Source organism: Lissotriton vulgaris, unplaced genomic scaffold (assembly GCF_964263255.1).
Source record: "Lissotriton vulgaris unplaced genomic scaffold, aLisVul1.2 SCAFFOLD_1744, whole genome shotgun sequence".
In the NCBI taxonomy this organism is placed as follows: Eukaryota; Metazoa; Chordata; class Amphibia; order Caudata; family Salamandridae; genus Lissotriton; species Lissotriton vulgaris.
In genome coordinates this window covers 318,439-390,527 of record NW_028251127.1, presented here as the reverse complement: position 1 = coordinate 390,527, position 72,089 = coordinate 318,439, and positions in this window count along the sequence as shown.

Below are 72,089 nucleotides of genomic sequence, written 5' to 3'. Positions count from 1 at the left end.
AACCCTCCCGTGGTAGATAACCTTAAGTCGTGAAGGAAATAACAAAAAGGCCTCACAGCCCACCCCCTGAAATGGGGTGATCAGCTGTCGTAGCCTCCAACTCCGCTCGACCGGTGTGTGGCAAAAGTCTGGCCGAGCGAAGAAGGTATGCCACTCAACTGCTCTTTTTGAGTCAGGCCTGGCTCGATCTATAATTGCCTGCCTAAGCAGGAAGGTGCCAATGAAGATCAGTATCGCTCTAGGTCGTTCTCCCTGATGTTTGGTGTGATTCTTCCTTAACATCGGGAAGCGATGCGCCCGCTGCACTTCCATCCCCCAGTTCCAGTGGGCCAAATCTGGGAATGCACTCTTCAAGAGTTTCACAACAAAGGCCAGAATATTCTCCCCTCCACATTTTCTTCAAGCCTAGGAATGACTGCAGTCTCATGTTTTTAGATGACAGCAGGACACTGGTAGACAGACAGGTGATATTACTACTATAAGTACCATGTCCTGCTGATGTACTTCATTGCTTGAAGAAGCAAAGAACAGAAGCCCCCGATGTCCCCCTCTCCCAGGGAGTGGCTGTCGTGTTTCACAAACCCACTAGGCTCCTAATGAGCTGAGGTTGGTAACTAGCCTGCCTAAGACCTATTGGCGACCGCTGTGAGAAGGGGTGTGGAGGGGTAGAATTGCAAGTGATCCTATGTGGACATTAGAATGCAAGCCGACAAAGACCCACAGTCTGTCAGGGACTTCGGCAAGATCACAGATTGAAACTACGTGGCACGTGAGACACACACAGGTGTCTTTCCTGGGAGTCTAATGTGCCAATGTCCAGGGTACTGATGCCTGTTCCACTTGTTCAGAGTGGGAGTGAGTGCAGCTGCTCACCACTGGCTTCTACTGAGTCATTGGAGTTGGCTTTTCCTTCTTGGGATGAAATCCAAATATGCTTTTTTAATTCTTATTTTTGGGCAGCTTTGTATCGTGCGAGCTTGGCCCGAAGGGGATTAGTGTGCTTTACATGAGCACCAGATTAAGAAGTCGAGCTATTGCGGTGCTACCGGGCAGGTGCACGACAGTAAACAAAAAACATATCAGGAACTGCATTGAATGAAGCTTAAACCTGCATGTGCCTAGTTGTGAATGAAAAGATGCACTTCCAAATGTAAGGATTTCTTCTTCTTGGGTGTGTCTCTATGACAGCCGCGGTGTACAGTGTTATTTATGAAAAGTGATTATTACATCTTCTGTGAGTGTATTTATTGGACACTTGGGGCCTCATTTACGAGCCACCAGTGGCACTTTTGCACCAAAGGAGCATCACTTTTTTGACGCTCCGGTGGCACAAAGTGCCACAGGATATTTACAATGTCACGCAAAGCCACCGTACGGTGCTTTTCATTGCCTTGTAAATATGTGCCCCTTCATGCAGGACACTGCGTTAAAGGTGAATTCCATGTGTGTTGCTGTGGGTTTTCCCACACAACACGCATGGAATCGGAAGCATTCCCATTTTTACAAGGAATCGCAAACCTGGGATTGCGTCATAATCCTACGCATGGGAGGCGTGGGAGTGGCGTGGGAGTGGCCCATCAAGGAGAAATACTTTTACTCCTCCTGGTTTTTTTCCACTTTCTATGCATTCTGCAGCACTCATACAAAGAGGCAAATGCCATGAATTATTGTTTTTTTGCAGGAAGGTGTCCGTTCATGCACAGAAACAATCACACCCGCAATGCAGGCACCCTGGCAACATGACGCAAGGCTGTCAGTGTTGGCACACGGCTGCTGTTGGTGCGCCGGTGCAGGGGAGAAGGACAGGACTGCGCTGTATCTCATAGATACAGCACATTCCTGCCATTTTCTTTTGACGCGCGGCAGTGCAGCAGAAAGGCCTACAGCATTGCCGTGAATCAAAAGTTTGTAAATGTGGCCCTTAAAATCTCTTTGTTTTTATCAACTGGTCTTCCTTTTACTAAATCATTTTGAATTTGATATTAACAAGTGCCAGAGGCATTTATTTGAGGTACATTCTAAATTGAATGGAGTAGTGGAGAGTGATTTATAAATTGACAACAAATATGAAAAGAAAATCTGTCTAATAATTCATTAGCAATAGGTGAACTTTCCTGTACCAGTCGTTGCCATGGCGTTAGGAACCCTGCACTGCTAGCCTGAAGCTCTGTGACGTTTGGTGATGTCATAGTGTGAATGATGCGTTCCACATTGTGACCTGTTCAGCATAAGCGGTAACAAGACCTGTGGATGCGACTCACGTCCCCAGTGTCTCGCTGATTTTCATGGAGCAAGGTTGCAGGATGCTGCTTTCTGCGAATTCACTTGACAAATTTTATTGGTAAGTTTTACATCAATATGCCTCAGCACAAGATGAGATGGAAGTTCAGTGAGCTGTTATGTTTACCTAAATGAAAATTGCATGTTTTAGAAGATTTTAATCAGGGCTGCTATAAAATTACTTTCTAATGTGACACTACTTGCCTGAACTTTTTTAAATAGCTAGAAAGTTTATTTTTGTGAAAACATTCAGCGCTTTTTAATGCTAATCGTTGCTGGAAAGTAATTTCTTACTTGTGAAAGTCCACTGTATTTGTTGTCTGATTTTAGAGAGATGATGCAATGTCTGGCACATTCCTATGTTGGCAAATTCCACGGTATGTGGGATATGAGATGTAATTTTATGAGACTGGGGTCTTTTCATAGTTATTGCAGTTACATATGTGCATTGCATGTGTGGAATGCTGTCTCTTGGGTTTGACCACCTTTGCCGAGATTGATTGCTTTCACCAGAATCAGAGCAGCGTTGAGCCCAGTATAGTTTCCACTCGTTCGCCTGTTGCTGACTAGGTTGTTGTGTTTTGCGCTCAAAAGCGCCCTGAGACCTGCCGGTGATTTGGCGCTATATAAACTGACACTAACAATAACAACAATAATAATAACAATAACAATAACAATCCACTGCAGGGTGAAGTTATTTGTTTTGGTTGTTTTTTTGCTGGTGGCCGATCAGCGATTGCATTTCTACCAGTCACGCCTAACCTTAACTATTCATTCACAAACGACGTCCCCTGGAGTGGACACTTAGCTCTGATGTGCTGACAGTGATAGAGGGCAGAGTGTCTTAGCTATACACTTATGGGTGGTCCGCACAATAACAGTTACGACAACCTGATGTGTGGAGAAGTGTGGCTCAATGGTTAGAGCGGCAGACCCTGATGCAGAGGTCTGGCCCGGGACCAGGGTTCAATTCCCTGCCCCGGCGGGTCTTGGGCTCAAAATTCCACGGACCTGATAAGTCTTGCCTCGGTGCCTATTCCAATCATGGAGTCCCACTCTGCAACTCTGGGCAATAGCTTGCTTAATCTCCACAACGGCCCCCACAACGCTAAGGATGCCTGGCCTCCACCTTGGGGGTGCCCAGGAGTGGACACCTCACAGGGAAAGCCAGGAAGGGTTCCACAGCGGTATTTGTACAAGCGCCTTGAGACCCTTGCGGGTGAGTAGTGGGCTATACAAGTATCAATTTACATTACATTTACATTACACCCAGCCTTAGTCATTTGTTGCAAAATTCAACAGCCATATTTACAAAGAATTGATGCGCTGCCCTATGCCAATTTGAAAGGACAGAAATGCACTGCATTTACAAGATAGAGTGCATTCTAATTCTTTCAGCCAGTGTCAAATCATAAATTGCAGATGTGCGCCAATGCAGACACCGTTGCACCATGGTGCAAGGTGTCTGTGTTGTTAGCATGATTATATTTGTGCAGCAAAGGAAATCTTTCTGCATAAACACAATCACAAGAGGTGTTATCCTCTTTCCATGTGTGCTGCCAAATGCAGCACACATGGAAGAAAGAAAAAACTAGGAGAAATGTAAATATTTCTTCTCGCTATGTCTGCTCTGGGAGTCATATGTGTATTGGCACGGCCGCAGATTCACGCTATGTTGTAAATCTGGGGCTGTGTCAAAATCCCAGGGTGTTGCATGGGAACGCCTCCCTTCCGGAACATGAGGCAACGCAGCAACTTGTGCTGCGGGGTCTTTCACCTTATCTACAAAGCCAAGAAAAGCCACGCAGAGCGGCTTTACAGGGCCTTGTAGATATTGGCCTTAATAAAAAAAGTGATGCTTCAGTGGCGCAAGGGGACTTGTAAATATGCCCCAAGTATTTAATCTCAAATCACAGTTGTGCTGCACTGAGCTGTGTGTCGGTAGCTGGCTCTACCATTCCAGTCTCATGTGCTAAGCACACGTTTGCTGATCTGAACTGAGCTGCTGAGTTTTTCAGTTGTCACTGATGGTTGGGTTGTCAGCACGGGAGGTGGGAGGAAAGGAGTTTGGTTTCATTCGCAATTTTGGTTTGGCGGCATTCACTGAGGAGCGAGCGGTCTGGAACTACTTGACCTTCATTACACCACTGTTGATGGATATTTGCATCAGGTTGTTTAATGTGTGCTATGTTTTTCCTTTTCAAGGGTGGCAGATATAAATAGGTGTATGACATGTAATGTACAAGAAATTGGTATCCCTAAAAATGCAGATTGATACTCTCATATTTAGAAAGACACGGGCAGAAGTGGCTTTTCTTCAAGCAATGCCCCTGATACCTTGGGACAGGGCTAACTTTGTGGTTCAGTGGGGAACCACAATTTACTTTGCTTCCTATAGCTCATACATGGCTAGAGTTGTAATCTTAATCCATCAAACATTGCCTTTCTCATGTAATTATATTCATTGAGACACCTTGGCAGATTCATTTATCTTGTGACTTTGCCATCACAGTCAAAAACTCCTACACACCCAACTTTGTCTTCTAAAGTTTTTCGAGGACGTTATGCAGCATTATCATAGACGTGGAGACATAAGTGTTATTTGGGGGTTTAAACTTTAACCTAGTTCTTAATTCAGAACTCGATAGCAGACACAGAGACATGACTAGCGCCCCCAGTGCAGCGTACGCCTTGCAATAAATCCTTGAGCATGATGGTTTAGTAGATGTATGGTGTAAGCTGCGGGGGAAGCAGAGGCATACCCATAGTGCTCCGCTGCCCTCAACACATATTTGAGGACTGATTTTTTGCTTCAATCCCCCAAGGAGGTCCCCTGGGTCCTCTCCCTTGAGTACTAACCCTGCAAAATTCTCCGACCACTCATCCGTTGTACTTGTCATTATGTTACCCAACTTACTATAAAGACATGAACCTTGGGTGTTTGCATCATCAGCCTTCAGGGACGCAGTATTCAGAGCAACGAGGACAGCCATAGACAAATATTTTAAACAGAATGTAGGGTCAGTTGGCTCTTATCAGACAATCTCTGAAGCATTTAAAGTTTACATAAGATGGACAGCAATCTCAGAGCATACAAAATCCTTAAATCCATGTGGACCTGGCTTCGGAGTCCTAAGAGGGAGTTAAATAGGGTTCAATGACAAAATATTAACGCCCAAAATATCCCCATACACAAATAGAGTTTCTAATATCGATGTAAAAAATATTGACATCCTATATTTATTATTGTAAGTACACATTAAAAAAAATATATAGATGAGAAAATATTGTTGTACGAAATATCGATTTTAATATATATAAAAATAAGATTAAATATCTAAAAAATAAAATTAACTTAAAACATTAATTGTATTTAATATACTTGTGAATAAATATAACAATTACATTTCATTTAAACATACGTATATAAAATGTAATTATATATATGTATTTTAAAACAATTTGTAAATTTTTTATTGTATTATTCTAAAAGTGTATAAATACATAAATATATATATATATATATATATATATATATATATATATATATATATATATATATATATATATATATATATATAATATATATATCCATGCATCCATGAACTTAATTAAAATCCTGATAAAGTACGCGATACTCAACAGAGAAACCCTGCTTGAAGAAATAAAAAAAAAATCAATGAAGAATTGGATAAACAAGTGGATGTGGACATCAAAGCACTCATTGATAAAAGCCGTAAAGAAATTGGAGACAGGTTGAAAAAACATATGAAGAAAAAATAAAGTTGCGCAAAATAAACAAATTTGCTCGGGATCTCAACGACTATGAGACAGGCCGTATTTACACTTTCTCAAGGAAATTCGACCAAGCGAGAAAACAACGACAAGCAAATAGCCAAGCAAAAGTGGTGCAACATGCTACTTCAAGTAATGAGCCAGGACCTTCAGTCCTTCCTGATCTGGACTCCATTTCTATATCAAGGTGAGGTAGCTCATTTGGATCTGTCGGAAGTTTAGCCCAAGACAGTGAAACACATGCGGTCTTAAACTTGGACGAGGAAATCAATTTTTTTGTCGAGGAGCGCCTCAGAACTCTCCGACCCAGAACGCGCAACAATGGCGCCGAAAGCGGTGAAACGCAAGGCGCAAAGCAAGGAGGAAACGCGCCAAAACCGTCGCAAAACAGAAACAAGCCGTGGTACAACAAGAAGAACAAAAAGCAGTAACCATGGCCAGCACCATTACCAATCTATCCAATTTGACATTAACAATTGCTGATCAACAAATACTGTCTTTGGTTTTAAACTACTGTCCTCAAAGCTCATTTAATTACACTAACACAAGAGCGGATGTGTTTCTTTTCATCAGGAAATTGAAATTGAAAACGTTTTTTGCCATTAAATCCAATCCTAAAGACACTAACAGTAAGGACCGAGATGAAATGGCAAGTGATGCTCCTTTGGCAGCTGCCAGTGATGCAAGAACTTTATTAACTCTATGTGATTTGGAAACAGGATCTCCTATCTCCAGCAGCAATCAGTCAACAGACCTACCAAATACCCAAAACCAACTTCGGGCTATAAATGTTGTACAAAAAGGAGCCGGGGAAAGTCCCTTTAAAGTGAAGAGCAAGTTTGTCCCCGTCATGCCAAAAGACGCGGTGGACATATTCCATGAGTGTGTGGTGGAAGACTTAAAAACACTCAACAGGCGTATACAAAGACAGAAAAATGCCACCAACAAAAATATTTTAAAAAACTTTCAATCTGTCCAATATGAGCAATTAATGGACAAACTAAGCAAGAATCCGGACATAGTAATCAATTCATCCGACAAAGGAGGTAACATCGTCCTTTGGCAAAAGCAGGAATATATGACAGAAGCAATGAGACAATTGGGCGATAGCAACTGCTATGTTAGAAGCAGCGTCTTGGAATACAAACGGGCCCGAGACACTCTGAAACGAATGCTAATGTCATATAGGCGGACCAATTTGATCTCATCTGAGGAGTGTGCGTTCTTGCATGTAGAAAATCCTGTGATGCCGCACCTATACTTGATTCCAAAGGTGAACAAAATGAGACAACCCACCCCTGGCAGACCCATCATTTCTGCGATAAAAAGGATGGGAGAGAATGTTTCCCGGTACATTGATTATTTCCTGCAAAGTCACGTCCAAGGTCTTGCTAGCTACATCAAAGACACTGGCGATTTTCTGTCTAAACTTGGCGCAATACAATGGCAGCCCAACTGGTGTATAATAACATTAGATATCGAATCATTGTATACCTGCATTGAACACTGCAAGGGTATTGAAGCCATCAGACACTACTTGGGACACAAATCTTGTGAGTACTATGGTCACAACCAAACACTGTGTGACCTGGTGATGTGGTGCCTCAATAATAACTTTTTCATGTTCGGCAAGGATGTCTGGAAACAAATCAGGGGTGTTGCGATGGGATCCTGCTTCTCCCCCAGCTATGCGTGTTTACACGTAGGCTGGTGGGAGGAGTGGGATCTTATCGCAACACCGGGTTTCAACAATGTCAAATATTGGATGCGATTTATTGATGACATTTTTTGCATATGGGAGGGTGATATTTCAAGCGCACACCAGTTTGTTAAAGCTCTCAACACCAACAATAGCAATTTATTTTTCACATCTAATGTCTGCAGACAATCAGCCCAATTTCTAGATGTCCAAATTGATATTGAAGGAATCAATATCATGACATCATTATACCACAAACCCACGGCTGGCAACAGTATACTGCACGCCAGCAGTGGACACCCCCGTCATGTAATCGAAAGTATACCTATGGGGGAACTTCTGCGGTTGAAAAGAATCTGCAACAGTACTGAAAAACTTGATGAGGGAGCAACCTTGATGTTGAGACATTTGAGGGCTAGGGGTTACAGGGAGTCAACGCTTTCCAAAGCATTAATCAAAACCAAGGAAAAATCAAGAGAATCTCTCCTCATGCCCAAGCCTGCTGTAGCAGGGTTTCCGTTCTCCCACAGAACTGTGCATAGAGATCTAGAACCTTAGTGAATTAGGGTGACCCAAAACTCACCTTAGTATCAGAAATCCCTTTACCGAGCTAGCTACAGTGTCTCATTGGTCATAACAAACTCCCAATGACTTAGACAAACCAGAACATGAACTTAGGTTACCTCAGGTATCGTGGAACACATGAACACTCTTTCGTTCTATAATCATTTCAAACCAGAACTTGGAGTAAAGAGGACACGTGCATATTTGAAATATTTATTAATCAATGCAATGTTCTCAAATGCAGTATCTTATACAATACTAACAAACAGATTATAAGTATCAAAGTTATCAGCATAGTTACTAGTCCATAGTACGCAAACGGTGATAGCATATTATAATGCAAAAATTAATAGGAATTAACAATACCTATTTCTCACCTCCCTATTTAGCATATTATATTATATTATATTATGAATGTCTCTTTTGGGTTTTAGCAGGGCGGGCCCATACCTCTAAATATCAGGATGAGAGGATCACATCATCAGCTAACAGCTCTCTGCATGCGAAGCATCTTCAAGTGTGTTCTGTATTTCCTGTAACTCTATCTTAAACCCGCTTAGAGTCCAATGTTGGCAGCAACTGTATTTATGTTATGTCTAATGTGGTGCGAAGATCAGACCTCACAGCAACCTTGTATCGAGTTATTCTTAGAGGGTTCAGCACTCACTGTTCAGACAGTGTACCAAGCAAAACTGATATCAGAATAATAACACATTATTCTCAAATAAATCACATCATTCTTCTAGGTTGAAAGCTACAACAACAAGTATGTGCTGTGTGCAAAACTGAAGCCGAAGGAAAAATGGCGTTTAAACATGTAATAAGCCCATGCTAACTTAACACAGTATATATAAAGAAGTATCTATATGACAGGTGAATTAAAAGATACTTCCGCTGAACCTAGAGGAACAAAACTTTAGACACAGACCCTAGAGGTGTGTACCAGTGTAGGAACACCGGCGTTGCAATGTTACCTCACCCACAGGCCGTGGGTGCACAGGGTCGAAGTGGCGTCGGGTTCTGACACGCAGGTTCTTGGTGCTTGGAGCTGTTGCAGCTGCAGGCGATGTGAAGCAGAAGTGTCCGGTGCGATCCAAGGGTGGATCAAAGTAGAAAAGTACCTGAAAGCAGATGGGACAGAGTCTGGGTCACTCAGCAGTGACCAGGGTGGAACCAGGACGGAACCAGGCAATGTCGGGCGCAATCAGGTGGTTGTCGATAGGCTTCTCTCCGCTGTCACGTGGGCTCTGGGGCATCTGCGACGTCCAGGAGCAGGTCACGATCTGTCCCACGTAGGCTCTCGCCGTCAGCACCGTCGGCTTCAAGATTGCAGCAAACAGCACTTGGCAAAAGCAATCCACGCGGAACCGGGAGATTGCTTATCACTCGAACCAGGAAGGTCAGAGTGGGGGCTCCTTTTCACAGGAGCTGGTGCAGATCTGGAGCAACCAGAAAAGCAAGTCGTATTTCAAGTTTCGTCGGCACAGGGGCCACAAGCCAGCTGGCAAGTGACCGGGCCAACGCATCGAGCCAACACAAGCAGAAGGGCCCCACGCAGCACTCGTCGAGTGTGGAGGGGTGAGCTTTGGTGCAAGTGGAGCTCGGGGTTGGGGCTTCTCAAACCCCGGTGTACAGCTTCGAGGATCACTCGTGGGCTGCACGGTCAGCGTCTCGTGGCCTTTTCAAGATGGCGTGCCCCACGCTTCCGGTCGCCTCCACTGGTCTCAGCTCTGCAGGGACTGTGGATCGGGCAGGGAGAAGGCAGGCAAGCTTGATCTCGTCGATCTCTGTTGCTCGAGTTCCGGCGGGAACTGCAACAAAGCAAGGGTCGAGGGCTGGATGTTGCCTGTTTGCACAGGGTGGTCACTCCTTGACCACAAGGGAGATTCTTCAGTCTTCTAACGTCGAGTAGAAAGTCGAAGGGTTCAGAATTCGTTTCTTATGTTTCTTCAGGATGATCTGAGTTGCATTGGCACTGCTCCCACTCTTATTCGAATCTGGTGGGCTGGACATCCTGCTAGGTCCCCTCCTATGGGTGGGACCCAGGAAGGGGGTGGTTACACCCCTTTCCTTTGATCCAGGCCGCGCTGGGACAGGGGCTGGGAGGCCCCAGAACCGGTTTGGCCGGATTATGCAAGGGGCAGCCTTGTGCTCCCCAGGCAGTGTCTGGTTTCTTTGAAACCTCCCTACTACACTCCACTATCTCCTGTCTGGGGTGGTTTGACACCGCCCTGCGACAGGAAACTCTTTGTCCAGGCCACCATATGCTGAGTTTCGGTCAGCAGCAGGAGGCCAGACCCGTGTCTGTGGCAGAGGCATCCATTTTGTGGATCTGAGGCTCATTTTAAATCAACCGCGTTTCAGTAAAGTAACATGTCTTATCCCTCTAGAAGGGTGGAATGCTACCCCCGTCGCCAGAACTGGCGAGGGAGTAGTATTCCAATTCGTATGACACCTTACACGACATGTTTTGATAAAGCCAAACCAAAGTTGCTATATAACCGCGAGGATTATAAGGCGCTTAAGAGTATATGGTATGGCATTATCCCGGATCAGCTTAGGGAGTTGTTCCCGACAGCTGCAGACAGGCTCAGCTCATGCCAGAGCTCCATCTCACATAAAACCACGCACTCTGCCTCCAGGATTGATGAGGCCTTCCCTAAGAGTGGCTTACAGGTTATATATGTGTCCAGATATAGGTTTAGATATAGGTATACTATATCTAAGCAAGGGGTGATTACACCCACTTGCCCCAGCTGAGTGATCAGCCAGTTGTGTCAATTTAAGAACCAGCCAGGGGTGGCAAAAGCTATGCTTCAGCCCCTGGTAGGCCTTGGTGGCACCTATGCCCTGAGCACCTATAGTGCATGGTACAGGGGCGGACAAGGAGTCCATTTCCAATTGTGGTATGTACCTATAGCACATGTATTATAAATTTAGAGAGAGAACAGCAGGCTGGGGGTCTGATTAGCAGGCCCACAGCCTCAGTAAGTCGAAAACCAGTGAAGCAAAAAGCAAAAATTGGGGTGACCATAGGATAGCAGACCCTACACAACCCCCCCCCCCCCCCAAACGCAGGGACATTAAACTTAACCTTGACCAGATAAGTCTTCATGTTCTAAGTGGAAGTACCTGGAGAGACCATCTGCATTACCATGGTCAGTCCCTGGGCGGTGCTCCACTGTAAAGTCCATCCCCTGTAGGGAAATGGACCACCTGAGCAGTTTGGGATTTTCACCCTTCATCTGATTTAGCCACAAGAGGGGCTTATGGTCTGTCTGAATTAGGAAGTGAGTACCAAACAAGTATGGCCTCAACTTCTTCAGGGCCCAAACCACAGCAAAGGCCTCCCTCTCAATAGCTGACCAACGTTTCTCCTTGGGGGTCAGCCTTCTGCTAATAAAAGCAATGGGCTGGTCTTGACCATCTTGATTAAGTTGTGAAAGCACAGCTCCCACCCCCAACTCAGAAGCATCTGTCTGTACAATGAACTGTTTGGAGTAGTCAGGACTCTTCAGGATAGGTGCAGAGCACATGGCCTTCTTCAGGTCATCAAATGCCTTTTGACAGCTAACTGTCCACTGAACCTTTTTGGGCATCTTCTTGGATGTCAAGTCATTCAATGGTGTCACAATGGACCCATAGTTCTTTACAAATTTTCTGTAATACCCAGTCAGGCCCAAGAAGGCTCTGACTTGTGTCTGGGTAGTTGGAGGAGCCCAGTCCTGTATGGTCTGGATCTTGCTCTCCAGTGGTTGAACTTGACCCCCACCTACTAGGTGGCCCAAGTACACAACCTTGCTCTGCCCTATCTGGCACTTAGTAGCCTTGATAGTCAGGCCTGCCTTTTGCAGGGCCTCCAGAACCTTCTTCAGGTGGATCAGGTGATCCTCCCAGGTGGAGCTAAAGACAGCAATATCATCTAGATATGCTGCACAAAAGTCATCCAACCCAGCAAGGACTTGATTCACCAACCTTTGGAAGGTGGCAGGTGCATTCTTCAAACCAAAGGGCATTACCACAAATTGATAATGTCCACTAGGGGTAGAGAATGCTGTTTTGGCTTTTGACTCTTCAGCTAGTCTGATTTGCCAGTAGCCAGCTGTCAAATCAAATGTGCTCAGAAACTTGGCAGAAGCCAATTTATCAATGAGCTCATCTGCTCTTGGAATGGGATGAGCATCTGTCCTAGTGACAGCATTGAGACCTCTGTAGTCCACACAAAACCTCATTTCTCTCTTCCCATCTTTGGTATGAGGTTTTGGCACAAGGACCACTGGGCTAGCCCATGGGCTCTCTGATGGCTCAATCACTCCAAGCTCCAACATCTTTTGCACCTCAGCCTTTATACAATCCCTGACATGGTCAGGTTGCCTGTAGATCTTATTCTTCACAGGCAGACTGTCACCAGTGTCCACCTCGTGGGTGCACCAATTAGTCTGGCTGGGTGTGAGAGAAAACATATGTCTGTGGGCTTGCAACACCTGTCTGCAGTCCACCTGTTGCTGCTCAGTGAGGCTGCCTGCCAAGGCTACTCCATCAACTGAACCATCATCAGGGTTCTGGGAAAGCAGGTCTGGGAGAGGGTCACTCTCTTCCTCCTGTTCCCCATCTGTGGCCATGAGGAGACTCATGTCCTCCCTGTCAACAAATGCTTTCAATCTGTTTACATGGAGCACCCTGTGGGGGCTCCTAGGGGTACCAAAGTCAACCAAGTAGGTGACTTCTCCCTTCTTTTCAATGATAGGGTAGGGTCCAGTCCATTGGTCCTGGAGAGCTGCTGGCCCCACTGGGTCCAACACCCACACCTTCTGCCCTGGCTTGTACTCAACCAGAACAGCCTTTTGGTCATGCCAATCTTTCTGTAATTCTTGACTTGCCTCCAGGTTTTTGGATGCTCTCTCCATGTATTCAGCCATCCTGGAGCGGAGACCAAGTACATAGTCCACAATGTCTAGTTTAGGCTTTTTGAGAGGTAACTCCCATCCTTCCTTCACTAAACTCAATGGACCTCTTACAGGGTGGCCAAACAAAAGTTCAAAAGGGCTGTAGCCAACCCCCTTCTGTGGGACCTCTCTGTAAGCAAAGAGCAAGCAGGGTAAAAGGATGTCCCATTTCCGCCTAAGCTTCTCTGGTAAACCTTTTATCATTCCCTTTAGGGTCTTGTTGAACCTTTCCACAAGCCCATTGCATTGTGGATGGTAGGGTGTGGTAAACTTATAGTTTACTCCACACTCTTTCCACATTGCTTTTAAGTATCCAGACATAAAGTTGGTACCTCTGTCTGAAAGAACCTCCTTTGGAAAGCCCACTCTTGAGAAAACTGCAATGAGGGCTTTTGCCACCACAGGAGCTGTGGTGGTCCTCAGGGGAATTGCCTCTGGGTACCTGGTGGCATGATCCACTACCACCAGTATGAATCTGTGCCCAGATGCTGTTGGAGGATCCATGGGACCCACAATGTCTATTCCAACTCTTTCAAAGGGTACCCCCACCACAGGTAGTGGTATCAGGGGGGCCTTTGTTGTGCCACCTGACTTACCACTGGCTTGGCAAGTGACACAGGAGCGACAAAACTCCTTGACATTTTCTGACATATGAGGCCAGTGAAAGTGTGGAACAAGCCTGTCCCAAGTCTTATTCTGGCCTAGGTGTCCTGCAAGGGGAATATCATGGGCCAAGGTAAGAAGGAAACCCCTAAACTTCAAAGGTATGACCAACCTCCTGGTTGTGCCAGGCTTGGGGTCTCTAGCCTCTGAATAAAGGAGTCCTTCATCCCAATATACTTTATGGGTACCTTGAGCATTCCCTGCAGCCTCAGCAGCAGCTTGCTGTCTGAGGGGTTCAAGTGAAGGGCAATCTAATTGGGCCTGCCCCAGGTCTGCCCTTGAGGGTCCCCCTGTCCCCAGAAACTCAACCTGTTCAGGTTCAAGCTCATCTGAGACAGTCTCCTCTTGGACTGCAGAATCAGTTTCCTGTGAAACTTGATCCTCAACCTGGGGCAAGTGGGAAGGCACAGCCTTAACCCTCTTGCTCCTTCTCTTGGGTTGTGGTTGGTCTATTGTTTCAAGATCCACCACTGGTTCAGGAAGGCACTTCTTAGCCTGAGACCTTGTCACTGCAAGGACATGAGCTGAAATCCCTAGCATTTCTGCATGAGTCCTGTACTCCACTTCTGACCAAACTGAGCTTTCAAGATCATTGCCTAACAGACAGTCTACTGGGAGGTCTGCACTCACAACAACTTTCTTTAGGCCATCTACCCCTCCCCAGGAGAAGTTCACAACAGCCACACTATTGGAAGTAGTGGAGTTGCTTGCATTGGTCACTAGGTAACTTTCACCTAGTACAATCTGACCAGGGTCCACAAAGTCAGGTGTCACCATAGTGACACTGGCACAAGTGTCCCTGTAGGCCTGAGCCAGTTTCTCATTGATTAAGGGAGTCTGCCTATATTTGCCCAGGTTACTGGGGCTTACTGCAGTGGGCAAAGGTAAGTCCACATCATATAGGAGAACTGCCTGTGTGGGGATTCTGACTAGGCCAGATTCCACCTCAGTACCCAGGGTCAACCCTACTAAACCCTTGGGCTGTGTACCACCACTGCTAACTGTACTAGGGGGTGCAGGTGCTTTAGGAGCTGCAGTGGTGGGGACTGGATTTTTCTTAGTGCATTCACTGCCCCAGTGTGAAACTGATTTGCAGGTATTACACCAAGGTTTCTTTGGGCCATCATTCTTCTTTTTCTTGTTTCCATTTTGGGAACCCCCCTCCTTATTGCTAGTTTGGGGGCCTGAAGACTTCTGGTCCTTTTCTTTATCTTTCTGATTCCCACCCTTCTGGTCTGTTTTCTTCTGGTCACCTTGGTTCTGGTTTTTCTGCTTAATCCTTGTTCTGACCCATTTGTCTGCCTTCTTTCCCAATTCTTGGGGAGAGGTCAAATCCGAGTCAACAAGGTATTGATGCAACAGCTGGTTCTGACAGTTATTAAGGATCTGCTCTCTCATCATAAGATTGTACAATCCTGTATAGTCTGAAACTTTACTTCCCTGCAGCCAACCCTCCAGAGCCTTAGTGGCACAATCTACAAAATCAGTCCAGTCCTGAGTCTGTGCTTTTTGGGTGTCTCTGAACAACAACCTGTATTGCTCAGTGGTTAGGCCAAACCCTTCAATAAGAGCACTCTTCAGAACAGAGTAGTTTTTGGCATCCTCAGGTCTAACAGTGAGGAGCCTGTCCCTCCCTTTCTCAGAAAAGGAGTACCATAAAATTGCTGCCCACTGATCCTCAGGGACCTGCTGTACCATGCAGGCCCTCTCAAGAGCAGTCATCCATTTGTGGATATCATCCCCTTCCTTGTAGGGGGGCACAATTTTTGTCAGGTTTCTATTGTCATAGGCCCTGTCTTTTTCTTTAGGAACTTTGCTGCCACCAGTGGCCTCTAAGCCACACAATTTTCTTTCTCTTGCTAAAGCAAGTTTAGCTTGAGCCAAGGCTACCTCTTCCCTCTCTATCTGGAGTTGGACAGCCCTCATTCTGGCCCTATGCTCTTTCCTCTGGGAGGGAGTCATCCCTCTTTGAGATTCTCTTGAGGCACTAGAAAGATGAGAATCCCCTGATTGAGATCTCACCCTCCTGTTACCTGGGAGAATTTGGTTATGAGACCTGGGGAGGTGCTGGCCCTCTCCATTCCCATGTAGGTCTAGGTTGGCCTGGTTAAGCCTGGCAACCTGTACCTGGTTTCTCCTCTGATCCTGATCTTCAGGCTCTTCTAAATCTGAGCCTTCCTCTTCCTCTTCCTCTTCCTCCTCCTCCTCTTCTTCTGGAAGATTCTCATTCTCAGGGGAGTGTATCCCTTCACCTGATTCTAAGGGAGCCTGACTCACCTTATCTAGGTCATCCTTTTCTAGGAGAGCTATTAGGGAAGGAATGGTAGGGCCTCTGCCCTTTTTTAGCCCCCTGGCTGTGCACAAGGCACTCAGGTCTTTGTGGCTAAGGTTGTCATATCTGGATGTTGTCCCTATAGGATCAACTATTACAGGAGCAGAGCCTGAGGCTCTATCTGTATCAGACATGACTGCTAGTGAGGTGTAAGTGATGCACTTACCTACACTGAGTGTTTTCCTACTGTACCTTGCTAGTGAGTTGTAGTCAGGGTGTGCTAATCCCTTTAATCTACAACTACTAAGTTCAGTAGAACTTAATATGCTAAGCTTTTGATTTATATGTACCTAGAGGTACTTGATGTGATCTTTCAATTTGATGTAAAGATTGCAATGGTAAAACAAACAGCAAGCTCAAATCCCACCGCTGCCACCAATGTGAGAAGTTGGCCTGATAGGTAGTGTTTCCAATTCTGGAACCACTGGTTATCAGTCCAAACAAACCCCAAATATGTCAGGTTGTAAGTCAACCTTGTTAAACAAGCTATCCTAGTGGTAGCATGGACTAAGCAGCCTTAAAGGCTTAACTTAAGAGGTCGTGTTAAGCGAGCTGTTTTACCACATACAATCCTGTAATCAAATGAAAGGACACCACACAAGTATATATTATAAAAATATATGTATTTATTTCTAAATTACTCCCCAGTACTCTTTATGAGGAAAGGGGCACAAGCGTTAAATCAAAAGCACAGTAAAACATATAAAGTTGCACAATTATGGATGAGGGCGGGTGGCCACTCAGACCATATACTAAAAAAGTGGTATAAGGAACACTTATCGAACAGTGGTTAGGCCTAGGGCCTAGAGATTCGCTGGGAGCAGTCAGGACTAGCAATGCTGAAGTCGGGAGTAGCCCACAGGAGACGGGTGCAGCACGGAAAGTGCGGCTCGCACCAATGCAATGTCAATGGTGCGTAAAAGTTAGATAAGGTGAATTAAAAGATACTTCCGCTGAACCTAGAGGAACAAAACTTTAGACACTGACCCTAGAGGTGTGTACCAGTGTAGGAACACCGGCGTTGCAATGTTACCTCACCCACAGGCCATGGGTGCACAGGGTCGAAGTGGCGTCGGGTTCTGACACGCAGGTTCTTGGTGCTTGGAGCTGTTGCAGCTGCAGGCAATGTGAAGCAGAAGTGTCCGGTGCGATCCAAGGGTGGATCGAAGTAGAAAAGTACCTGAAAGCAGAGGGGACAGAGTCTGGGTCACTCAGCAGTGACCAGGGTGGAACCAGGACGGAACCAGGCAATGTCGGGCGCAATCAGGTGGTTGTCGATAGGCTTCTCTCCGCTGTCACGTGGGCTCTGGGGCATCTGCGACGTCCAGGAGCAGGTCACGATCTGTCCCACGTAGGCTCTCGCCGTCAGCACCGTCGGCTTCAAGATTGCAGCAAACAGCACTTGCCAAAAGCAATCCACGCGGAACCGGGAGATTGCGTATCACTCGAACCAGGAAGGTCAGAGTGGGGGCTCCTTTTCACAGGAGCTGGTGCAGATCTGGAGCAACCAGAAAAGCAAGTCGTATTTCAAGTTTCGTCGGCACAGGGGCCACAAGCCAGCTGGCAAGTGACCGGGCCAACGCGTCGAGCCAACACAAGCAGAAGGGCCCCACGCAGCACTTGTCGAGTGTGGAGGGGTGAGCTTTGGTGCAAGTGGAGCTCGGGGTTGGGGCTTCTCAAACCCCGGTGTACAGCTTCGAGGATCACTCGTGGGCTGCACGGTCAGCGTCTCGTGGCCTTTTCAAGATGGCGTGCCCCACGCTTCCGGTCGCCTCCACTGGTCTCAGCTCTGCAGGGACTGTGGATCGGGCAGGGAGACGGCAGGCAAGCTTGATCTCGTCGATCTCTGTCGCTCGAGTTCCGGCGGGAACTGCAACAAAGCAAGGGTCGAGGGCTGGATGTTGCCTGTTTGCACAGGGTGGTCACTCCTTGACCACAAGGGAGATTCTTCAGTCTTCTAACATCGAGTAGAAAGTCGAAGGGTCCAGAATTCGTTTCTTATGTTTCTTCAGGATGATCTGAGTTGCATTGGCACTGCTCCCACTCTTATTCGAATCTGGTGGGCTGGACATCCTGCTAGGTCCCCTCCTATGGGTGGGACCCAGGAAGGGGGTGGTTACACCCCTTTCCTTTGATCCAGGCCGCGCTGGGACAGGGGCTGGGAGGCCCCAGAACCGGTTTGCCGGATTATGCAAGGGGCAGCCTTGTGCTCCCCAGGCAGTGTCTGGTTTCTTTGAAACCTCCCTACTACAATCCACTATCTCCTGTCTGGGGTGGTTTGACACCGCCCTGCGACAGGAAACTCTTTGTCCAGGCCACCATATGCTGAGTTTCGGTCAGCAGCAGGAGGCCAGACCCGTGTCTGTGGCAGAGGCATCCAGTTTGTGGATCTGAGGCTCATTTTAAATCAACCGCGTTTCAGTAAAGTAACATGTCTTATCCCTCTAGAAGGGTGGAATGCTACCCCCGTCGCCAGAACTGGCGAGGGAGTAGTATTCCAATTCGTATGACACCTTACACGACATGTTTTGATAAAGCCAAACCAAAGTTGCTATATAACCGCGAGGATTATAAAGCGCTTAAGAGTATATGGTATGGCATTATCCCGGATCAGCTTAGGGAGTTGTTCCCGACAGCTGCAGACAGGCTCAGTTCATGCCAGAGCTCCATCTCACATAAAACCACGCACTCTGCCTCCAGGATTGATGAGGCCTTCCCTAGGAGTGGCTTACAGGTTATATATGTGTCCAGATATAGGTTTAGATATAGGTATACTATATCTAAGCAAGGGGTGATTACACCCACTTGCCCCAGCTGAGTGATCAGCCAGTTGTGTCAATTTAAGAACCAGCCAGGGGTGGCAAAAGCTATGCTTCAGCCCCTGGTAGGCCTTGGTGGCACCTATGCCCTGAGCACCTATAGTGCATGGTACAGGGGCTGACAAGGAGTCCATTTCCAATTGTGGTATGTTCCTATAGCACATGTATTATAAATTTAGAGAGAGAACAGCAGGCTGGGGGTCTGATTAGCAGGCCCACAGCCTCAGTAAGTCGAAAACCAATGAATCAAAAAGCAAAAATTGGGGTGACCATAGGATAGCAGACCCTACTCTCCTACAGGGAGCAACCTTGATGTTGAGACATTTGAGGGCTAGGGGTTACAGGGAGTCAACGCTTTCCAAAGCATTAATCAAAACCAAGGAAAAATCAAGAGAATCTCTCCTCATGCCCAAGCCTGCTGTAGCAGGGTTTCCGTTCTCCCACAGAACTGTGCATAGAGATCTAGAACCTTAGTGAATTAGGGTGACCCAAAACTCACCTTAGTATCAGAAATCCCCTTACCGAGCTAGCTACAGTGTCTCATTGGTCATAACAAACTCCCAATGACTTAGACAAACCAGAACATGAACTTAGGTTACCTAAACTTAGGTTACCTCAGGTATCGTGGAACACATGAACACTCTTTCGTTCTATAATCATTTCAAACCAGAACTTGGAGTAAAGAGGACACATGCATATTTGAAATATTTATTAATCAATGCAATGTTCTCAAATGCAGTATCTTATACAATACTAACAAACAGATTATAAGTATCAAAGTTATCAGCATAGTTACTAGTCCATAGTACGCAAACGGTGATAGCATATTATAATGCAAAAATTAATAGGAATTAACAATACCTATTTCTCACCTCCCTATTTAGCATATTATATTATATTATATTATGAATGTCTCTTTTGGGTTTTAGCAGGGCGGGCCCATACCTCTAAATATCAGGATGAGAGGATCACATCATCAGCTAACAGCTCTCTGCATGCGAAGCATCTTCAAGTGTGTTCTGTATTTCCTGTAACTCTATCTTAAACCCGCTTAGAGTCCAATGTTGGCAGCAACTGTATTTATGTTATGTCTAATGTGGTGCGAAGATCAGACCTCACAGCAACCTTGTATCGAGTTATTCTTAGAGGGTTCAGCACTCACTGTTCAGACAGTGTACCAAGCAAAACTGATATCAGAATAATAACACATTATTCTCAAATAAATCACATCATTCTTCTAGGTTGAAAGCTACAACAACAAGTATGTGCTGTGTGCAAAACTGAAGCCGAAGGAAAAATGGCGTTTAAACATGTAATAAGCCCATGCTAACTTAACACAGTATATATAAAGAAGTATCTATATGACACTGCTGAAGTCGAGAGTGGTGACCAATCTCCCAGGTTGATTATCACTTACAGCCAGCAACAACGTCAGATTAAATCCATCATTAACAGACACTGGTCCATTCTTAAAACTGACGGTGTATTGTGCTCAAGAGTTAGAGACAGACCAATTATCACTTTTAAAAGAGCCTTCAGCATGCACAGCAGGCTGGTGAAGCCAAGTCCAGAGCTGGTCAGTGGCAGTGACTGGCTCAACAGAAAAGGCTTTTTCAAATGCAGTTCTTGCCGTGCGTGCAAGTTTGAGCAAAACACCACACACTATGTCAATCCTTTCTCTGGCACCAAAATTGCAATCAAGGGCAACTTCAGCTGCCGCACGGAGTTTGCTGTGTATGTCCTGACGTGCACCTGCGGCTTGTGCTATGTGGGAAGCACGAGGTCGCAGGTGCACATGAGAATTCTGCAGCATCTCCGGGCAGTCGTAAATCACGACTCAGCCTACCCCGTGGCACGGCATTTTAATTCAACACACGACAGGGATCTGTCGTGCTTGAGTTATTACGTTATAGATGCAGGGCCCTTACAAAGACGGGGTGGAGACAGGGACAAAATGTTGAGAAAGTTGAAAACTCAGTACATTATCGCGTTGGACAGTAAACAGCCTTATAGGCTAAACGCAACTGAAGATCTTCACAACTTCCTGTAAATATCACCTTTATTTGTCCATTTGTAGTTCTTGTTTGGTTTATATCATAAGTCCTGGTCCTATCCCATAGGTATTTTAGAGTTAAACCTGAACCTATGAACAATAACCCATCAAGCAACACATAGGTACATATGGAGGGTGTATTATGAAATCAACACACCAAATCAAGTACTGTATGTGTCAATGGAATTTTATCTCTCTTCTTGTAAATTATGTACATTTGTTGTAAAATGTATATTTCATATCAGCATTTATTATTTTTTTCACTTCGTTTTTTCCCTATTTTTTCTCACTTATCAGTATGCACATGTACAGACAATCACATATACTTTGATTTTTAAGTATATATATTATAAACAGGTCTTAATATTTATGATGGATATAATTCAAGAAATTTGAATTTTTAATAAATATTTAGGACATGAGCTTGTTGGTATTAGGGTGGAATGCCACCACACATATATTAAATGTCACATGATTTGATTGATTCAGGGCGGTAACAATTTTACAAATCTTGTTGCTATTCAACATTAACTAGTACTGATTAATTTATATACCGAATGGTATATGCATTCATGCAGCAAAGATAAAGCACTAGTCACTTTATTAGCCCTACGGGTATTTTGCATTTACGCAGTTTTGATAATTGTTGAGGATGTCAATGAGATGTGTGCAATTTTTTAAATGGAAATAATTTTTTAATGTACATTTTATTCATTATAAAATTATAAGACAGATTGTAATTTTGAAAACAAGATTGACTTGTTTCATAACTTGCATTGGTTTCAGGCAAAGAGTACTTTTTAACTGAACACAACGTTAAATACAGTCTGTTTTTGTAATCCATTTTGTAATTTGCATCTTTTCTATGCCTATGATCAATGGTCATGTGATGCACCTTAGGAGGTGTGGCCCATAGGAGGGGTCAGGGAAACTAAGCATTTAAAAATAACAGGCTGACCTATTAATCGGTGTGTGATCAAGAGTACACGTTACTCGAAACGCGTCGCCAGAAAGGTTACCAATAAAACACAACATCTTGCCTGAAGCGTGGGGTCTGTTTCCTTGTTTCGCCACGCCGTGCGGTGTGGAGGTTTGGGGATTTTCTTTGGATATATATATAATATATATGTATAATATATATATATATATATATATATATATATATATATATATATATATATATATATATATATATATATATATATATATATATATATACACAAAAACACCAATAAAATAAACTATAATAAATTACTTTATATTACAAATTAAAACATTAAACTATTTTAAAGTCTTTAAAATAAAATTTTCAACTTCAGTGAATGCAATAGTAGAAAAAGTGCTGGATATCGTAGAGGTAAAAATTACTATTCCCACCCCAGTGTGTGCATCAGTAGGGAAAGTGTTTGATAGCGGAGGGGTAGCATTTACTATTCCCACTCCAGAGAGTGCAACAGTAGAGAAAGCACTGGATAGCATTGGGGTAAAAATTATTATTCCCACTCCAGTGAGTGCAACAGTAGGGAAAGTGTTTGATAGCGGAGGGGTAACATTTACTATTCCCAATCCAGAGAGTGCAACAGTGAAGAAAGCACTGGATAGCGTAGGGGTAAAAATTACTATTCCCACTCCAGTGAGTGAAACAGTAGGGATTGCGCTAGATAGTGTAGGGGTAAAAATTACTATTGCCACTCCAGTGAGTGCAACAGTAGGGAAAGTGCTGGATAGCAGAGAGGTAACAATTACTATTTCCACTCCAGTGAGTGCAATAGTAGGGAAAGTGTTTGATAGCGGAGAGGTACAATTTACTATTCCCATTCCAGCATGTGCAACAGTAGAGAAAGTGCTGGATAGCTGAGGGGTACAAATTACTATTCTCACTCCAGTGAGTGCAACAATAGGGAAAGTACTGGATAGTGTAGGAGTAAAAATTACTATTCCCACTCTAGTGAGTGCAACAGTAGGGTAAGGGTTTGATAGTGGAGGGGTAAAAATTACTGTTACCACTCTAATGAGTGCAAGAGTAGGGAAAGTGCTGGATACCGTACTATTCACACTGAAACACTTAAAAATATATATTTATATAAAAAAATCAAAAATATAATAAAAATGAATAATCAATATTCTAAATTAATGTTTAAAACATATATAAAACACATATAACTATAGTAAGTATAGTAGGAAGAGGTGTGGCGGAGCGGCCAGGGCGACTGACTCCGGAATCTGGGGATCATGGTTCGATCCCCGGCACCGGCGGTAGATTAGCCCAGCACCATGTGACTCTGGTCAATAGCTTGCTTATATTTTTAACAAAGAAGGGAGGCAGAGTACCAAGTAGGATTCCTACTCCACGGGCACTGATACATAAACAAGAAGAATCCTACTACTAGTGTGGGGAGAAAAGGAGGGGAAGCACTCAGTGTTGTGTAAAATACCCCTCACACACCAACAGGCCCCTTGGTGTCATGCTTCATCATCGGGGTCTTCGCACCCCGCTAGAGGGATGCGGCACGCTGCGACCTACGACTACGTGGGAGTGTTGACAGGTGTTGACTATGTGTGGTGTGTGTTGACTGTGAGTGATAGGAGGATTAAATGTGAGTGGGAAACGTGGTGAAAAGTTTAAAAAGTACCTGGCTAGTGGGAAAAAGAAAAAGACTTTATTTCGTACCCCTAGCTGGTGCTATTAAAAGGTGTGCAGAAAAAGACGAGGTTGATTTGTCTTAATTACGGACAAAACCTCTGGTGTGCGTCGACATGTTTCGGTACGTGTGTACCTTCTTCAGGACGGGGCACAACTCCCAACCCTACTCACGTATTTCTAAATAAAAAGGGGTTATATTTAGTAAAAAGTGAAATCACTCATTTTAAAGTTGGCTACAATGTGCCTACAGCGGTTCTTGGGATCATGTATTTACATGTCCTGCAAAAAAGGAAAAAACCATTAGGTTTGGTTACCATAGGGTATCGGCTCAGACAGGTGCAGTCACCTGGAGCCCCAAACAGAGAACAATCTGTAAAGGAAGAGACATACAAGACACACAACATATAGGACACACTTAGGTTTTTTTGTACTTATTGTTTTTCAGACATACTCGTAGTCTTTGATGTCTACTGCATCATGAGCAAATCCTGGGCAACAAGGTAGGTAGGTGGATCCACAATCTACAAAGATAGAGAGGTGGACTCAGTGCTGTTGTTTATATTCACTTCTTACCTCATCCATCTACCTAGAGAGGCCAGATTCTGTGTGGGGAGAATACTCACGAAATCCACCTGTATTGGCCTCCTTCTACCACCCCGTGCTGCTCCGCTGTGAATGAATAGCGGGCGTGTTTAGTGGTATTTAAGGAGAGGCTAGGTGTTCTGCCATTGGTTAATTGCCGGAAGTCACAGGGACCATGTATGAAGACTATCTGTATTCGCCTTTATGCATGTGGTCTAATTAACTTTGACATGTGACCCATTGTTATTAGTTCATTACCGGAATGACCATATAAGGTCTTTCCGCTTCTTGGTCAGTCACGGGCTGTAAAAGGGAGCGCCGTTGTTTACACGACTGTGTTATCATGTGTGCATGCGCACGGGTTGGTTTCTATGCGCATGCGTACCAGCCGGTTGGGGGTAGTGTGTATTCAGAGATGTGATTTGTAGCGCTGGCTCTTGTGGGCAGATGTCAGCCGTAGTGGTCAAGTGATTTGGCTCCACGGTATGTCATCGTTTAGTCCCGTGATATGGGTACCCAGGCGGAACACCCAACGTTGTTCCTTCTGAAACAGGCCTGATTCCGAAGGTAGTCGCTCAATGACCGTCCAGCGAAGGTCATTTATGCAGTGCTGTAGTGCCAGGAAATGTGATGCCATTTTGGTTGTTGACTTTTTACAGCGTATGTTTGATTTATGTTCACCAATCCTTGTTTTGACTGGTCGGGTGGTCATGCCTACGTATTCCAATCCACATGGACAGTTGATCAAGTATACCACATTTTTAGTGTTACAGTTTGAGAATTGGCGCTGCTCCCATGTCGTGCCATTCCTGAAGGTGAGGTTCTTGCTTTTCTGAGTCTGGTATTTACAACAAGGGGTGGTGAGGGACAGAGTCTCTGAATTAAACAGAAAGCTCTCACCCAGTCAAGAGATCAGGGCTAGATCCAACACCGTTTTTTAGCTCACTGCACCATCCCAGTTTCAGAACCTGGCTGTATGCAAATTAGTCTGTTCCTGTCCCAGTGCATGATGGGAACAGGGCAAACCAAACTACAAAAGCCAATTCTTACACTGGGAAGGAAACAAGCTCCCGGGGACCGGTTTCTGGCATTACAGCCGTCTTCGGCCCGGTTTGCTTGAATCCTGATGGTGCAATGAGCAAGGGTCTCACATCTGAGAATACCCTTCCACGCTTAGGGTGGACAAAAATATTTACAACAAGGGGTGGTGAGGGACAGAGTCTCTGAATTAAACAGAAAGCTCTCACCCAGTCAAGAGATCAGGGCTAGATCCAACACCGTTTTTTAGCTCACTGCACCATCCCAGTTTCAGAACCTGGCTGTATGCAAATTAGTCTGTTCCTGTCCCAGTGCATGATGGGAACAGGACAAACCAAACTACAAAAGCCAATTCTTACACTGGGAAGGAAACAAGCTCCCGGGGACCGGTTTCTGGCATTACAGCCGTCTTCGGCCCGGTTTGCTTGAATCCTGATGGTGCAATGAGCAAGGGTCTCACATCTGAGAATACCCTTCCACGCTTAGGGTGGACAAAAATATTTACAACAAGGGGTGGTGAGGGACAGAGTCTCTGAATTAAACAGAAAGCTCTCACCCAGTCAAGAGATCAGGGCTAGATCCAACACCGTTTTTTAGCTCACTGCACCATCCCAGTTTCAGAACCTGGCTGTATGCAAATTAGTCTGTTCCTGTCCCAGTGCATGATGGGAACAGGGCAAACCAAACTACAAAAGCCAATTCTTACACTGGGAAGGAAACAAGCTCCCGGGGACCGGTTTCTGGCATTACAGCCGTCTTCGGCCCGGTTTGCTTGAATCCTGATGGTGCAATGAGCAAGGGTCTCACATCTGAGAATACCCTTCCACGCTTAGGGTGGACAAAAATATTTACAACAAGGGGTGGTGAGGGACAGAGTCTCTGAATTAAACAGAAAGCTCTCACCCAGTCAAGAGATCAGGGCTAGATCCAACACCGTTTTTTAGCTCACTGCACCATCCCAGTTTCAGAACCTGGCTGTATGCAAATTAGTCTGTTCCTGTCCCAGTGCATGATGGGAACAGGGCAAACCAAACTACAAAAGCCAATTCTTACACTGGGAAGGAAACAAGCTCCCGGGGACCGGTTTCTGGCATTACAGCCGTCTTCGGCCCGGTTTGCTTGAATCCTGATGGTGCAATGAGCAAGGGTCTCACATCTGAGAATACCCTTCCACGCTTAGGGTGGACAAAAATATTTACAACAAGGGGTGGTGAGGGACAGAGTCTCTGAATTAAACAGAAAGCTCTCACCCAGTCAAGAGATCAGGGCTAGATCCAACACCGTTTTTTAGCTCACTGCACCATCCCAGTTTCAGAACCTGGCTGTATGCAAATTAGTCTGTTCCTGTCCCAGTGCATGATGGGAACAGGGCAAACCAAACTACAAAAGCCAATTCTTACACTGGGAAGGAAACAAGCTCCCGGGGACCGGTTTCTGGCATTACAGCCGTCTTCGGCCCGGTTTGCTTGAATCCTGATGGTGCAATGAGCAAGGGTCTCACATCTGAGAATACCCTTCCACGCTTAGGGTGGACAAAAATATTTACAACAAGGGGTGGTGAGGGACAGAGTCTCTGAATTAAACAGAAAGCTCTCACCCAGTCAAGAGATCAGGGCTAGATCCAACACCGTTTTTTAGCTCACTGCACCATCCCAGTTTCAGAACCTGGCTGTATGCAAATTAGTCTGTTCCTGTCCCAGTGCATGATGGGAACAGGGCAAACCAAACTACAAAAGCCAATTCTTACACTGGGAAGGAAACAAGCTCCCGGGGACCGGTTTCTGGCATTACAGCCGTCTTCGGCCCGGTTTGCTTGAATCCTGATGGTGCAATGAGCAAGGGTCTCACATCTGAGAATACCCTTCCACGCTTAGGGTGGACAAAAATATTTACAACAAGGGGTGGTGAGGGACAGAGTCTCTGAATTAAACAGAAAGCTCTCACCCAGTCAAGAGATCAGGGCTAGATCCAACACCGTTTTTTAGCTCACTGCACCATCCCAGTTTCAGAACCTGGCTGTATGCAAATTAGTCTGTTCCTGTCCCAGTGCATGATGGGAACAGGGCAAACCAAACTACAAAAGCCAATTCTTACACTGGGAAGGAAACAAGCTCCCGGGGACCGGTTTCTGGCATTACAGCCGTCTTCGGCCCGGTTTGCTTGAATCCTGATGGTGCAATGAGCAAGGGTCTCACATCTGAGAATACCCTTCCACGCTTAGGGTGGACAAAAATATTTACAACAAGGGGTGGTGAGGGACAGAGTCTCTGAATTAAACAGAAAGCTCTCACCCAGTCAAGAGATCAGGGCTAGATCCAACACCGTTTTTTAGCTCACTGCACCATCCCAGTTTCAGAACCTGGCTGTATGCAAATTAGTCTGTTCCTGTCCCAGTGCATGATGGGAACAGGGCAAACCAAACTACAAAAGCCAATTCTTACACTGGGAAGGAAACAAGCTCCCGGGGACCGGTTTCTGGCATTACAGCCGTCTTCGGCCCGGTTTGCTTGAATCCTGATGGTGCAATGAGTGTGGCAGGGTATACTCAGACATGAGTCCCTTTCTCACTGCTCCATCAGGATTCAAGCAAGCCGGGCCGAAGACGGCTGAAATGCCAGAAACCGGTCCCCGGTAGCTTGTTTCCTTTCTGGTGAAGAATTGGCTTGGTAGTTTAGTCTGCCCTGTTCCCATGATGCACTGGGCCAGGGACAGACTGATTTGCATATAGCCAGGTTCTGAGCTGGGATGGGGCAGTGAGATAAATAACGGTGATGGATCAAGCCCTGATCTTTGGACTGGGTAAGAGTGGTCTGCTCAATTCAGACACTCTGTTCATCACCACCCCCTTTTCTGAATCGATTTTGGCCACTATAGGTGTGGCAGGGTATACTCAGACATGAGTCCCTTTCTCACTGCTCCATCAGGATTCAAGCAAGCCGGGCCGAAGACGGCTGAAATGCCAGAAACCGGTCCCCGGTAGCTTGTTTCCTTTCTGGTGAAGAATTGGCTTGGTAGTTTAGTCTGCCCTGTTCCCATGATGCACTGGGCCAGGGACAGACTGATTTGCATATAGCCAGGTTCTGAGCTGGGATGGGGCAGTGAGATAAATAACGGTGATGGATCAAGCCCTGATCTTTGGACTGGGTAAGAGTGGTCTGCTCAATTCAGACACTCTGTTCATCACCACCCCCTTTTCTGAATCGATTTTGGCCACTATAGGTGTGGCAGGGTATACTCAGACATGAGTCCCTTTCTCACTGCTCCATCAGGATTCAAGCAAGCCGGGCCGAAGACGGCTGAAATGCCAGAAACCGGTCCCCGGTAGCTTGTTTCCTTTCTGGTGAAGAATTGGCTTGGTAGTTTAGTCTGCCCTGTTCCCATGATGCACTGGGCCAGGGACAGACTGATTTGCATATAGCCAGGTTCTGAGCTGGGATGGGGCAGTGAGATAAATAACGGTGATGGATCAAGCCCTGATCTTTGGACTGGGTAAGAGTGGTCTGCTCAATTCAGACACTCTGTTCATCACCACCCCCTTTTCTGAATCGATTTTGGCCACTATAGGTGTGGCAGGGTATACTCAGACATGAGTCCCTTTCTCACTGCTCCATCAGGATTCAAGCAAGCCGGGCCGAAGACGGCTGAAATGCCAGAAACCGGTCCCCGGTAGCTTGTTTCCTTTCTGGTGAAGAATTGGCTTGGTAGTTTAGTCTGCCCTGTTCCCATGATGCACTGGGCCAGGGACAGACTGATTTGCATATAGCCAGGTTCTGAGCTGGGATGGGGCAGTGAGATAAATAACGGTGATGGATCAAGCCCTGATCTTTGGACTGGGTAAGAGTGGTCTGCTCAATTCAGACACTCTGTTCATCACCACCCCCTTTTCTGAATCGATTTTGGCCACTATAGGTGTGGCAGGGTATACTCAGACATGAGTCCCTTTCTCACTGCTCCATCAGGATTCAAGCAAGCCGGGCCGAAGACGGCTGAAATGCCAGAAACCGGTCCCCGGTAGCTTGTTTCCTTTCTGGTGAAGAATTGGCTTGGTAGTTTGGTCTGCCCTGTTCCCATGATGCACTGGGCCAGGGACAGACTGATTTGCATATAGCCAGGTTCTGAGCTGGGATGGGGCAGTGAGATAAATAACGGTGATGGATCAAGCCCTGATCTTTGGACTGGGTAAGAGTGGTCTGCTCAATTCAGACACTCTGTTCATCACCACCCCCTTTTCTGAATCGATTTTGGCCACTATAGGTGTGGCAGGGTATACTCAGACATGAGTCCCTTTCTCACTGCTCCATCAGGATTCAAGCAAGCCGGGCCGAAGACGGCTGAAATGCCAGAAACCGGTCCCCGGTAGCTTGTTTCCTTTCTGGTGAAGAATTGGCTTGGTAGTTTAGTCTGCCCTGTTCCCATGATGCACTGGGCCAGGGACAGACTGATTTGCATATAGCCAGGTTCTGAGCTGGGATGGGGCAGTGAGATAAATAACGGTGATGGATCAAGCCCTGATCTTTGGACTGGGTAAGAGTGGTCTGCTCAATTCAGACACTCTGTTCATCACCACCCCCTTTTCTGAATCGATTTTGGCCACTATAGGTGTGGCAGGGTATACTCAGACATGAGTCCCTTTCTCACTGCTCCATCAGGATTCAAGCAAGCCGGGCCGAAGACGGCTGAAATGCCAGAAACCGGTCCCCGGTAGCTTGTTTCCTTTCTGGTGAAGAATTGGCTTGGTAGTTTAGTCTGCCCTGTTCCCATGATGCACTGGGCCAGGGACAGACTGATTTGCATATAGCCAGGTTCTGAGCTGGGATGGGGCAGTGAGATAAATAACGGTGATGGATCAAGCCCTGATCTTTGGACTGGGTAAGAGTGGTCTGCTCAATTCAGACACTCTGTTCATCACCACCCCCTTTTCTGAATCGTTTCTGAGTCTGGTGGCAGCAGCTGCAATCACCGCAAGGGAAGTGGCCCTGTACACTGGTCGGGTTCTGTCTCGCAGCCTGGTTTTCCCGTGGTCTAGTGTGGACCACAATGTCTTTTATGTTCTTGCCCCTCCGGTGCGCATGCATTGGTTTCTCAAAATTGAGGTTTCCACAGTTCAGGATGCCCCAATGTTTTTCGATCACCTTAGAAACCTGGTTCGATATTGTGGAGTAGGTTGTCACGCAGATGGGTCTCTTGTTCAGGTCCTTCTCTTTGGGATTTTCCTCTATGAGAGCCTCCCTATGGTTGTTTTTTGCACGTTTCATCGCTTTCTCGATGGTCCTCGTTGGGTACTGCCTTTCCACGAGTTTCGTTCTCAGGTCTTTTGCCTGACGGTTGAATTCACTCAGTTCCGTACAGTTCCTCCGTAATCTCAGGAACTGTCCGTACGGCAGATTTTCCCTCAGGTGCCTAGGGTGAAAGCTGTCATAGCGTAACAGACAATTCCTGGCGGTGGGCTTGAAGTGGGTATTGCTTTTTAGCCTACCATCCTCGCTGTAAATGTTCAAATCCAAGAAGACCATCGATTTATTTGAAACGGTGCTTGTGAATTTTAGGTATTGGTTCTGGTTATTTAGCCAGGTCAAGAAACTCTTAGCACTGTTGGTATCACCGTTCCAAATGATGAAAATGTCATCGATGTACCGTTTCCAGATGCCAATCTTGGAACGGTAGGGATTGTTCTCATGCAGGATTTTTTGTTCTTCAAGATGGTGGACGTATAGTCCTGCCAGGCTCGGCGCAAACGTGCTTCCCATACTTGTCCCATGGGTTTGTAGATACAGTGTCTCCTTGTACTGAAAAAAATTGTCTTTCAGAGCCATGCTGATACATTCCAGGACTAGGTTTCTTGGTGTTTGGTACTTCCACGGTCGACTGAAGAGTACCTCCTCGATTATCTCTAGTGTCTCCTCGTGGGGTAAGCTTGTGTATAAACTTTCCACATCGAGACTTACTAGGAGCTGTATGGTCGGGTCAAAAGGTAGGTCTTCCAAGAGTTGCAGGACCGACTTGGTGTCTTTTAGGTATGTATTTGTGGCTTGTACCATCGGTCTTAGGAAAGCGTCAGAGAATTTTGACAAAGGTTCTAGGATAGACCCAATAGCTTGCTTAGTCTTCCCGACGGCCCCCAGTGCCTAGAGACCCTTATGGGTGATTGTGCGCTTTAAAAATGTGTATATATATACATATAACAAAAGTTTACAAATACTATATACAAAAAAAATAACAAATACTTTTACCAACATATATTTATTTTAAAATACTTACAAAAAAAACAACTAATGACAAAATAAATATTTATATAATTTCCTAACCTATAACACCATACTAATAATAAAACACTTCACATTTCTTAATTAAATTAATTTTCATATTTTACATAATTAATAAACAATAAAAAAATTCTTACTAATAAAAGAATTATAAATATTAATCTACTACACACACTTTAACACTATAATTTCCACCACACAAACTAAACTAATCTATCATGTAATAACACATTTAGAAATTATTTTAAAATTATAATCCATTACTATGAACAATGTGTTGTAAGTAAACTTGTAGGAATGACCGAGGTAGCCAGGAGGTATATTTTCATGTAGAGGATTTATTCATAAGAGGTTACAGGTTACAAGAAGGTCTCATGAAGATCTAAGGTAGTCCAAAGGGAAGTCCCACCAGGAGCAGCATCTTGGCTACTCAGCCCACTCTCTCCAACTGTCATTCTCCACACAAGCAGGCACACCAACATTCCAATCTCTCTCTCATCAGGCACTCCAACATTCCACACAGACACCACATTCATCCTGGCTGAGTAGCTAAGGAGAGGATGCATCAGGGGTAATCAAGTTACAACACATCCCCTTTCCTTGGCAAACAATGAACAACAAAAGTTTACAACTACTCTGCACGAAAAGAAAAATGAAAGTAGTGTGGCAGGGAAGAAAGAAATGAATAAGTAGAACAAGGGGACTGGAAAGAAGGGAGGGTGAAACAGTGCAAAAAGCTACAGTGTTAAAAGCTTCAAGATAGCACATCCCCTTCCCTTAAGGAAAAAAAAACAATTAATAGAAATAATCACACATTGCAAGTAAAACGTAGCATGTAAAACTTTGCAAGTAAAACATTCGAATAAAGCAAAATTTAAGTACAGAGAAAAGAGAAAATAGAATGAAAATGAGAAAAATATGTTGAAGAGAAAGAAGCAAGAAAGTAATGAAAACATTACAGGTATTAGATTATATGGGGTTAGGTGTAGATTACAGACCCCATCGCGCATGAACAAAGAAAGTTGCTCATTGCACATTACATTTCTAAAATAAAGTAAGAATTAGAAACCATAGCGCATAACACTTGAAGATGGGTACATTGCCCATAGCGCAACAAAACTAAAGGTGGATACACTGTCCTCAACACGACAAATCCAAAGATGGGTACAGAACCCATAGCGCAACAAAACCAAAGATGGGTACACTGCCCATAGCGCAACAAATCCAAAGATGGGTACACTGCCCATAGCGCAACCAAACCAAAGATGGGTACACTGCCCATAGCGCAACAAAACCAAAGATGGGTACACTGCCCATAGCGCAACAAATCCAAAGATGGGTACACTGCCCATAGCGCAACCAAACCAAAGATGGGTACACTGCCCATAGCGCAACAAAACCAAAGATGGGTACACTGCCCATAGCGCAACAAAACCAAAGATGGGTACACTGCCCATAGCGCAACAAAACCAAAGATGGGTACACAGACCATAGCGCTAAAAAAAAACAAAGGTGGGTACACTGCCCACAGCGCAAAAAGCCCATTGAGTACAACCATCTAATGAGTGAACACAAGAAACTGTAAATAGAAATAGAACAAGTCGTACTACAACATGAGCACATGTAAATGGTAATGTGAGAGAGGAGTATGCAAGGCTAAAGCTGCTAGCCACACAAATCTAGGGAGAATAAAATCAGTGGAAAGAGTGTGCACTACCCACACTGAAAGAATATAATAATTATATAGAGACCAGCTCTTATAAAACACATCCCCTAAAGAGAAGTCCTAGCGCCAAGAAAATACTTGCCATTAGAAACAAACTCATAATAACTTAAGCTCTCACTAAGGCACCACAATATGTGAATATGCTTAACATATGTATATACTAACACAGTATGCTTGACCTAACACACAATGTACCTAATGAACTATGCATGACACTCATAACAGCAAGGTAACATGAGAAGTAACTCAGGTGCCAAAAAAACAAAATAGTATGTAAGCTGTATGCAAACCATTAAACATTGTATGGAAAGGTATCAATATCAATATTATGCAATAAGAAAAGACATAGGTGCATTTAAATGGTGCTGGAATGAGAAATAAGTACATATAGTATACCGACAGCAACATAAATAATAACAAAAACATCAAAAGTAATCGTTCCATATGTTGAAATCATTTGAAGTAACTGTTCCAGATGAAAGCAAAGAGGTGCTGGTGAGCGGTGTCTCACCCGATCTGAAACTGAGCACTTTTAGTCAATATGGGAAAGATTATTTAAGACACGAACCAAATTTGAAGGACTCTACCTGCCAACGAAAACCAGTTCCTGTGGAGAGCAACTACAGAGAGACTCATCTCCACGCTCCAATGCAGAAGAAGTCCCAATAGGAAAACAGAGCGGCAGCAAAATGTAAACGTATCTTAGTGCGTAGCCGCTGCTTTTCGTGACAATGAGGCTCTCACCATGACACAGCAATGCTGCTGTAAATAATCTCCAAGCGCCGCACAAAGATGAAGAAAACATGAAGACAAACAGTTGAGTCATTGAAATGTGTTCCCATAACTTATGGAAATTAAATGACAAAATGTCCGACCTACCATTGCGCATTGGCACCTCAGGTCAGAGGTTGAAAGCCTCTGATGCTGTCTGCTGCTGCCACAGCGCTGTGGAATTTGCAAAAACAACAGGTGATGGACCGAATGTGGATCAATGTCACACACTCAACCCAGTCCAAAGATCTGGGCCCAAATCCATCATTTTTTTGCACTCCACACCACCCCGGGTTAGACAATGGCGATATGCAAATCAGCTCTGACCCTGTGCCCCATGGGAACAGTCCAGTCCGAACTACAAAAGCCATGTCCTTCCCAGAACGGAATCAAGCATCCGAGGACCGGACCGGTTTCGAGGTAACACCTCTCATCAGCCCGGCTAGCTTGACTCCAGTGGTGTGGAGTGCCTGGGACCCACGTCTGGGCATCCCCAGCGGACTTAGGGCGGAATTTGCAAAAACAACAGGTGATGGACCGAATGTGGATCAATGTCACACACTCAACCCAGTCCAAAGATCTGGGCCCAAATCCATCGTTTTTTTGCACTCCACACCACCCCGGGTTAGACAATGGCGATATGCAAATCAGCTCTGACCCTGTGCCCCATGGGAACAGTCCAGTCCGAACTACAAAAGCCATGTCCTTCCCAGAACGGAATCAAGCATCCGAGGACCGGACCGGTTTCGAGGTAACACCTCTCATCAGCCCGGCTAGCTTGACTCCAGTGGTGTGGAGTGCCTGGGACCCACGTCTGGGCATCCCCAGCGCACTTAGGGCGGAATTTGCAAAAACAACAGGTGATGGACCGAATGTGGATCAATGTCACACACTCAACCCAGTCCAAAGATCTGGGCCCAAATCCATCGTTTTTTTGCACTCCACACCACCCCGGGTTAGACAATGGCGATATGCAAATCAGCTCTGACCCTGTGCCCCATGGGAACAGTCCAGTCCGAACTACAAAAGCCATGTCCTTCCCAGAACGGAATCAAGCATCCGAGGACCGGACCGGTTTCGAGGTAACACCTCTCATCAGCCCGGCTAGCTTGACTCCAGTGGTGTGGAGTGCCTGGGACCCACGTCTGGGCATCCCCAGCGCACTTAGGGCGGAATTTGCAAAAACAACAGGTGATGGACCGAATGTGGATCAATGTCACACACTCAACACAGTCCAAAGATCTGGGCCCAAATCCATCGTTTTTTTGCACTCCACACCACCCCGGGTTAGACAATGGCGATATGCAAATCAGCTCTGACCCTGTGCCCCATGGGAACAGTCCAGTCCGAACTACAAAAGCCATGTCCTTCCCAGAACGGAATCAAGCATCCGAGTACCGGACCGGTTTCGAGGTAACACCTCTCATCAGCCCGGCTAGCTTGACTCCAGTGGTGTGGAGTGCCTGGGACCCACGTCTGGGCATCCCCAGTGCACTTAGGGCGGAATTTGCAAAAACAACAGGTGATGGACCGAATGTGGATCAATGTCACACACTCAACCCAGTCCAAAGATCTGGGCCCAAATCCATCGTTTTTTTGCACTCCACACCACCCCGGGTTAGACAATGGCGATATGCAAATCAGCTCTGACCCTGTGCCCCATGGGAACAGTCCAGTCCGAACTACAAAAGCCATGTCCTTCCCAGAACGGAATCAAGCATCCGAGGACCGGACCGGTTTCGAGGTAACACCTCTCATCAGCCCCGGTAGCTTGACTCCAGTGGTGTGGAGTGCCTGGGACCCACGTCTGGGCATCCCCAGCGCACTTAGGGCGGAATTTGCAAAAACAACAGGTGATGGACCGAATGTGGATCAATGTCACACACTCAACCCAGTCCAAAGATCTGGGCCCAAATCCATCGTTTTTTTGCACTCCACACCACCCCGGGTTAGACAATGGCGATATGCAAATCAGCTCTGACCCTGTGCCCCATGGGAACAGTCCAGTCCGAACTACAAAAGCCATGTCCTTCCCAGAACGGAATCAAGCATCCGAGGACCGGACCGGTTTCGAGGTAACACCTCTCATCAGCCCGGCTAGCTTGACTCCAGTGGTGTGGAGTGCCTGGGACCCACGTCTGGGCATCCCCAGTGCACTTAGGGCGGAATTTGCAAAAACAACAGGTGATGGACCGAATGTGGATCAATGTCACACACTCAACCCAGTCCAAAGATCTGAGCCCAAATCCATCGTTTTTTTGCACTCCACACCACCCAGGGTTAGACAATGGCGATATGCAAATCAGCTCTGACCCTGTGCCCCATGGGAACAGTCCAGTCCGAACTACAAAAGCCATGTCCTTCCCAGAACGGAATCAAGCATCCGAGGACCGGACCGGTTTCGAGATAACACCTCTCATCAGCCCGGCTAGCTTGACTCCAGTGGTGTGGAGTGCCTGGGACCCACGTCTGGGCATCCCCAGCGCACTTAGGGCGGAATTTGCAAAAACAACAGGTGATGGACCGAATGTGGATCAATGTCACACACTCAACCCAGTCCAAAGATCTGGGCCCAAATCCATCGTTTTTTTGCACTCCACACCACCCCGGGTTAGACATTGGCGATATGCAAATCAGCTCTGACTCTGTGCCCCATGGGAACAGTCCAGTCCGAACTACAAAAGCCATGTCCTTCCCAGAACGGAATCAAGCATCCGAGGACCGGACCGGTTTCGAGGTAACACCTCTCATCAGCCCGGCTAGCTTGACTCCAGTGGTGTGGAGTGCCTGGGACCCACGTCTGGGCATCCCCAGCGCACTTAGGGCGGAATTTGCAAAAACAACAGGTGATGGACCGAATGTGGATCAATGTCACACACTCAACCCAGTCCAAAGATCTGGGCCCAAATCCATCGTTTTTTTGCACTCCACACCACCCCGGGTTAGACAATGGCGATATGCAAATCAGCTCTGACCCTGTGCCCCATGGGAACAGTCCAGTCCGAACTACAAAAGCCATGTCCTTCCCAGAACGGAATCAAGCATCCGAGGACCGGACCGGTTTCGAGGTAACACCTCTCATCAGCCCGGCTAGCTTGACTCCAGTGGTGTGGAGTGCCTGGGACCCACGTCTTGGCATCCCCAGCGCACTTAGGGCGGAATTTGCAAAAACAACAGGTGATGGACCGAATGTGGATCAATGTCACACACTCAACCCAGTCCAAAGATCTGGGCCAAATCCATCGTTTTTTTGCACTCCACACCACCCCGGGTTAGACAATGGTGATATGCAAATCAGCTCTGACCCTGTGCCCCATGGGAACAGTCCAGTCCGAACTACAAAAGCCATGTCCTTCCCAGAACGGAATCAAGCATCCGAGGACCGGACCGGTTTCGAGGTAACACCTCTCATCAGCCCGGCTAGCTTGACTCCAGTGGTGTGGAGTGCCTGGGACCCACGTCTGGGCAACCCCATCGGTCCATCACCTGTTTTGTTTGCAATTGCCGCCCTAAGTGCGCTGGGGATGCCCAGACGTGGGTTGCATTTTTCGAATTGTAGTCCCAACAGAAATCAGGCGGTTAATAAAAATTACTTGTGATAGCTTGAAGTACTAGAGATAACCACGTTGTTTAAACACAGGCTCCGTTATGGCACTACTTCAAAAATAAATACAAATGGTGTTAGCTGCATAATAAATCAAGTCTCTGAGACGAATTTAAGGTCAAGGTAGATAAGTGGTTTGCTTGTCCTGATTGCAGGAGATTACAGCTGAGTTGGCACCAAACAGATAGATAAAATTTCAACAGCAAGCAGGAAAACTTAAATTTAAAAGGAACATTAAGCGCCCTGAGCAGGCTGTCCAGGAGGTGGAGGAACTGGTGGGACTCGGGAGGGCGTTCTTTTCCTTGTGCTTATTTTAAAAGTTGCTGTGCTTTGTTTCTTGTGAGAATAAAGTTCAGAAAAAAATTGTAAGTTTCCTCACCTCCTATATTCTTGTGTCTGTAGCATGCAGGGTTTCTTCAAGACTGTCGCCAAAATGTTGTAAGTAAACTTGTAGGAATGACCGAGGTAGCCAGGAGGTATATTTTCATGTAGAGGATTTATTCATAAGAAGTTACAGGTTACAAGAAGGTCTCATGAAGATCTAAGGTAGTCCAAAGGGAAGTCCCACCAGGAGCAGCATCTTGGCTACTCAGCCCACTCTCTCCAACTGTCATTCTCCACACAAGCAGGCACACCAACATTCCAATCCCTTTCTCATCAGGCACTCCAACATTCCACACAGACACCACATTCATCCTGGCTGAGTAGCTAAGGAGAGGATGCATCAGGGGTAATCAAGTTACAACACAATGTAGTAACTTAATTACCTTAAATGCATCCTCTCCTTAGCTACTCAGCCAGGAGGAATGTGGTGTATGCGTGGAATGTTGGAATGCCTGATGAGAGAGAGATTGTAATGTTGGTGTGCCTGCTTGTGTGGAGAATGACAGTTGGAGAGAGTGGGCTGAGTAGCAAAGATGATGCTCCTGGTGGGACCTTCTTGAAACCTGTAACTTCTTATGAATAAACCCTCTACATGAAAATATACCTCCTGGCTACCTCTGGTCATCTGTATAAGTTTACTTACAACATTTTGGCGACGGTCTTGAAGAAACCCTACGTGTTATAGTCACAAGATTATAGGAGGTGAGGAAATTTACTATTTTACTGAACTTTATTCACACAAGAAACAAAGCAAAGCAACTATGGGAAATAAGAACAAGGAAAAGAACGCCCTCCCGAGTCCCACCAGTGTCCTCCACCACCTGGACAGCCTGCCCAGGGCGCTTCATGTTCCTTCATAATCTAAGTTTTTCTGCTTGCTGTGAAAATTAATTTACATGTCTGGTGCCAACCCAGCTTTAATCTCTGCAATCACGACTGGCAAACCACTAATCTATATAGATCTGGAAATCACCTCATGAGACATTAACTCAATCTATTATGCAGCTAACACCGAAGTACTGCCATAAATGTATTGGAGCATGTGACTAAACAACGTTGTTGTTTCTTGTAATTCAAGTTACCACAAGTACTTTTTTTTAATGAACTGCCTGTTTCCTTTTCGGGACTGTTTACAGTTTGAAGAGTGCAACCTGCTGTGTACGATGGTCCTGCGAGAGAAAAAATGGCATACTCGACCTATTTCCTATTGTGTGCTCTAATCGGTTTTCGCTAGCTGTGTGCACTTAATTGATACTGACGAGCTAAGTCAGGTGAGACATTTTATTTTCATTTAAAATTGGGCTTTGCCTCAGTCCTTCGTGTATATTTGTTGCCAACTGCCGTTTTTCAATTTTGAAATACTGCCGCGAGCTCAAGCACGCACATACCTTCGTCCCGTGGATGTGTTCTTGGCCTCCATAGTGACGTTGTCTGCGCTGCTTATAGGACGTCCTGCTGCTCTGGCATGCGGTGAACCACCCGGCATACCGTCAACAAGCGTGCCTCCATTTTGGATTTGGATCTGCACTGCATCTTGCTGTTCGTCTGTTTCTCAGCAGCTGTTGCGCACCAAAGTACTGTATGCCGCTGATCTTCTGGTCTCCTGCTTGGCAATCCTGTTGGGTATTATCCCGCATTAGATCATCTTCACCTGCTTTGGATCATTGTATTGAGCCTTGTCACAGGTACTGGTTTCCCGTCGGCAAATACTTTGATCCGTGTCTCTTCAAATGTTCTCGTGGGAAAAAGCCTTCACATGTTTTCTTCGAAGATCCTCTGCTTCCGTTTCGGATCGGGTGTGACACCACTCACCAGCACCTCCTTGCCTTTGTGTGGAACTGTTACTGCAGGTGATTTCGACATGTGGAACAGTTACTTCAAATGATTTCAACATATGGAACAGTTACTTTAGATGATTTCGACATTATTTATTTTGCTGTCGGAGTACTATATGTACCTATTTCTCATTTACTTACAACAAACAACTAATAATGAAATTATTAAAATATATTTAATACCCAAACTTTACCCCTTTTACAAAATAAATATAACAAAAAAAATCAAAAATTACCCAAAATATGAATCTATTAACATTAATTAACAACTATATATTAATTAAACACAAATTACTTCCCACCATTTACGCCTACAAACACCACAACACAAACTTAAAATTAATTAGACAATTACCATAATTAATTTACAAATTAATTACATTTAATTAATAACCAATTATTAATTCATAAATTTAAATTAAATTACTTCCCACCCTTTATATCTACAAACACCACAACACACACCTAAAATAAATTACATAATTACAATAATTATTTCATAAATAATTAATTGAAATGTAATATTTATTTTATTTATTTATTTAAAAGGTGTTATATAGCGCTGGCTCCACCCGGGGGTATCAGAGCGCTTTACATTGGAATGAAAATAGTTCATGGAATACAAAACAATGGTGTCCAAAAGAAGCATTCAGACATGACAGACTTGACTTAAAACAAATGCAAACAAGTAGCAATTTACAAAACAACAGGTGGAGAGAGTAATTACAAATTATTACACAGAATAAAGGAGGTGGACTAATTTTTTGTGAATAAGGAAGGTTTGTGCAAATGAGAAAAAAGGGGGGAGGGGAAGTTTTCGGAACGGGGTGGTAGGGTGGAAGAAAAGGTGAAGATGGGTAGGGAAGGGGGTGAATAGGTAGGATCGACACAGGAGGAGTGAAGAGAGGGGGAAGACGGGGTTTCAAGAAGGGGGGAGAGTATACCAGGTATGGTAATGGAAGGATTAAGGACCCCAATATTTGTTGAGCGGTGCACTTTAAGGTCTTTTTTTAAACTGGCGTATGAAGGGTTGGGTCGTAGCTCTTTAGGGAGGGCAGTCCAGATGCTGGGAGCCTTACCAGAGAAGGAGCGAGATTGCACAGCTTTCTTTTATAACATAGGGGGGACGAGGAGGAGACAGTTGGTGCTTCTCAGCGGTCAGGCACTGCCCACTTTATTGAGTTTGTTTGAAAGGTAAAGCGGGGTCTTTTGATGAAGGGCTTTGTACGTAATTCAGGCTATTTTAGTGGAGGATCTGCCTTCGATAGGAAGCCATTTAAGGGTGTTAAAAGCAGGCGAGATGTGGTCAGAGAGTTTGCAGTCAGTTGTAAGCTTGGCCGCTAGGTTGAGAACAGATTTGAGGGGGGCAAGGTGGACTTTGGGAGATCCAAAGAGAGTAGGGCGTTGCCATAGTCAATTTTCGAGAGGACTAGAGATTGGACAACAGATTTGAAATCTTCCGGCGGAATGAAAGATTTGATTTTTTTGAGATGTGGAGCATGAAAAGTGCTCCGTTTCCAGAATTGTTTATATGGGAATTGAGCGTTAACTTACTGTCAATGGTGATGCTAAGGGATTTTACTGATTCGGATAAGGAGAGCGAACATTTTAGGGCATTGAGTGGGTTGTTTTTAGGAGAGAAAAGAATGATTTCAGTTTGTTTGGTTTGGTTTGAGATGATTTGAGTAGAACAAGGTTTGTATATTAGCCAGGGCAGTGTTAAGGTGTAGGACATCTAAGTAGGATGTTATTTTATAGTACAGTTGGGTATCGTCGGCATACAGGTGATAGTTAATACCGGATTTTTTTAAGTATGAGGGTAAGGGGAGCCATAAATAAGTTGAGCAGGAGAGAAGATAGATCCTTGGGGGACACGAAGGGAGACAGGAGTGAGGCTGGAGAGACAGTTTTGGATTTTGATTTGCTGGGATCTGTGTTGGAAATATGAGGTGAGCCAGTTCAGGACAGTGCCATTAAGACCGAGACGAAGTTTAAGTGTTTTGAGTAAAGTTAAATGGTTAACTGTATCGAATGCCGCAGAGAGGTCTTGGAGAATGAGTAGGCAGGTCTCACCATTATCCTGGGCATGGTGGATGTCATCAACTTTATTTAGCAATGCAGTTTCAGTGCTGCAGCCTTTATGGAAGCCGTATTATAGGGGGTCGAGTAGGTTGTGTCAATGTGTTTATCCAATTGAAGAAGGGCTCATTTTTCAAGGGCTTTTGAAAGAATGGGGAGGTTTGGGATGGGGTGGAGATTATTAGGGTTGTTAGGGTCAGCCTTAGGGTTTTTAGGAATGGGGTTTACCTGTCCGAGTTGAAGGCAGACCGGGACGCACCCCGAGGAAAGGGAGGAGTGGATGATTTTGGTCCAATAAGGTACAATGATGTGTTTAAGGTCGGACGAGGGTAGACGGGTGGGGGTCTTTTGTGTGAGAGGACTGTTTTAATTTGGACAGGATGTTAAAGACTTCTAGTTCGGAAACGGAGTGGAAATTTTGCTGGAGGCATTATTTTTTAGCTGTATTTTGTTAGGGTAGGTTTCAGGAGGGGTTATTAAAAGTTAGTGCGGGGGGAGGCAGGGGGCAAGATCAGAGGGGAGGGTGGTGGAGTAGTAACATGGGTACATTGGGGGTTGGGAGGGATCCGAGTTAAAATGAAAGATTGGTCAATTTTAGTGGTTTTTTCGGAGAAGAAGTTAGCAATTTCTTGACATTTGTTGGCGGAGGCGGTCAAGTGGAGGGGGGAGGGGAAGGTTTGGTTTCGAACAATATTGAACAGTTCTCTGGGTCTATTTTTGGCATGGGCGAGTTGTGAACAAAAGAATGATGCCTTTTCAAAGAAAATGTGTTTCTTGAAAGTAGATCTAGTGGTTCTAAGGAGAAAGAGATTGGAGGGGGAAGGGTGTTGTCTCCAAGTTCTTTCATCCAGTCTGAGAGCACTTCTTTCATTGGTGAGGACTGAGTTAAACCATGATTTGGAAGGGATATTTTTTTGAGTTTTTCATTTGGATGGTGCCAGTTGATTTAAAACCTCGGACACAGTTTTATTATAGTGCTCAGTGAGCTCATTTGCATTAAGAGAGAGAGAGGGGTGCAACTAAGTTGAGCTTGGAGTTTGGCCTCCAGTACACCAGGGGTGATAAGATTAAGGTTTTTGGTAGAAATGTTGGTTTTGTTGTTTTTAGGTGGGGGGGCAGGTCTAAGGGGGAGGTCATGAACAGTATGAGGTGGTCAGACCAATCGACAGGGATAATGTTAGATAGGGATGCCAAATCATTGTTTGCAATGAAGGCGTCCAGAGTCGCCCCTTTAGAGTGGGTTGGGGAATGGCAGAGTTGTTTGAGGTCATTAATCTCATGAAGGTTATTGAGAAGTTTAATGGTAGGGTCCTCGTGCACGTTCCAGTGAAGGTTTGAGTCTCCTAGGAAGAGATTTTTAGAGATAGAAAGTGACAATTGTGTAAGAAAGGTCAGAAAATTTCTCAGCGAAGGGAAGAGGTTCACCCGGAGGGTGATCGATGTTGTGTAGATGTAATGGGGGAGCGTCTTGGATCTTAAGTTCCGCTCCTAGGTATTCAAAGGTTGCAAAGTCTGTGTTTTTGACTAGGGAGAGCTGGAGTTCGCTTTTAAAGATTATTGCTAATCCACCTCCTATTCTCTTTGGTCTGTCTTTTCTGATGATAGAGTAACTGGGGGCGGGGGGAAGTAAGTCAAGAATGGGTGTTGAATGATCATTGAGCCAGGTTTCCGTGAGGAAGGCGACGTCTAGATCTTCTCTAAGGATAATTACGGAAATTTTGGTCGCATATTGAACCGCCAAACTGCAGTTCACGAACATGCAGGCCAGGGCTTAGGGTTGTTTTTCTGTGGGGGGGGGGCACGAGTGGATGGCGGAAAGTTGAGGAATGGGTCTGGGGAGCCGGGAGAGGAGGGGATTCTGTTGGTCCCTATAATAACAGGGATGTTGGAGTGAGGAACGGCCGTTTCCTTAAGTGAGGTTATTGGCAGGTAGGAGTTGCAGATGTCGGATAGGTCAGTGGTAGAGTGGTCACTTAAGGTGCGAAGAGGTCTAAGTGTACTGTTGTGTAGTGGTGTGGTTTTCCAAGGTTTGGGATTAGTGGGTTTTTGAGGACCAGTGTATGGTGAAGTGGGCCAGAAGAGGCGGGCTTTGGGGGTTAAGGGATTTGAAGTCTTTGAAATCCTCTGTAAGTCGGCGACTTCAGATACCAAGTAAGCAATATTGCAGTCAATGTTGCAAAGTGTCTGAGTTAAAAGAGTGAGATGGGACATAGTTGAGGCAGGAGGTGTTTTCTGAGTTTGTCAGGGGAGGTGTTCTGGCGTTCAGAGAGAGTGGGCGGTCTGGGGGCGATAACGGTGCTGACGTTGTGGGAGTGGGGAGGTCTGTGGGAGGAGTTCTGGCAGTCAGAGGGGGAGGTACGTGGGGAAGTACGGGATAGTTATAAGAGGTATTTGGGGCAGGAGGAGTGGAGGAGGTGTGTTTGTAGCTGGTCGGGTGGAGGCCTGGTGTTGGGAGAGGTTGAGAGGCCTGGGGGGTGGTAAGTGGGGTGCTGAAGCTGTGGGAATAGGGGAGGTCTGGGGGAGAGAAGGGTGATCTGGCAGTGTGCGGGAGGGACAGGCATGGAGAGGGGTGGGATAGTTGTAGGGGTTTGGGGACGGGATAGTAGGTGTAAGGACTGAGTGGAGAGGCAACATCAGAGTTGGAGGTGGAGGAAATTCAGAGAGGGGGTGTAGGGGCAGGAGGGGGTATGGTGGTGATAGCTAAGAGGGGAGCTTGGGGGAAGGAGAGGGGTTAGCAGTGGTGCTTGGGGTCAGAAGGTAATGGTTGTTGGAGAGCATGGGAGTTTGGGGGATGGTGAGTGAGTTTGAGATGTTTTGGGGGGTTCGGGGTTGGGTGGTGGATATGAAGTCATAGAAAAGGATATATCCTTGAGGTTAGAGATATCTAGGGGAAGAAGGGTATTTGTCGTGGAGGCAGGGGAGCGCAGGTTTGTGTCCGGGGAATAGGGAGTAGAGTTGGGAGGAGTAGGTAAGGGCAATTGGTGGGACAGAGTGTTGAAATGATGCTCAAAGATGTTGAGGTGGTGTTCAGAGGCTTGTATGAGAATATTTCCAGTTTTGAAGATGGGGATGTCCATTTCACCGGGGAAAATAGGGGAAGGAGTAGTAGATAGTTTGAAACCGTAAGGAATATTGATAGATTTAGTAACTGGGAGGTAGCGTAGGAGGGTGCTCTTTCATTTGGAGAGGCGCTTAGAATAGAAAATATAGTTGGTTATTATAGGAGACGTGAGGCTGTGGTAGTTTTTTACAATTAGGGTTTCGGGATGCCGGATTAGTTATTTATGTTAAAAAAAATTCTTAGCATTTTTAGAAAGATTGGGAGGATGGAGAATGGACCAAGAGTTGGGGCCATGTTTGGTGAGGGAGGGGTGTAGGGAGGAGAGAGCGGGGTTGGAGTGAGACGTGGGATTGGGACTAAGGTGAAGCATGATGGTCTAAAGGTTGGAGGAGATGGGGGAAAGGAGGGAGGGTGGAGTGATATAAAGCTAATAAGAGGATAACAAGGAGTTAGGGGTGGGAGGTTGAAGTAGGATGAGGGAACAGGCTAAAACACTGTAAAAAAATTGTATTGACATTAAAATATTAATTAATAATAAATGGATATATACATTTAACACTAAAAACTATCAATAAAAACAAGTATTAATTAATACAAATTAATCAATACATTTTAAATAATGAAATTACTTTCCACCCTATTCCCCCATAAGCCCAAAACCCAGCTACAGAACTAAAAGCGCAAAATTCATTTTAAACAAATTAATACATTTAATATAATTACATTTCTTCCCACCCTATTCCACAACCCGCTATGGAATTATAAGCACAACATTCATATTAAAATTCATATTAAAATTATTTTAATAATACATTTATTATAATTAAATTACCTCCCACCCTATGCCCCTATAAACCCACAACTCGCTACAGAACTAAAAGTGCAAAATGTAGATCTTTTTTTATAACTACTAAAAATATAAAAAATACAAACAATTCTTATACACAACATACATCACATGCAGATAAAATATACACTGAAATACATAACCGTAATAAAAACGATATTTTTAGCAACTGTATTTTTGCAAACGATATTGAAGACTTTGGTATTTGTAAGATAGATATTATTTACCTGAATTCGATATTCTTAACCTCTATATTTTTGCTGTCGATATTTCTGACCCACGATATTTCGAACTTGGTATTTGTGCACCTCGACATTTTGTCCTCTATATTCTGTTTCGACACCGTTAAATATAGCTTAACGATGATACAATATCTCTCCCAGTGCCTCCGCACTTGCCCAATTGATTTCCTGTTTCCAGAATTCAGAGAAATGGTCTACCTTGGGAAACATACCTGGGCCGGGACTTATGTGGAGGGGGGAGTGTCCTCTTGCTGATACTGAAAGGGGTGCCACCAAGAATGGTGGTTCGATTCCTGTGTACAGCCAACGGAGAACCCATTATGGGGAATGCTTCGATAGTACATGCATTCCAGTGTTTTAACCAAAAATTATATACCCACATGATAACACTACCCCAGGACCACAAAGACAACTTTATGGATGACATAACCCCACCATGGGCGGAGGTAGGCAAGCAGAAAATTGCACTCACCCCATCATGCTGCAGAAGGTACTGACGGCTGTATAAAGTCTGGCGGGTGGCAGGTTCCTCAACTCTAACGGGTTAAGACACGTATGAAAGGTTTGTCCTAAATTAATTTGAGTAGTGCACAATAATGTATAAATTGATACCAGATATGAAGAGAAAAACTGTCTAATTATTGATTAGAAATAGGTGCACTTTCTTGCACCAGTATTCCCTCGTTTTCAGGAGATTAGCGCACATGCACTGCTAGTCCAAAGCTGGAGAGATGTTTGGTGATGTCATAGTGTGAATGATGTGTAGTAGTACTTGTATAGCGCACGAATCGACCCATGAGGGTATCTCGGCGCTTGTACGCATACCGCTGTGGAACCCTTCCTGGCTTTTCCCTGTGAAGTGCCCACTCCTGGGCACCCCCAAGATGAAGCCTGGCATCCCAGCGCCTTTGGGGCCGGAGATTAAGCAAGCTATTGCCCAGAGTTACAGAGTGGGACCCATGATTAGAATAGGCACCGAGGCGAGAATTATCAGGTCTGAGGAAATGGAGCCCAAGACCCGCCGAGGCGGGAATTGAACCCTAGTCCCGGGCTAGGCCTCTGCATCAGGGTCTGCCGCTCTAACCATTAAGCTACACTTCTCCACTTCAATGATGCATTTCCCACAGTGACAGTGACCTATTCAGCATAAGCAGTAACAACATTTGTGGATGTGATTCAAGATACCAGTATCTTGCTGCTTTCCATAACGCAAGATTGCAGGTTGCTGATTTCTTCTGATTCAATTTACTAATTGGATCGGTAGATGTTTTGTTGATTTTATTGATCAGGATTTTGTCCCAGCATATGATAAGATAGAAGTTTAATAGGCTGTTATGTTTACATACGTAACAATACGATGTTATAGGAGATTTTAATTAGCCCTAATATAAGATGAATTTTTAATGTTACACTACTTGCTAGAACTTTATCAAATAGGTATAAAGTTAACTTGTGAGCAAATGTGCAGCGAATTGTAATGATTTCGATGTTGGAAAGTAAAGTCTTACTTGTGAGAGTCCACTGTATTTGTTGAATGATGTGAGAGAGATGATGCAATCTGTCTGTTGGCAGATTGCACTGTATGTGAGATATGGGATTTTATTTTAGTGGGAACTTTTCACGGAGTCGTTGCAGTTACCTGTGTCCATTACAGGTATAGAAATGGGATTTGTTTCAAAAATAAAAAAAAGCTTTCTTTTAATTTTTTAAGAGTAGGCAGTGGTGCGTGGGACCTCTGCCTGCTCTTAAAAATGGTTTTGCAAATATTCTCACAGAGGAATGGGTCCCCAGGGGGCCCCTTTCCATTTGCAAATGGGTTACCACCTACTCGGAGTAGGTGGAAAAAGTAATTCCATCGATTCTATCGATTTTTAAGAAACCATCGCGTAAATCCCCCATCCTTACTGTACACAGTACACGGACTGACGGCCCGAAGGAATCTGCATCCGATGCACCCGCTTCACCATCAACAATCTTAATCAACTCAAGGGACCCTTGCGATAGTTTAGTCGACGAGCAGCTCCCCTGTTGAAACAGATTTGCAATACTAGAGCACATCACTGAGGAGACTCCATCACTCCGAGTAAACAAACAATCTGCCACTGGTATTAGTGACTCAGCACCAAGATGTGATTGTGGATCTAGAAATGAGGGCTTGGCTCATAAAGTTGAATCACTCCAATTGGAGGTGGCATTTCTAAAGAAAATGGTGGAACATTTAAATCGTAGGGTTGAGCTCCTCCCCCTAGCTACCAAGCCACCATCTCAGCCTCCCACCCCCCTGCACCTGTTACATCAACAAGTATGTCATTGTCTGATGCTCCCCCTGGGGTGGGTGATAGGATTCAAAGTGCGCTACACAATCAAGGCAATGGCCCCTCCTCCATGGTCCCCCTCTTAGTACTGTAAGCTCTTATGCTGATTCCACAAAAGCCTCGGGGGTTCCACGCACATCTCCTAATACAGCTGTGCAGGATAGACTCGCCCTTCATGGGAACCGCAACCCCCCTGGGGATAGTTCGCCAACAGTCTATATGGTCAAAGTACCCAAATGCTCTCCTAGGCAAGTTTTTGAAAGCAGTGAATCCCTGCACAACAAAGCAATACACTTGTTGCGCCATGTGAGGGGATGCAGGTCTATAATTCGTGAAGACATGATTAGAGTAAGGAGGATTTCATCAAGCAATTCCCAGACAGACTGCATCGAGTTGTTGCTAACCCATGCCGTACTTGCCAAGAATTTATTGGCTCTGGAGTTTCGTACTTCATCTCCAGAGCACTCAGCCATACAGATTAGACATTCTCCAATTTGGTTACCATCTAGACCACGGGTACTCCTAGTACGGCGCATGGGCCAACAGAGGCCCGGCATGCCTTCCCTGGCGGCCCGCGTACCATCCAAACATCGTACCCGTGTTTTCATTTTTTTTTAAAGTGTGTCAGCAAACACCCCTGCGCGACTCAAGAGACTCTGCTGCTCTGTGGAGGCGGGCGATTCCCGCCATAGTCAGAGTGGAGCTGCAGGGCCCTAAGAGGTGAACAAAGCCTCATTAACATGTGAATGGTCTTTTAAAGACCTGTGAAGTGCTCAGGTGCGGCTGTGTTTGTGTGTGCCCGGAAGCTGTCTCAGCCAGGGCACACACAGGCAGGGTGAGATGAAGAGGGTGACAGAGGGAGAGGGAGGAGGTAGAGGGAAAGAGAGACAGAGGTAGACAGAAGGACAGCAAAGGAAGGGAGCAAGAGGCAGACAGAGGGAGAGCGAGGGAGGGAGACATAGAGAGAGCGAGGGAGAGCCAGGGAGAGGCAGACCGAGGGAGAGCGAGGGAGGGCGAGTAAGGGAGGGAGACAGAGGGAGAGGCAGACAGAGGGAGAGCGAGGGAGAGCGCGAGCGAGGGAGGGAGACAGAGGCAGACAGAGGGAGAGCAAGGGAGGGAGACAGAGGGAGAGTGAGGGAGGGAGACAGATGTAGAGCAAGGGAGAGGTAGAAAGAGGGAGAGCGAGGGAGAGCAAGGGAGGGAGACAGAGGGAGAGCGAGGGAGCGGCAGAGAGAGGGAGAGCGAGGGAGATCACGGGAGAACGACGAGAGTGAGTGAGGGAGACAGGAGCAGACAGAAGGAGGGTGAGGGAGAGCGAGGGAGGGAGATCGAGGGAGAGTGAGGGAGTGAGACAGAGGCCGAGGGAGGGAGACAGAGGTAGACAGAGGGAGAGCGAGGGAGAGCGAGGGAGGGAGACAGAGGGAGAGCGAGGGAGAGCGAGGGAGGGAGACAGAGGGAGAGCGAGGGAGAGCGAGGGAGGGAGACGGGCAGACAGGGAGAGCGAGGGAGATCGAGTCAGACAGAGGGAGAGCAAGGGAGTGCGAGGGAGGAAGACAGAGGCAGATAGAGGGAGAGCGAGGCAGAGCAAGGGAAAGCGAGGCAGAGCGAAGGAGAGTAAGGGAGAGCAAGGGAGAGTAAGGGAGAGCAAGGGAGGCAGACAGAGGCAGATAGAGGGAGAGCGAGGGCAAGTGAGGGAGAGCAAGGGAGAGTAAGGGAGAGAAAGGGAGAGAGAGCAAGGGAGAGTGAGGCAGAGCAAGGGAGAGCGGGACAGAGCAAGGGAGAGCAAGGGAAAGTGAGGGAGAGCAAGGGAGAGCAAGGGAGAGTAAGGGAGAGAGTGGGAGGCAGACAGAGGCAAAGCGAGGGAGAGCGAGGGAGAGCGAGGCAGAGCGAGGGAGAGAGACAGAGGCAGACGTAGGGAGAGCAAGGGAGGGAGATAGAGGGAGAGTAAGGGAGAGCGAGGGAGAGGGAAGGAGACAGAGGAGCGAGGGAGAGCGAGGGAGGGAGACAGAGGAGCGAGGGAGAGGGAGGGAGACAGAGGGAGAGAGAGGGAGACAGAGCGAGGGAGGGAGACAAAGCGAGGGAGGGAGACAGAGCGAATGAGGGAGACAGAGCGAGGGAGGGAGACAGAGAGACAAAGGGAGGGAGACAGAGCGAGGGAGGGAGGGAGACAGAGCAAGGGAGGGAGGGAGACAGAGCGAGGGAGGAAGAGAGGGAGACAGAGCGAGGGAGGGAGACAGAGTGAGGGGGACGAGCTCAGAGTGAGGGAGACCTCAGAGTGAGGGAGGGGGAAGGAGAAAGAGGGAGACAGAGGGAAGGACGGAGACGGAAGTAAAGAGAGAGGAAAGGAGAGAGAGGGTGAGGGAAATGGAGTGAGGGAGAGAGAAACAGAGTGAAGTAGAGGGAAACAGAGAGAGGGAGAGGGAAACAGAGAGAGAGGGAGACAGAGAGAGAGTGAGACAGTCAGAGTGAGTCAGACAGAGGGAGAGAGGGTGTGAGACAGTCAGAGTGAGTGAGACAGAGGGAGAGAGGGAGTGAGAGGGATTGAGACAGTCAGAGTGAGTGAGACAGAGGGAGACAGAGACAGAGGGAGAGAGAGGTAGAGAGAGGGAGGAAGAGAGAGAGAGAGAGAGAGGGAGGGAGACAGAGAGAGTGTCAGACCTTACTATCTTGTCAAAACGACTGTTCTAATTCTTACCTTTGACTTGCACAGGAACAGAGATGCTAGGTCCCAAAACCCTCTCGGAAATACTCCAGAGGTCAACTTATACTGAGCCTCAGAACTACTCCCTCGGGGGAAGAGGGAATGGATAAAATAACAAAGAAGAGACTGGTCCTGGGCTGGTTCCTCTAGTTCTTAGTCTGTCCCGCAGACTCTTTCTTCTATGGAACCTGTGGAATGAATAGGCAATTAACTACCAGTTCTAATCTTTCCTCTCCTACTCTATTCTTATAATGTCTTAACTTATTTTTCACCTACCCTGGTCTTCCAAGATCGATGCTTCTCTTCTGTCTTTTCTGTTTATTCCAGTTATCAGATTTATGTCAAATTAGTTAAACCTGAAATGACAAGATTGACGTTTTTTAACTTTAGTTCTTGCTTTGTCTAACTTCCTATTTATTATCTTCTGACTCCTTTACTTACTTCACTAATTTGCCATACTCTTATTATTCTTTTTTTCTTCTCTGTTCTAGATATTCGTTTCCTATGTCCGTGTTTATTCACTCCTATCTATAGAATACATAAATGCTCATTAGTTTTCCACCTAAGCTTAACCATGTGTTTATCTATTCTTACGTTTTTCACTTACTCTTAAGATTGTTTGCTGCTTCTTACTCCTTCTCTTCTATTAGGTGTCTATTCTTTCCTGTTTTTTTTAATATTAACCTTCTGTTCCTTTTGTTTCATAGGTTACCCTTCTTATTTGACTAACTGAAGATTCGAAGGAAAACCTCTCCTCTACGATTAATGGTAAGTATTGAATTATCTTACTCACTATTTATGTGTCTTATTAACTCATATTCTCATTCGCTTAAGTCACTTAGCTTTTGTCTTCTTTCTGTGTTTCTCTCCTCAGGTCTCCGGTTCTCACTACGAGCTTGCGCTGATATCTGCTGATGTGTTGAATATGTAATTCACAGGAATGCCGGTGGTGCTGAAACACTGGTCAGGTAATTCTTTAAAAAAACAAGTTAATTAGTTTTTTCTCAATTCTGTATTCAAGACTCGCTGCTATTCGTTAACTTAACCTCTCTACAAGGGGTCTTAAATGATAACTCCGACTAAACTAGGAATGTAGTGAAATGGCTGCTTAACCCGATTGATTCTCTGGTGAAGTGCGCACTTTCCCTCACGTTCGCGCTTCACATCGATCACCAAGCAGCTACGGTCTAAAGACTAGAGCGCGACTTGGATATCGAAATCAGCGGCCATCTTGGAACGCCGATTTCGAACAAGAACCGTCCAGGAATGTTTTTCTGGCAGTACTTCGCTCGTTTTATTCAAATCGGAGTGGACTGTTGCCAAAATCTGAGTTGGGATCCTGACAGTACCCCTCAACAAAGGAGGTCCTGTCACCCTTGGTTTTGCAGGGAATCGCTGATGAAAGGACCTTACCAACCTGGGAGCATGAACATCAGTGTCTAATTCCCAAGATCGTTCTTCTGGTCCATATCCTTTCCAATCTACTAAGTAATATAGTTTTCCTTTTGATCTCTTTGAATCTAAAATCTCTTTGACTTCAAATTCTGTTCCAGTCTCCAAGTGAATTGCCTTTGGGGGCAAGGTTCTTCACAATTCCGCAGATGCCTTCTTTAACAATGAAACATGGAAAACTGGATGAATTCTCAACTTGGCAGGTAGCTTTAATCGATAAGTGACTTGAGACATCTTATCTTCGATTGGATATGGTCCAATAAACCTGGGTTGGAATTTCCTATTTCCCTTTAACCTAAGGTTCTTTGTGCTTAACCAAACAGGACGCCCTTTTGTCTAAAGGAGGGCCCTGGCACTCCCGTCTCTTTTTATCTGCCTCGCTCTGCTTATTTAACCTTTATATTTTCTTTTTTCCTGTTCTAGATTCTTTATTGCACTTTGATGAACTTGTTCTAAATGAGAGACTAACTCCTTGACTGCTGGAACTGTAAGATCTGTTTGTTTAATTGTCGAATTCGGGTGTCTACCATAGTTGATGTAAAATGGAGAATAACAAGTAGAGACATTTCTTGCATTATTGTGGGCAAACTCAGCGGCCCACAGATTATCCTACCAATCTCCATCTTGCTTCAAGAGGAATAGTCTCAAATACTGTTCTAACTCCCGATTGACTCTCTCTGTCTGTCCATCTGTTTCTGGATGATAACTGGTAGAGAATCTGACCTCTGTACCTAACCCTTCCTTAAAGGCCTTCCAGAAATGGGATATAAATTGGGCCCTCTGTCTGAGATAACAATCTTAGGGATTCCGTGTATCTTCACTATTTGTGTGCTGAAAATAGTTGCTAGTTTCCTAGCGGTGGGAACTCCTTTGAAAGCCGTGAAATGCGCCATCTTCGAAAAAGTGTCCACAACCACTACAATGGTGTTAAAACCTGACTAAGTGGTAAATCTACAATGAGGTCAAGTGTTATGGTGTGCCACGGGTAGGGTGGCATTGGTAAAGGTTGGAGTAACCCTCTTTGAGCCTGCCGTTGTGATTTTCTCTGAGCGCAAACCGCACACAACTTTATGTACTTTTCTATATCTTTGGTAATGTGTGGCCACCAATAATGTCTCTTAATTATTTCTTCTTTTTTGCTTCTCCCTTGTGTCCTGCCAATACACCGTCATGGCATTCGTGCATTATTTGCTGTTGAAACTCTTTGGTAGTAAGGTACAAGCCTTCTTTAAAGTAAGATAGCTGATGGATGATCTTCCTTCCTGCTTCTTCCTTGACCCAATCTTGCATAGCCTCTGGACTCATGGCTTCAGAAATATGTTCCTCTAGATTGATTGAAGTTGTAACACCAATAATCCTTGCACTTGGAATAATAGTCTGATTTTCTGTGTGAGTCTTCTGATTTTCTGTGCCTATTCTGGATAGCGCATCAGCCTTCCCGTTTTGTACTCCCGGACGATAAGTGATCACAAAATCATAGTCTGCAAAGTATAATGACCACCTCAATTGTCTTGGTGTAAGCGTTCTAGCTGTCTTCAAAGCTTCAAATTGCGATGGTCAGTGAACACTGTTACTTGGTGTTGAGCTCCCATTAGATGATGCCGCCACTCTTTGAATGCATCCTTCATTGCCAACAATTCTTTCTCCGTGATTGTGTAGTTAACTTCGGCTGGAGTCAGTTTCCTTTATCGGTAAGCTACTGGATGTAACTGGCCAGTTACCTTCTGCCGTTGGGATAATACCCCTCCGACAGATTGATCAGAAGCATCTGTCTCCACATAAAATGGTTCGGAAGGGACCAGCATGTTGGAGGATTGGTGCAGTGGTGAAGTCCTTCTTTAAGGATCTAAAAGCTGCTTCTGATTATTCTGTCCATTCAAATTTTATCCCTTTCCTTAACAGTCGTGTGAGAGGAAGGATTTTCCGGGAGAATTCGCTAATACATCTTCAATAAAAATGTACGAATCCAATGAAGCTATGGACCTCCTTCACATTTGTAGGGGATTTCCAATCAATTACTGCGTCAATTTTCCTCTTATCCATGAGTATTCCAGTTGGAGAAAGAACAAACCCTAAGAACTTCACTTGTGGAACGTTGAATACACACTTTTCCAGTTTCACAAATAACCGATTCTCTCTTAACTTCTGCAAGACCCCTCTGACTTGTCCTGGATGTTTGCTCTTGTCTGAGGAATAAATTAAGATGTCATCAATGTACACAATTGCACACTGATCTATGAACTCCTTCAAAACGTCATTGATAAAGTGCTGGAAGGCAGCTGGGGCGTTCCATAGACCGTAAGGCATGACTTGGTATTCAAATAACCCATATCTCGTCCTGAAGGCTGTTTTCCACTCATCACCTTTGCGCATCCGCACCAGGTGGTATGCCCCTCTCAAGACTAACTTGGTGTAAATTTGGGCCCCTTTCACTTGATCCAATAAGACGGAAATAAGAGGTAATGGATATCGATTCTTCTTTCTGATTTTGTTGATCGCTCGATAATCGATATAGATTCTCAATTCTCCTTCTTTCTTTGGCACAACAAACAGAGGCGAGGATACTGGGGACTGTGAGGGTCGAATGAACCCATTGGTCAAGTATTTATCCAAATACTCTTTTAAATGATGGTACTCCTTTTCCGTCAATGCATATACACAACTGCACGGTAAATTTGAGCCAGGTTCAATATCGATCTTACAATCATATACCCGATGAGGGGCAAGTTGTACAGCTTCCATCTCGTTGAATACATCTTCAAAATCTTTGTAATCCTCGGGTATTGCTTGTGCATTGATGATAGACACTGTAGCTTCAGCCAAACACATGGAATGAGCTGGATTGCCCTCTTCAATCTTTTCTTTTTCTCTGAAACAGTTTTCTAGGCAGTAATTGGAATCCATTGCGATCGTTCTAATGCTCCAATTGATAGTTGGATTGTGTTCTGTAAGCCGTGGAAGACCCAGTATCAGCTGAAACTGAGGTGCATTAATTAAATTAAATTGAATCTTTTCTTCATGCCCATCATTTGAAATCAATTGTATTTGTTCCGTATGACTCACAATAGGCCCAGAAGAAAGGTTTGTCCCATCTATGGCTCGGACTGGCTCACTCCGAAATTTCTTTATTGCTTATATTCCTACCTTATCCGCAAATTTCAAATCACAAACATTTTCTGTGGCTCCTGAGTCAATCATTACTGAAACATCTGTCAGGGGTATGTGTCGGAACTTAACTTGCATGGACAAGATTAGATGTGGAGCCGAAGATTGCAAAGTGTTGGCTATTTTATGCTCTCCTTGAGTTGTCTTTTGATTCGCACCCACCTGTTCAACTCCTTCCACAGGTGGTGCAATTAGTTTTCCTTCGGCTTGAAATTCGTCTTCGGCTTCTTTGGACAATTCCTAACAAAATGTCCTCCAGAACCGCAGTACATGCACAAATTGCTTGTCCTCCTTTTCTCTTTCTCTTCTTTCGACAAAGGGCCTCTTATTGTCCAAATTTGCATGGGCTCTACACCTTGTTGTCCTTCAGTGTTCATACTACTGTCCGGTCGAACTCTATTGAATCTTGGTACCACTGGTCTAAATTCTTTTCTCTTCTCGCCTTTCCTTTCTCCTTGGCGAAAATCAATCTCTAGTACTAGATCCACCAACGCAGAAATCTCCGTAGGTCTGTTCGGTATCTGAGCTAACACATCCTTGAGCTCATCTTTTAATCCACGGTAAAAGACTGCTGCTCTCTTACTCTCGGGCCAGTCTGTCTCCACCACTAGTTTATTGAACTGCGCCAAGTAGGCCACTAGATCTCAGTTTCCTTCTCGTAAATCAAGCAGTTCATTGTCAACTGCTTGGGAGATTCTTCGTCGATCAAATATCCGAAGAAATTCTTGTTTAAACTCTTCATAATTTCGCAACAAAGGATCATCTCTGGAAATCGAAGGCATGGCCCACGAAGCTGCGTCCCCACTTAAATATGACAACACAAAGGCCACTCTAGATTGCGCGTCAGAGAAAATTCAAGGGCGGCACATGTAATGTAAAGAACATTATGTAATGAATATTTGCGCCTTTTGCAGATCTCCACTAAAACGTTCTGGGGGAGCTAAGGGAATCACTGGGGACAAGGAATGGATTACTTGTGTGGTCATCCTATTTGAACCTTCCAATGTAGGGTGTAAGGTATCTTGTCCTGAACTAAATAGTTGTCTCAACCTCTGCGCAATTTGTGCAGTTTCTTTTCGAGAGTTCACTACTTCCTGCCTAAGATTTTGATTCTCTTCTCTGACCGCGACCAATTCTTTCTGAATTGTATCTAAGACTGCTCCTAACGTCTGTAAATGTATTCCCTCCGCCATCTCTGTTCGGGTGCTAAGTGCAACGTGGGCACTTCACTCTGTCAGACCTTACTATCTTGTCAAAACGACTGTTCTAATTCTTACCTTTGACTTGCACGGGAACAGAGATGCTAGGTCCCAAAACCCTCTCAGGAATATTCCAGAGGTCAACTTATACTGAGCCTCAGAACTACTACCTCGGGGGAAGGGGGAATGGATAAAATAACAAACAAAGAAGAGACTGGTCCTGGGCTGGTTCCTCTAGTTCTTAGTCTGTCCCGCAGACTTCTTTCTTCTATAGAACCTGTGGAACGAATAGCAATTAACTACCAGTTCTAATCTTTCCTCTCCTACTCTATTCTTATAATGTCTTACATTATTTTTCACCTACCCTGGTCTTCCAAGATCTATGCTCCTCTTCTGTCTTTTCTGTTTATTCTAGTTATCAGATTTATGTCAAATTAGTTGAACCTGAAATGACAAGATTGACGGTTTTTAGCTTTATTTCTTGCTTTGTCTAGCTTCATATTTATTATCTTCTGACTCCTTTACTTACTTCACTAATTTGCCGTACTCTTATTATTATTCTTTTCTTCTCTGTTCTAGATATTTTTTTCCTATGTCCGTGTTTATTCACTCCTATGTATAGAATACATAAATGCTTATTAGTTTTCCACCTAAGCTTAACCATGTATTTCTTTATTCTTAAGTTTTTCACTTACTCTTAAGAGTGTTTGCTGCTTATTACTCCTTCTCTTCTATCAGGTGTCTATTCCTTCCTGCTTTCTTTAATATTAACCTTCTGTTCCTTTTGTTTCATAGGTTACTCTTCTTATTTGACTGCCTGAAGATTCGAAGGAAAACCTCTCCTCTATGATTGCTGGTAAGTATCGAATTATCTTATTCACTATTTATGTGTCTTATTAACTCATATTCTCATTCTCTCAAATCACTAAGCTTTTGTCTTCTTTCGATGTTTCTCTCCTCAGGTCTCCGGTTCTCACTGCGAGCTAGCGCTGATATCTGCCGCTGTGTTGAATCTGTAATTCACAGGAATGCCGGTGGTGCTGAAACACTGGTAGGGTAATTTTTTTTTAAAAAAACAGAGTTAAATCCTTTTTTCTCAATTCTGTATTCAAGACTCTCTGCTATTTGTTACCTCAACCTCTCTACAAGGGGGCCTTAAATGATAACTCTGACTAAACTAGGAACGTAGTGAAATGGCTGCTTAACCTGGTCTGATTCTCTTGTGAAGTGTGCACTTTCCCTCACATTCGCTCTTCACATCGATCACCGAGCAGCTGCGGTCTAAAGACTAGACCGAGACTTGGATATCGAAATCGGGGGCCATCTTGGAACGTCGATTTCGAACGAGAACCATCCAGGCAATGTTTTTCTGGCAGTACTTCGCTCGTTTTAGTCAAATCGAAGCGGACTGTTGCCAAAATCTGAGTTGGGGTACTGACAGAGAGAGACTGAAAGAGAGAGAGTGAGATGTGTGTCTGCCGGGTCTGGTGGCACAGAGGACAATGGCGTCCGCTGGAGGGACCAGTGATCAACCTCATGGTACCAGTTTTTTTGTTGCTCTAGCCCTGTCCCCTCCCCCACTGACCCCACCCCCACCGGTGCAGGCCTCGGACACAAACCACACTGTAAATTTGGCCCCCGAGAGAAAGTTTGTGAGTACCCATGATCTAGATAGTCACAGCATGATGTGCCAGGGAGACTGGGAGGTGGGTCCGGCCTAAACGCAATTGACTGACTAAATGGGGGTTTAATTCAGAATACCTTTACCATCCCGGTAGGAGCCGGATGCAGGGAGTTTAATTCTATCCCTAGCTTCCCCCATATAGAAGGATCAAAGAGCGAGAGACCTATTGCTGACCAGGCACGGGCCCTCGCCTGTACTTTAGACAGTAAAGCCCCCGCGGAATGGTCCAATTTGAAAGTCCTCGAATTTCTTTCCTGGAATATAGCGGGGCTTCAGAAGAAACTACTCCTCCCTGAGTGGAATGAGTTCATCAAAAAGTTTGATGTGTGCCTATTGCAGGAAACTTGGAGCCTAATGCTTCTATACAAACCTGGCTTCACCACGTATTTTATTCCAGCAATAAGTTCAGGCAAGGGTTGTCCCTCTGGGGGATTGCACATCTGGATTAATATGTCGCTAAATTTGTCAATCGTCACACACACCTCCTCGTCACGAAACATTCTTCATCTGACCATTAGTGAGCCAGCTAATAGCACAACTGTTGAGCTATTTAATATATATGCTAGAGGTTCTCCTGGCGCCCAAATATCAGCAACCATAGCAGCACTGGAGTGGAGTTATCCCGCACTCTGACTCATTTAACCACCATAGTAGCCGAGGGACTTCAACTGCACATTTGAACCTCTGAGCGGGGAGGACCTCTTGGGAACAAATGAAGAAGATGCTAAATGGGCTATTCCGACCCTTACTATTGCTCCTATCAAGAAGTGGTCACAGAGGGCTATCCAAATTAATGCCCTGACCCTGGAATACAATTTAAGAGCGGTAAACGGAAGGACATGCTCGGACCAGAGCGGGGCAAATACTTTTAACAGGATGAGCTCTCCGTCCCAAATAGATTACATACTTGTAAATGTGCGATTATGGGGGGCATCCTGGATATGGTTGTCAAACATTCTCTGGATAGCGACCATAATTCTTTATGTATGCAAATCAATAACGATTGGTCACCCTCCGCGACAAAGGCACCAACCCCTTCTCTAATGTCGACAAGAGAGGTAACCCCCTCCAACTGCAATAGACGCCTTAAATGGCACAAATGATCTCAGCAAGCTCAGTAAACTCCAAAACATTAGGGAACTTCTTGATTTAAAGATTAAGGAGCTTGAAACGATCCACTGTGAAGCGGAGAACTTACCTTCTTTTCCTCTGTTTTATCGAGAAACTCTAGATAAGATTGGCTCCTTTTTTATCATAGATGGGAACAGGGCACGAAAGAGATGTTCAGCAAGGCCCACAAACCCATGGTACTCACCGGCTTGTAGGGAGAAGAGGCAGGCCTTAGCGTTAGCTGTCAGAAAGAAAGACTCCCTGGCAATCAGAGCAGAAAGAAAGGCGTACTCCGGGGCGTTAGAGGAGGCAAAACAAAATTGGGATGAGGCACACTGGCAGGAGCTTAAACACGCCTCCAAACAAAAGAACTCTACCCTATTCTGGGAGCTAATTAATAGTGGGAAAAGAAAGGGATCTGACCCAATCCCGAACCACATTACAGGGCAACAATGGCAGGATCACTTCTCCAACCTTTATTCGGGAGACGAAGGCCCCCTGTGCTCCCAGACTGAGATTCACACAACTACCCCCCGATGCCTCCTTGCTACCTGACTGTTTTGATCTATATGAGGTGGACCTGGCAATAAGCTGCATCTCTCCGGGTAAGGCTGCCGGACCTGACGGCCTTCCAGGTGATTTGCTTCTCCATGACCCGAAGCCTTGGGCTCATTTTATTTTACTGTTAATGAATTTGATAGATAGGGGGTCTGGTGTCCCTGAGTCATGGAAAGGTGCGGAGGTTGTACCAATTTACAAAAAGGGAAATAGGGAGGACCCTGCCAACTACAGGCCGATGAGTTTAATCGATGTGATTCAGAAGGTGGTTGGCAGGGTCCTCCTTATGAGGCTGAGGTCCTGGATGGAGGACGGAAATATCCTCTCGCACTATCAAGCAGGCTTTAGACAGAAGGTGGGCACGATAGACCAGGTCTTCAGATTTTTCATGATCCACTGGATAGCAGTGGTGATTGGGAAAGGTAGTTTGTATTTGGCGTTCATAGATCTGAAGACCGCATTCGATCTCGTGCCACGCGCCAAGCTTTGGCAGGTCCTGCATGAACTGGGTATCTCCCCTCAGATTCTCAATTTTATCAAACGTCTCCATGAGGACAACTTTGCCAGAATAAGGTGGGGCTCTCAGGGGCAGCTGACGGAGAGGGTCGTGGTGAACAGGGGGTTGCACCAGGGTTGCGTCCTGGCCCCGACCCTGTTCTCTTTATTTATGAACGGGGTGGTAGATCATCTTAGAGAGGTACCAGCTGACGCTCCAATTCTGGCCTGGGAGAAAACCCCGACCCTCCTGTTCGCCGACGACACCCTCCTGATTTCCAAAACACCGGGCGGCCTTCAGAAACTTTTAAACAGGTTTAGCCTTATTTGTGACTCTCGGGTGTTGACAATAAATTCAAGCAAAACTATGTTAATGATAATCAATCCACTGAAACGCTTCAGAAACGGCATGACCCTTAATGACGTTACACTTGACACCATTGAGTCTTTTGACTATCTGGGAATCCGAGACGTAAAAGGGAATAGGATCAAATGGATCCCCAACCTCAGACAGCTTTGAATTGATATTGGGTTGGGGGAGGCTTGGGCTTGTCAGACTCCACCATCCAAGCAGGACCTAAAAAGTGCCTCCTGGCAATGGGTACAAGAAGAAGAGATGCGCAATCCCAAAATGGGGAAACTCACTGAGATGTTCCTTGAGCATCAACCCATTTGCAAATTAGAATCCTTTCTTGATTTTGTTCAAACACCCAGAGATAGGGGACTTTATCTGAAAATGAGATTAGGGACTCTCCCGCTAAACGAGGTGACAGCAACCTGGAACCGGCATAAATCTCCATCTGTTCCCAGCCCAGGCTGTGCAGCCCCAAATGAGTCCATTGCCCATTTCTTCTCTGCGTGCCCGGGGTACAGGATGGCTAGAGCCAAGTGGCTCAAACCAGTCTGTAAAATGCTTGGCTCCAAGAACTACTGGGTGGCATTGCGCATCTTAAAGACTGACACCTCCTCCCTTACTCTGGTCTGTGGTGTGGCTAAATGTTTGGGTTGCGTATGGCTAACAAGAACAAAGCTCTTAGCGAGAAATAGCTGCCCGGCAGCCCATGCACATGTCACTTGATGTACTTACCTTGATCATTGTTTTCTACGTTTTTTTTGGAACTTTTTAACCTAATTTTAATTGTAAATATATGATGTATAGTCGGTCTTATCTATTACATTGCATATATGATATATATATGAATTTTGGATGTATATGCTTTTATGATAAATTTGATCGAATAAAGCTTATTACTACTGTTAAATGGGTTACCACCTACTTGAAGTAGGTGGAAAAATGTTGATGTTTTGCAACCTTACGTCGGTTGCAAAACATTCACCATACCACTGCGATTCGGTATTAGGAATGGATGCACTAAAAACGCCCCTTACTAATACCAAGTCGCAAACCTAATTTGCAATTCAGTGACAGATTACAAAATTTCAAATTGGGCCTTTGTACATTAAAAATTGTTATTTAGAGGACGCAATCGTATTCTGTGGTTGGGGAAGTTTGCGACCTCACAAAAGGTTTGTACACCTGGACCTCAGTGGTTACACAAGCAGTTCTTCCGTTTAAAGGTTCATTGTCATACACATGGTTAACTTGAAAAGAATGTAAGATCGTATGTGACAGACTGATATGAAACCGACATGGCCATTCCTTTCTGTAAGAAATGGGGTTACCAAATCTCCAAGGGGATAGCATGGAACCAAGCGGGCAGGCCAAACTTCGGAGGACATGTGAAGCACTCACGCAGTACCCACATACGGCTCAGCAGGCACACCGCAAAAGAGGCAGGACACCAGTTTGAGTTGGAAAATTAGTAAGTAGTTTAGTATATCTCCAACCTGCAAGGCAAGAATGCATAAACAGTGGTATCACAACACGGCACCAGAGCCAAGTGTATCAGGGGGGGATTATTTACATGGGAAGTAAGGGCTGAGTCCGTAAGTCCATGGCTGAAAGGAAAAGAATGTGATTAAGTTAACATTCAACCTGGGGTCCATATGGCGGGGCCAACTCAGGTTCTCATCCTTAGCAGTAGACCATAACTGCAAAGTACAACATTAGCATCAGGACACCCCATGCAGTATAACTCCAACACGACCCCTGTAAAGGAAAAGCTTCACGGCATCCCAGCAAATCCTAACAGACAGGAGCACCTGTAATAAATCAACAAGGCTTGCTCATTAACATGGGATGTAACCAGGGGCCTGGAATGACACGACAGGCCAGCATAGGGGCAGGTCACCTGTAGTAAGAGGGCACATCCAGATTTACTCCGCCCTCCACCTGTGGGAATAAAACACTAGGCAGAACTTGTAATGCCTAAACCTGTGGGCATCCAACTTTAGGCACAAACTCATTGAACACAGGGCCTCAACAGCATATCTGGACTCAACCGGTACTGGACAACTACTCAGCCCGGGACCTGCATGAAAGCATGAGGGCATCAACATTAGATATCGGTCTCATCACCTTAGGCCAGGGGGATGACCATCTCATCAGGTAAGTAGGCACCTTGTTTTCAATGAAACCTTAGGCATACACATTACAGTGTGACATTAGGCATTTAACCATGAGCATGTCACCACTGGCGCATTACTCCTGAGCAATACCGTGAGCATCCAACACATTGTCCACCTCACCACAGGGTACATTAGGCTCACTTAGGCAGGTAAATAACATCCGCAGAAGCCCCACAACCTTATTTCTATAATGGCCTGGAATCAGCGTAAGATCACCCAACAGGCGTGAAGCATCAATGTTCATTGGCATCCGTCATTAGCCACCAGACATCCCCAATCCTGGGCAGGGGACGCAGTACGCTAGGCACCCTGCTTTAGCATAAGGCTTGGCCCTAACTCGGGGAGGTCATGCCGGTAGCAGCCTATTAACACTAGGCCCAAATCACATTGAACCCGGGGAGAAGTATTGCACTTAACATGTGCCTGACTCTAGGCCTGTGAACCTCAACATAGAGCAATCCCTCCCCGGGGCATAGACCGCGGTGACCTCGGTAACTTCACTGTAGGCCACCGGCATTTCCTTAACCAGGGAATAATTCTACATTTGAAAATAAACCTGGCCTCAAATTCTTGCATTGGGGGGGGGTTCCCGCCTAAGGTTCTCCTGTGTACTTCCACGATCAACGGGGCCAGTTCCAGTGTCCAAAAGAAGAAGGGGGGGGAGTGGGGGGCGACCACCGACCCTGTGCCCCGTTGCCCTCACCACCTCCCCCCACAGTCTACTTAAGGCCCCACTCACCGGCTCCTCTGGGGTTTCCTTGGTAGTAGGGGCCAGGCACCGACAACGTGCCTCGAGGCCCTCTCCTCTGTACTCCTGCAGCCGGCCGCGGGACTCGCAGCAACACACGGGGCACTCTTTTACCGGCGGGGACACTTGGGTTCCTCTGGGACCTCGGTAGGCCTCCTCTGCTGGTGCTGGGGCTTGCGGCACCTTCTGGGCCCAAGGCCACTCGCAGGCAGTGGTGAGAGAGACGCGGGACACACGCGGGGCTCTTCCTCGCTCCGAGAGCCCCGCCTAGAATAGCTCTCCCTCGCAGCTTCCTCCAGATCATGACCGGCGGGGTTGGCTCCCGCTCCGTTCGCTATCACCGGGGCTCCCTTGGGGGCACAAGGGGGGCCTCGCCCCGGCGCCTCCTACCTCCGTCTTCACCCGGGCTCCCCCTACCTTACGGAGGCTTAGGTTCGGCTTCTTCCTGCCTTCCCGGGCTGCTCGGGCGGCAGCAAATCCCTGCACAGCGAGGGCGGGGGCGCGGCCAGTGACGCGGCCGGGCGCCCCCGTTACGTGATGCGGGTGACGGCGGCCTCAGGGCCTAACGCAGCTCTTTCTTCACTTCGGCGGCCTTCTCCTGGCACAGGGGGCCGCCACAACGATGCTCATCACAGCGGGGGGCCTCCCCGACAGCGCCGGGCCGCAACGGTGATTTTCGGCGGCAATAAGGGGTAGGCTCCCTTTTAATTTATTAATTTTAATCGCCCAAGCGTGCCAAAACGAGAGTAGGCTCCTCCAGCTCTATTCCCCCCACAGTCCCTTCAGGCGACACGGCGCTCTTCTCCTCAGCAAATGGCGCTATTCACAGCGCACCGCTCCTCTCCCTCTGCTCATACAGCTCTCAGCTCATCCAGGCACAGCGCTTCCGGTGGCAGGTTGGCACCTCGCCACTCGTGGCGCTCAGGGCTTTGCAGCGCTTCGGGGCCTCACAGCACTTCAGCCACAACAATCATAGGGCACAGTGCTTTAACACGCCACAGTCCCTCAGGGGCACAATCCTCCCCCGACAAGCTCCTCACGACCCAGCACTTCCAAAGGGCCACCGCTTCACAGAGGGGGTAGACAGTCCCACTCCTCACCTCCTGGGCGCTTCTTCCACGCAGCGCTGGCGCGGTTCCAGGTCCAAACAGCGTCAGCGACCTGGGTTGGGGCCCTTCTTCGTCAGGGGACCGGGGGACAGTAGATGGGGGGTTTTGAGGGGTGCAGGGCCCAGCTCACAGGCCCATGTGGCGGTAACACCTTGCAGCAGGTCCCCTCATGTTCCTGTCCCAGCTCTGTCTGACTCTCTGGTGGCACATCCCCTTACTTATACCCTCCTCCCAGGCAGTGCCAGAACCTTCTAGAATGTTGGCAAAGCTGGCCTAAACTGGCTCAAGGGGAGGGGTTGAGCACCCTTGGTGCAAGGCTTTCCCTCCAAAAGCTAGGGGTGACTGGGTAAAAATATCTAGACCGCTGACCTATGGCAGTCAGGTGGCAAAACCTATGGCCATGGCATCCATTTTAAATATAGAACATTTCAGTCAGGTGCATTTCTAAAATGGGGGAACATTTCCTGCACACCATTTTGTGACATTACAATTTTAAAACAGGGCAACTCCTACCACACATGGCCTATACAGGTTTACTACCATGGGGGAGACATCCCAGTCAAGGGGGTTAAAAGCAAAAAATTTCAGGGGAGAAGGCCAAGTCCAACACTTTCCTACACTGGCTGCTGCCCTACAGAAAGAATGAGACTGCATTTGCATTCGTGGGGAAAGTGGCCACCTCCGGCAAATAATATCTCGGATGGAAGCAGCTACTATTGGCCAGTCAAAGGCCGGCACATTGCAGGGTCCATAACTGGACCAGTGTTCTTCTTTGGCTGAGAGCCTGAATTATGGTGAGCGACCATGAGAAACCTTTTCAGTTAAATCAGGGCCGATGTTGTATTTACTGTTGTTAATTGTTGAATTTGCTCTTGTTGATGTGACTAACTAAAGTTAACTTACAGTATTTACCTTTCTCCTGTCATTATAGTTCTCTAGAGTTCTTCCGGAGGACGTCTAATTGTTTGAAAGGCAACTAACCTCTGCATTAAGGGCAGAACATTCTGCAAAATCTAGACTCCTTAATAATTTGGCCGCAAGATAAGACCAACCAGAGCCATGGGCATGTCCCTGCCCCCAATGCTTAACACATTGGGAATGTTCCATCAGTATTCCAATCAATGGGGGGCACATTTAAACTGAATCTCCCACTCAGCCAGCCAAATTCAACACCAAAAATTGACTCTAAATTGGTAAAACTGAAGCATTGCGCTGATTCAAAATTGACAAAATCAGAGCAAACTAGGGAATTTGAAGACTCTCTGAGACCACTACCATCTTACGCAAAGGCAAGATTTGAGAGACATTGGTGTGACACATTTTGCAACAGCAACAAACCGGATAGAGATACCAAGCTACGGTTCACCCAACATAACCCTCTGCAGACCAAAGTTCACAAGTGTTGCGATGACTCACTCTCCAATATTGCCTACAGCATGAGACAAAAAAAACCTATCAAACCCACTGAAAAAGCCTGCGCTTGTAGGTGTAGATTCACCGCCCACCTCAACAAAGAATCTATTGCCTTAGGCAAACAAATCTGCAAATACAATGGCAACACGCAACAGACAGAAAGTCAAGGACACTAGCCACACAATGATAAATTGAAAAAAACATTTGTTATATATTTAAAGAAACAATCACATTCAGACACTGATCATGTTGAAAACTGTGATCCAACATCTTCAGAGGAGCGTGAGATTGGATCGCCCCAAGCCCCACCCACCTCCATCAAGATCTACTAGTTGAGATGGAAAAAGCATTAACTCTAATCATGAACACAACCAACAAGACCCCATAATGGGGAGTAAGAGCCAAAGCAACAGAAAGAAGAGTGACAAGGACCTCCTGTAACTAAATCCATTCCAATCTGCCAGGTACTGCAAGGCATCCTTTTTATAAGACACAAGAAAACTACAAAAAAAGTGCAAAACATCTCCATCAAAACACCCCAGCTCTACTCCCGCTCTATCAGTCCATCAAATTTCGCTACCTTAATCTGTGGAAGAGCCCTCTCCTCATCCCCTGCACATGGATAGGCCTCGCTTGTGCATGTCCTCAGGCTTCTTGAGGGAAGGAGTACCTCAAGCACCCAGCAAGATTAGCACACCAAACCTTTTTGCTCTGGCAGCTCCAAATTGTTGTTTCCATTCTCCACTATCCTGCCAGTGGTTTCCTTTTTTGCCTCACACAAGGGCCAGGCCACTATTGTCCCTAGTGCATTCTTCATTGCTCCCATATGCTTTCCCTCTTATAGGGGCGGCCCCTCCACTCGTAGACCCGCTGTTCCACCAACATGCACCCATCCATGTCCGTTTACCCAGGTTTGAGGCATATCAGATCCTTATTTCTTGCCCACGTTCCTTTTTGCTGTTGTCAGCCCCATGGTGGTGAGAGTTCTGTGTGTGTGGGGTTTGTTCAATCTCTCCAAATGTTGTACCTCTAGCCTGGGAGACAGTTTTCCCTGGGATCCAGTGACATCGCTCTGGCACGCCCATGCAGCCTTGAGTAGCCAGTTAGCCTTTGGCAGCCCCATTGTGTGTGAAGAAAGGTTCCCAATCAGCTGCATCCTCTGGCACAGAGATCTGACCCTGTTTTCCCCCATCTTACACAGCCTAGATTTTGTTTAGTAGGATGTATGTAGAAAGAGCAGCTGGACCAGGCAAAAGCTAGCCCAGATCACTATTTCTCGAGGGTGCTAAGTGCCTACTCTCACCCCCTCTTTAGCTTCTCTACGGCATTTCAGTAATTGTTGAGCAGCTATAAGTAAGTGAGATGGTTTCTTGGTAAGGGGTTCTGACAGCAGGGTGGTCTTTCAGCGGGGCGCCTTTGCAACCTATGCTCCCACCACTATGTGATTCGACGTAGTATGGTGTGTCTGGAACTAGAATCTCAGCCATCTGGCAGTCCTCCCAAAGGACAACCCTGGTGTATCAGCCTCCCATCTCGGCACAAGCTCCCAATTTTCGGATACATGTCTAGTCCCATCCCTCAGATCTCTGCGTTTTCTCTACTTCAGTCTGTGCCACACTGTCTCATATCAGGGTTTGATTCACTATTTCCTTCTCCCATACACTTCTCCAGTGGTCTCCTTCCATGATCGAATCGTGGACTTGGTATGACACTTTAGTCCTGCCCTTGTCTTAGGTCCATACAAAGCTGCTGGGTAGCCCCTATTTCCCAGAATCACCGTATCTACTTTTAGGAATCTCTCATTGCAATGCAGAATATTATTCCAAGCTATCCAGTAGCGCAATCCCACTGTCATAGACTCCCCTTGTGAGTTTGGCAAAGCTGTTGGCACGTCCCCTCCATCACGCAGTAGCATTGGGATTTCTGCCTCCAGCTTTCTTTTTTCTCTTTGTTTTCATAGAATAGGATAAAACAGTGTGGACCATCAGTCAAAGTGAATACAAAACACTTCCAACATCAATTTCTGTCCACACTCCTCTGACCCTCCCCCACTCTTCGAACCTCCACCCACTCAGGAGAACTGCATGGATATGACTCACTCGGCTGTGAAACACAGGAGTTACTAAGGATAGCATGCGTCATTTGTTCATGGCCACATGTGAAACATCCTAGAAAAGGTCAAGAGTATATTCTCAAAAAATTAGCAGATCTAATGTATTTACTTCTCACATTAACAATGCCCTTTAGGTGGGAGGACCCCCGCTTAACTCTAATGCTGCTGGGGCGGACACCAGGTGCTTCCCGTGGTGCTCTTACTCGATGTGCCTGGATTAAGGGAATCTTATGTGGTGGGCCCTCTTGAGTACAATTTGGAAAAGAGACTTATGGTACAGGATAATGTCATCACATTCCTTTGTTCCGAAACATTCCGGATCAGCACATTATCTCACCGTGATCCGTTTTACGAATCTTTAAATTTTCCCAGAGCGCATTGATTTCTTCAACCTTATTAGATAGGGAACCCAGTATGTTCTTGACCTCTTTGCTCATGGCAAGTATGTCATCTTCGTTGTTTGCCACACGGTCACCCATGCCTATATTTCATTAGTCACTCACGACCTTGAGCTTATACCCACTCTTTCCAACAAGTCAAGTAGGTATGTCCTCGCCAGGGTCTTGAAGACCTTAACCTTTGACTTCCCTCTTTCCCACCTGTCAGATAGGTATGTCCTCTCCGGAATGTTAAAGACCTTGACCTTTGACCCTCCTCTTTCAAACACGTCAAGTAGCTATGTCCTCGCCGGAGTGTTGAAGGCCTTGAACTTTGACCCCCGCTTTCCCAAGCGTCAGGTAGGTATGTCCTCTCCGGAATGTTAAAGATCTTGACCTTTGACCCCCCTCTTTCCCACGCGTCAGGTAGGTATGTCCTCTCCGGAGTGTTGAGGACCTTGACCTTTGACCCCTCTTTCCAATACTTCCTAGTAGGTATGTCCTCGCCGGAGTGTTGCAGACCTTGACCTTTGGCCCCCTCTTTCCCAAGCGTCAGGTATGTCTATCCTCGCCGGAGTGTTGAAGACCTTGACCTTTGGCCCACTCTTTCCCACGCGTCAGGTAGGTATGTCCTAGCAGGATTATCGACGACCTTGACCTTTTACCTACTTTTTCCAACATTTTCCGGTAGGTATGTCCTCACCGGAGTGTTGAAGACCTTGACCTTTGACCCCCTCTTTCTCACGCGTCAGGTATGTATTTCCTCGCCGAAGTGTTAAAGACCTTGACCTTTGACCTCCTCTTTCCCACACGTCAGATAGGTATATGCTCTCCGGAGTGTTGAAGACTATGACCCGCTCTTTCCCATGCGTCAGGTAGGTATGTCTTCGCCAGAGTGTCGAATCTTTTGACCCACTCTTTCACACGCATCAGGTAGGTATGTCCTTGCCGGACTTTCGAAGACCTTGACCTTTGACCCACTCTTTCCCACGCGTCAGGTAGGTATGTCCTCGACGTAGTGTCGAATACTTTGACCTTTGACCCACTCTTTCCCACGTGTCAGGTAGGTATGTCCTCACTAGAGTGTCGACGACCTTGACCTTTTACCCAATTTTTCCAACACTTTCAGGTAGGTATGTCCTCGCCGCAATGTCGAACACCTTGACCTTTGACCCCCTCTTTCCCACGCAACAGGTAGGTTTGGTAGGTTTGTCCTAGCCGGAGTGTCGATGACCTTGACCTTTGACCCACTTTTTCCAACACTTTCCGATAAGTATGTCCTCACTAGAGTGTTGAAGACCTTGAACTTTGACCCCCTCTTTCCCATGTGTCAGGTAGGTATGTCCTCGCCGGAGTGTCGAAGACCTTGACCTTTGAACCCCTCTTTCCCATGCGTCAGGTAGGTATGTCCTCACCGGACTGTTGAAGACCTTGACCTTTGACCCCTCTTTCCCACGCTTCAGGTAGGTATGTCCTCTCCGGAGTGTTGAAGACCTTGACCTTTTACCCACTCCTTCCCATGCGTCAGGTAGATATGTCCTATCCGGAGTGCTGAAGACCTTGACCTTTGACTCGCTAACTCCCAAGCGTCAGGTAGGTATGTCCTCGCTGGACATTCGAAGACATTGACCTTTGACTCGTTAACTCCCAAGCGTCAGGTTGGTATGTCCTCGCCGGAGTATCGAAGACCTTGGCCTTTGATCCACTCTTTTCCACGCTTCAGAAAGGTATGTGGAGTGGTGTGGCTCACTGGTTAGAGGCGGCAGACCCGTAAGCAGAGAACGGCCCGGGACCAGGGTTCAATTCCCGACGCTGCAAGGTCGTGGACCAGGGGCAAAACGGACTCGATAATTCTCGCCTCTGTGCCTACTCTAACCAGGGAACACACTCGGCAACTCTGGGCATTAAGCTTGCCTCATCTCTACAACGGCCCCCCACAGACGCCGGGGAAGCCTGGTTTCACCTTGGAGATACCCAGAAAGGGACCATCTCACAGGGAAAACCAGGACGGGTACCCCAGCGGTCTTCAGCGCCAGGATACTCCATGGAGTTGCAGTGCGCTTTACAAGTACACCCACAAGTACACCCACACATGTCAGCGCTGGAGTATCGAAGACCTTGACCTTTGACCCCCTCTTTCCAACGCGTCAGGTAGGTATGTCCTCTCTGGAGGGTCGAAAACCTTGACCTATCACCCCCTCTCTGTCCCACGCGTGAGGTAAGTATGTCCTCGCCGGAGGGTCGAAGACCTTGACCTTTGACCCAGTCTTTCCCACGCGTCAGGTAGGTATGTCCTTGCAGGAGTGTCGAAGACCTTGACCGTTGAACCACTCTTTCCAACACTTTCGGGTAGGTAGGTCCTCGCCTTAGTGTCGAAGACCTTGAACTTTGGCCCACTTTTTACAACACATCTGGTAGGTATGTCCTCGCCAGGGTGTTGACTACCGTGACCTTTGACCCCCTCTTTCCCACGCGTCAGGTAGGTATGTCCTCTCCTGAGCATTGAAGACCTTGACCCGCTCTTTCTCACGCGTCAGGTCGGTATGTCCTCGCCGGAGTGTCGAAGACCTTGACATTTGACCCTCTCTTTCCCACTCGTCAGTTAGGTATGTCCTAGCAGGAGTGTCGACGACCTTGACCTTTTACCCACTTTTTCCAACACTTTCCGGTAGGTAAGTCCTCACCGGAGTGTCTAAGACCTTGACCGTTGACCCCCTCTTTCCCACGCGTCAGGTATGTATATCCTCGCCAGAGTGTTGAAGACCTTGACCTCTTTCAAACGCGTCAGGTAGGGATATCCTCTTCGGAGTTTTGAAGAACATGACCCACTCTTTCCCACGCGTCAGGTAGGTATGTCCTCGCCGGAGTGTCGAAGACCTTGATATTTGACTCGC